At 44.8% G+C, this 62,002-nt stretch overlaps 1 protein-coding gene across 1 annotated transcript; it reads left to right on the forward strand.

The window, feature by feature from the left end:
- The first annotated feature begins 44,302 nt into the window (after positions 1-44,302).
- On the forward strand, positions 44,303-60,562 carry LAPTM4A (lysosomal protein transmembrane 4 alpha). Its single transcript, XM_081264669.1, has 7 exons — positions 44,303-44,567; positions 53,205-53,325; positions 55,963-56,039; positions 56,141-56,263; positions 58,218-58,313; positions 58,851-58,949; positions 59,942-60,562. Exons 1-7 carry the CDS (start codon positions 44,457-44,459, stop codon positions 60,014-60,016), a joined length of 702 nt encoding a protein of 233 aa, XP_081120795.1. The 5' UTR covers positions 44,303-44,456; the 3' UTR covers positions 60,017-60,562.
- Positions 60,563-62,002: the final 1,440 nt, after the last annotated feature.

The raw sequence follows: 62,002 nt of genomic DNA on the forward strand, positions 1-62,002 counted from the left end.
CCCTGCTTTCTGGGCCCAGAATAGTATCAGCATGGTCCCTGCTGGCCTTGAACCCAGGATTGGCAGCCTTTGGCATGTCCAGCATTCTGTCCATGGCAGCCCTTCCAGAGGCTGGAGGACCAGGACCTACCTGGGAGTGGGCAGAGGGCTGAGGTCATGGCATGGGATGTGCGCTCCCACCTGGCAACCTCTTTACGCCCACATGGTGGACTCAGGCACACAAAGGTAACAGTGTGGGGCTGGGGCCCGGGCCCCCATTGTGCTTGGAGGAAAAACAGCCTCTCCCAGGACCCAGTCCAGCCACAAAGAGCTTCTCAGAGGAGTTTTATTGAGGTGCGTGTGTGGGTCTATCTTCCTCATCATCAAGCACCCACATGCCTCAGAGAAAGGGCTTTTCATCCCTCACGTTAGTCATGCTTCCCTGCATGAATGACTGGTCCCTGCCACAGCCTCTCACTCATCTGAGCCAGAGCCTAGCACAGAGCCTGGCACAAAAAGTGCTTCATAAATTCTTATTGAACAAATGAACAGACACCTCGAAGCAACCATTCCTCCCGAGATGAAAACTCCAGCTTCCTCCCACCATCCGGAAGGCACCTCTCAGGGGCAGTATCTGGTGCCTGGGCCTCGATCCTCACCAGCAGCACTGAGATGCCTGACTTTGGGCTGAGGTCCCCAAGCAGAAAGTCCACCTTAGCCACTGCTGGGCCAGGAGGGCCACCAGCCAGCACTCACAGCCAGAAGGGCCCCTGTTCCCAGCAGGGCTTGCAGCTTTGGGGTTGTGTGGAGCGATGAAGGGTCTGGTTCAGCCTGAGCAGAGATGGGCCGTTCTCCCTCCTCCTGCTCCTCTCTCTGGTCCGGCTGCAGCTTCTTCTCTGCTCAGATGCCTAGACAAGGGGTGGAAACCCCAGCAAGATTTCTGGAAGAAATGGAAGAAGCCAACTTTGGGAAATACTTCCTGAGCCCTCCTGATGTTCTCAATCTGGCCCGGAGCCGGGAGGATGACTCAGGCCACACAAGCTGATGGCCCAGAAGGCAGATGAGGGAGGCCCAAGCTGACTCCAGCCCTGCCAGGCAGGGATGGGCCACTGTTGCCAGGCTGCCAACCGGAGAGAGGCCCAGAGGGCCAGGAGCTTGAGAGGCTGACCACCTCCGGGAATGATGAAGAAGGAGTCATCTAGCCAGGCGTGGCGATGTACAACTGTAATCCCAGGGACTCAGGAGGCTGAGGCAGGAAGATCGCAAGTTTGAGACCAGTCTCTTAACAACTTAGTGAGGTCCCAAGCAACTCAGTGAGACTCTACCTCAAAATGAAAACTAAAAAGGGCCAGGAATGCGGCTCAGTGGTTAAAACCCCCTGGGTTCAATCCCTGGTATCAAAAAAAAAGAGGGAGCCCTTTGTAATAGAGCAGGGTGATACCTCCCCAAAAGTGAGACTGGGAGAGGAGCTTGCCCCTGCCCAGAAGAGCACAGGTCCAAGGAAATATCACCCACGAGGAGGCTTGGAGGACAAACAAGGACAAGCCAAGAGGCCTGATGGATGAGCCTGGTGGCCCCCTTGTGATCATATTAGTCTCCTTGGGCGCGTGACAAAGCACAGGCCAGACGGCTTGAGCAAGAGAGATGGTTCTGGGAGCTGGGAGTCATTGGTGAGGGCGCCAGCAGGGGTGGCTTCTTCGAAGGCCTCTATCCTAGGCTGGCTGTCGTCACTGGGCCTTTCCTCTCTGGACAAGAGCAGTGCGATGAGATTACAGCCTCACCTTAATGGCCAGTCTTCACTTAAGCACCTCTTGAAAGACCCTGTCTCCAAATGCAGTCACCTTCTGAGGCACGAGAGGATCAGGGCTTCCACACGTGGATTTGGGGAGAAACGTAATTCAGTAAACAAGAGTGACTGTGGGGACATTATCCTCATGGTGACTGGGCACGCGGTAAAACAATGGGCAGCCTGGCCCAAAGAATACTCAGGTGACAACAAGGTTGCGTGTCGCTCCACTGGGTGCAGCTATGCACGTGTAGGTGTGTGTGTGTGTGCATGCGTGTGTGTGTGTGTGTGTGTGTGTGTGTGTGCACGTGTGCATGGCAGCCTGCTAACCGCCCACTAGGTCTGCTTCCCTTGGCGAGCCCAGGAGAAGGGTGGTGTGAAGAGGCCAATTTACAGCCGAGCAGGCAAGGGGAAGACTGCCCAAGCCGACCTGGTGCCCACTGCCCGGAGCTCTTCACCAAGGGCACAGTGTGAGGACTCGCGACCCAGGTGGAAGAGGCCCAGCAGTTCTTCTCTTCCTACACCACGCAGAAGGAAATGGAGGTGGCAGCCTGCTTCCGGGAGGTGAGGTGACTCCCGGGGCCCTGGTTTACAGCCTAGCGCGTGTCTTATCTGCCCTGACTCACTTGATTATCAGGCTCTGGCAAGTTGAATGATTTGCCCAAGGTTTGACAGGTCCCAGCTCCCAGAGGGCAGAGCTCAGTCCCGGCTGGGCCCAACCCCTTGGAGGCCCTAAACAGGCCTTGGGGAACCTCTCCAGAGCTGCCCAGAGCACGCTCCTCCAGGCAGGGTGCACCCGGCCTCCACTCCACCCTGACAGCCTCGGCCCTCCTCTGGGGCCTTTGCCCCCTCATGCCTCTTAGGAACCTGGGCCCCAGGGTTCTAACCCTGGTCCCTCCACTTCCGTGTAGAGGGTTCCCCACCCAGGAGGCTTCTGGGGACCGATGGGAGTCATGGCAGGCCAGGCAGGGTACAGAGGGCAGTCGAGAGACTGCATGCCAGCTCCAGGCCACCATTGGTTCTGCCTGGTCCCTTCAGGAGGAGGGTCTTGACCAGCAGCCCCAGAGGCTGGAGTTTCCAGTTAGAAAGCTGTTTCTAGATGCTTCTAAGGTGGTTAAACTCTCCAAGGCCTGGCCTTTGGGCCATGGGAGCCAGAGGGCAAGTCCTCCCTTACCCTGGCCAGGGCAGGTGAGGGGTCCCCGGGGCAAGATGGCTGCCGGGGAGCTCATCTTTGCCTGTTGGGTTCTTCCAGCCAAGAAACTGTTGACAGACCCTAAAGCAGGGGCCCTAGAGTGCCTCTATCTTAAAACCTGGGTCTATTCGTGAGCCATCCCCTCTCCTCCCTGGCCAAGGTGGCTGTGAGCAGATGGACAACCACACTGTCCCAACCCTCGCGACAGCCAGGTGTCTTCAGCTATTTGGGCTCTCTCAGCAGCCCCAGAGTTCAGGTCCACCCAAGTCCAGTCGCCAGCAGAAGGCAGGACATGGTGGCCCAGGAGCACCCCTGCCAGTGCTGATGGTCCCCTCCAGACGGGCCCAGTCCTCTCATTGGATGTGTGGACCACAGGGCTGCCAACTCCTTGCTCATGTCCATTTCCAGGTGGGACCTGCCCCGGCTCAGCCACACCTGGAGAGGGCTGTGGTGAACGCTGACAGGTGTACCCGTATTTGTTGAATGCAGAAATCAGAACGGAGCCCCCAGTTAGTTCATGCCCCTCCCAGGCCCCCGGGGGGGGGGGTGCTGTGCTGGGGAATAGCCCTTCAGTTCACCTGCGCAGGAAGAAGGGGCTCGTCTCTTGTTCACCAGGAGCCCACAGGGAGCCGCCCTAGGAGGAGAGGCTGCAGGTGGCATGGGCCCACTGCTGGAGGCTTTTTAGAAAGTAAAGAGGCATGGATGGTGGCGCCCTCCCAGCAGGGATCGAACCTGATCCCCGCAGACCAAACTCAGGTACTCTGAGCTGGCTCAGCAGTGAAGGGCGCTGGCGGGGCCTGGCTGGCCTCCAGTAGGAGTGGCATGGGAACGTGGCCTTTGGACCCTGCAGGCCCTGCAGGGGAGTGGGTGGGACAGCTGCTGTGGGCCAAGTCCCAGGGTGCCCTCTGAGGGACACTAATGGGCAAATCTGTCCTCGGTGACCCCATACCAGCCCCTTCTACTTCTTCTTTCTTCTCCTGGGTTTCCAATGACACATTTTCTTGGTTGAAGGAGCTCATGGGATAGATTCCTTCATTCCTGGTGGGGCTCCCCGCCTGGGCCACTGCCCCCCCCAGGGCTGGGTGGGAGAAGGGTGGCCCTTAGAGCACACCAAGGCCTGAGAGGATGGCCTCAGAGCCCTGCCTTGCGTCTTTGGAAGAAGGTCGTTTCTAGGTTTGGCACATCGGTGACTGTGACTGTGGGGACCCGGGGCCAGGGCGTTCATGCTGCTCTCCCTGCAAGTGGTGGCCCTACTCTGCCGGAAATTCCTGGTCTGGCCTGGTCCTCCAGAGCCTGAGGCGCACAGGAAACCAGCCTTTCCTGCCCGCCACTCCCGGCCCTGGTCGCGCCCTTGTGGGCACTGCACTCTCCCCGATTCTCACACAGAGCGCCCGGGGGCGGGGGGGGGGGGTGTTCCAGCAAAACAAGCTCTGGCTGCGTCCACCCCACCCCACCCCGCTCCCTCTTCCCTCTCCCTGTGCCACGGAACATGGTAGGCAGCCTTGGACTCCAAGCCTGACTCCAGCCCTTCCTGAGCCTGATGCCCTGGTCTGTAACCAAGGTTAACAACACCTGCTGGGGGTGCTGGGGTGAGAGTCACTGAGAAGATGCTCCCTGCCCCTGCACATGGGACACCCCTGGACCGGCAGCCCAGTCCACCCACGCCCTCAGCCTGGCCCAGGCTGTGCCTCTGGCCTGACCCTGCCAGACCCAGCCTACCCAGAGTGGGGCCTGGGCTTGCTCCTGCAGCCCCTGCTCCAGCTCCCCTTGGAGCTTTGTGCTGGTTTTTGGCCCTGATGGAATGGGGCTGCCCTGCTTCCTCCCTCCCCTAGGCCCCTCCCCCTGGCAGGCAAAAGCCTCTTCTTCCCTGGACCCTCCTCAACACACCCCCACCCCTGCCCCTTCGTGGAAGCTGTGCCAGTCACCCTGGGCACCGTCAGCCCTGCTAACTATGCAGGGTCCCCATGGAGCGGCTTTGCCACATTTTGGCTCAGGTCTGATCAACCCAACCAGCACTCTGCTCTCTGTAGGAGCCAGAGTGGTTTCACCAGCATTGTGATTTATACCCAGTTCTCAGTCCTCAAACAACCACAGCAGGATGACAGCACACCACCTTGTCAGAGGGTAGCATTATCCGTACTCACAGAGGCAACTGAGGATCAGAGAGGTTAAGTGACTTTCCTGAGGTCACACAGCTACTACATGGCAGATGAGGGACTTGAACATGAAGTTCATGTACTTTCTACTATATAAGGAGAGTTACTTCCTAAGGGAGAAAGGAAAGGGTGAGTAGCAAAGAAAGGACTGAGGCTGTGCTTCTCACAGCAGAAGCAGAGAGCTAGTGAGAGAGAGCCAGAAGAAAGCTTGCCTCTGGCTGGCTCAGGAATCTTGGGGAAAAGGATAGGACTGGCTGTCTCAGGCTTGTGCTCCATATCTTCAGAGCTGCCCCTTAGCAAGGCTAGATGGGTCATGGACAGGTATTGAGTCACAGCAGAGCCTTAGTCCACTGGGGGGCTGGACTGAAGTCCCCAGGGAGAGCCAGGCCCAAGTGCACTTGTGTTCTGCAGGAACACTCTCTCCTGGTTCCACTGGCCTCCCAGAGTCCTCCACTTGGGATTTGGGCTTTAGGAGAGAGGCTGGGGAAGAAGGAGGGACATGTCCTGGGGCCCTGACTGACTTGGGAGCTTCAAAAGCAAAATCATCTCCAGCTTTTGTCTGCATTTCAGAATCTGTAAGCAGGGATCTGCCTGCTGGTGGACAGGGTCAAGAGTGTAGGATTTCCAGCACACAGACCCCTTCCACAGGTGGCCAGCCATTCCCACTACCTGCCCCTGCAGCTTTGCTGGTCACAGCATGGCGGTCAATTATATGTTATTGGAACAACCCAGATGATGAAGTCACCGCAGGCCTAATCCTACTTATTTCAATGACAGTTTGGCAGAACAGTAAATCTTGCTGCCAACTTGTGGCCAGTTCCCAAAGGAACAACTGTCTGACGTGACTCAAGGGAGGGGTCCTTCAAAGAGCCGCAATTGGCCACTTATCACCTTTTCCCTTCCGTGGGAACTTTGTTCCAGAAATGCCTGCCCGGGTGGCAGATTACAGAGATGGCCTCCACGTGCCTCCCAACCCACCTTCCTACCTTCCTGCCATGCCTCCCACTGAGCAGTGCCCCATCTCACCTCTCCTTGAAACTCAGTGAAACTTTGTCACACCTTGATGGGTGGAAGTCACTGGAGAAGTGACACTATGTGACTTTTAAAGCAAGAAAAACACCGTGCATCTCCACGGTTCTTGGTCTCTTGCCCTTGGACTCCAGCTGCATGCTGTAAGGAAGTCCAGGCCCCGGGAGGGTCCACAGATGTAGGCGTCTGGCTGTAACTCCCCGCGAGGTCCCAGCTGATCACCAGCCACCAGCCACCGGCCCACGTGAACGGCAGCTGCAGGCAACTGCACAGAAGACCCTGCGTGAGAACCACCTGGCAGAGCACAGCCAACCCCCAGAACCATGAGAGGTGATGAAAACAATGGCTGCCATTATTTTAAGTTGCTGAGATCTGGGGCAAGGGGGGAAGCATCAGTGAAGCAGCAGAGCACCCACGGACAGGGGTAGCTGACGCCCCTTGCCTCTCGGGTGTCTGTTCTGAAAAGTGGAAGCTCGCTCCTTCCTCCCCAGCTTCCCTCCTCAGGCTCCGAAACTTCCTAGTATCTCAAAATGGATTGGAAAGCGTGAATTCCTGTCACCAGAAGTTGGCAGCCACTTTCTTGGCCACCAAATTTCCAAGAAAGTATTTGTCTTTAACATTTCTACCGGGAGAGGTGGTGATGAGGTAGTGGAAACCTCAGGACTCACCAGCAGGTAGGTTCAGGTACAAGTCCCAATTCTGCCACCTCCTGGCACGGTGTCCTTGGAGCATCTATTTACTCCTCTGTGTTCCAAGAGCCTCAGATATGAACATGGACAGCTTGTGCCTACCTTGCTGTAGGGGCATGACAATCCAAGGTGGTTTTTTGGTTTTTTTTTTTTATAACCAGTATCACTGTAAAATAAGGGTTTGAGACAAAGATGGCATGTACGAACTGCTTCCTGTCATCAGCAATAATGGCTGATGTTTGTCAAATGCCCTTGAAGTTCAGGGCACTGTCTGAAACACATTGCACATACTGAATTAGTTGATGTTCACCACCATGGTATGAGTTAGATATGACTGTCATCTGCATTTTACAGATGGAGAAACCAAAGGCCCAGAGATGGCAGGTCACTTTGCTGAAGCTATGGTTGGTAAGTAGCAGAGCTAGAATTTGAACCCAGGAGGTTTGCCCTGGAGCCCACCGCACTCCAGGTCACCGTTTCACTCTGAGTTGAGGGGGCTGAGAATATGAGTGGCAGCCCCTTCCTGGAGGATGGATCTGGAGAGATCCAGGGGTTGAATCAAAGTGATATCTGTGGTGAGCTCCCTGGTGCTGAGACGTGCTTATGGGGGAGATAGAGTAGGGTGAAGGTCACACCCAGACGCTCCCAGCTGCTTTGAGGAGGGAGGGAGAGGCCAGAGGGAGGAAGGCATCTGAGGAAGAGGACATTTTGCAACATTAGGACCCTCTGGAGCCTGAGAGGGGGCCAAGTCATCCTGGAGAGAGGCAGTGTGGGGCAGTAGGGCTGGCGTCAGGATACTTGACATTGAGACTTACCCTTCTACTGGTCCTGGGACCCTCAGTGGGTTACCTGCCTCATCCCTAAAATGCTACAACTTGTGCAGCCTCCAGATGAGAGCGAAGGCCCAAAGTACTTGGGGAACCTGAAACGGAGTTCCATAGTTTTCTATTTAGCCAAGGACAAATTCTTTCAAGCTTCCTTAAGTAAATTTTAGCTGTTCTAGAGGGAAATTTACTTGCAATTAATAAAAGTGCTTCCTAATCCTTTTGAAAAGTCTTGAACATCATTTAACTTTTCTCCGTGACTCAAGGTTAATGATGGACATTCGTTTCCATAATGAGCAGCACAATGAAGACCGTCTGAGGGTCCTGCTCTGTGGAGGTGCAGCCCTGTGCCCCTGCACTGGATGGCCCCAGGTACTGGGCTTGCTGAGGCCTTCTGAGGGCCCTTTAGAGATCAGCAGTCTCATCCCTCACTAAGCCAGACAGCTGTCACCTCTCAGCACCACCAGAATGTGGACCAGAAGCGTCGAACGACCCCTTGATTTGTTGCTCCTAACCTTTTGCGGGTTTACAGCCCAGAGGCCAATGTTTGTGAGGACTGTTTATAAAAGCAGCTTCCTGAGTGCAGAGAACTGAGGGGTGCTGCTCAGGGTGAAGTGCATGGAGTGTGTGAAATCAAGCTGGACTTCTGTAGCTCCAGATTGGAGAGGTTTTACTGCAGCCAGTGACCAGTCAGGGCCCCTCTATTTATGTATTTATGTATGTAGGTAGGTGTGTATGCTTATATAGGCCTGTTTCTCTTCCTTCCTGCAACTGGTGTTTATTATGTCACCCGTAACCTCAGGACAAGCTCAGACTCTTTCCAGGACACTACCTCCACCTGTCCCTTCAGCCCACAGCCTCCATCCATGCCCCTTCCCCAACAACCTCTGCCCCAGCCTCCTGACATGACTCCTGGCAAGCATTCTCTCAGGGCCCCTGCTGCCTAGAATGTGGCCAGTTCCTTTCAGGAACTCCCAGTCTGGCTGAGGAAGTGAGGCCAAAGCACAGGAAGTTAGGGTACAGACAGGATGGATGGCAAAAAAGAGCCTGGCTGAATGGGCCTGAGACAGTCATCTGTGAGTGCCAGGGGCCCTCAGGAGGTATGGCTGGGACTTACGTATCAGGAGGAGACCTGCAGTGGTAGAGGCTGGAGGGCCAGAAGATATTAAGCAAGGATCCAATTCCAAAGCAGCCTGGCAGGAAGGAGAGGTGGGCAGAGCCTGCACAGGATCCTAGAAGAGCAATGAATGGTGAAGCTGCAGGCCCTGCCCAGGATCCTAGAAGAGCAATGAGTGGTGAGGCTGCAGACCTGTGATGGAGAAGTCACAGGTTGCCCTGCAGGAGGTCTAGGGATGTGCCTGAGGCAGGGAGAACACCAGGGAACATAAGGCATGAGGCTTCGGGTCAGAGTCCAGGCTGGACTGGACCCTTCAATCAGCCCCTGAGAAGGCAGCATGGCGCAGGGAGGGTGAGGACTGAGACATCATCTGTGCATGGTGGAGCGGGAGCAGAGCCCCCCAGGACCCCTGGGGTTCTGACCAGGCTGAGCTCAGACAGGTCCTGTGCAAGTCCTCCTGCAGACACCCAGGCTCCCTGGGGCTTTTGCTGCAGGGACCTGGAGCCCATTGTTGGGGACAATTAGCAAAGTGAAGTGTAAGCAGAAGCCTTCCCTCATCACCTTGACCCTGGTTTCCAGTAGTGTGAACTGAGAACACACCCTGCCCACACACACCACGCACACTTCACAATAACAGGAAGTTTTCTCTGCAAATACACAAGCAATGAGGAGTGCACATGTGCAGAGAAGGGGCTCCATGCTCCCACCCCACACAGAGGTTCCAGGGTCTGTGGGCCTGGGAGAGCTTCAGATGGCCCCTCCTGCTCACGCCACCATTGTTGGAACTCAGATCCAGTACACGATGCTTGCCCCTCCAAGGCCGTGTGGCTCAGTTCCCCATCCACTGAGGACCTTCAAGGCTCTGCAGGGACAGGTCCTAATAGAAATTCTGACAAGAGCAGGATCAGTGTGGAATTCTGGACTTTGGTCAGAGACCCCAGGGGTGAAGCAGGGTGGTTGTGCCTACATTGAGCCCCACACCCGCTCCCTCCGTAGACCACAGCATCTCCACTTTGTTCACGTGAAGGCCCCTGGATCCAGGGCAGTGCAGCCAGTGGTCCAGGGTCACACAACTGATGGTGACAAAGCACAGATTCATCATGGCTTTCAGGTTCAAGATGAAACAGAGAGGCCATTGGAGTTGGGGAATCGGGATGCCAATGGCAACTATGTTTCATGTGTAGAGATCCCTACATTCCAGAAACCATGGACAAAAAATGAGGGCCCTGGGTCACCCCAGATATCAGTGGTCCTGTAGACCAGCCCCCAGCTGGATCCCACCCAAGAAGGAACCCTACCCCAGAGGTTCTGCCTCCTCCCTGCATCCTGCTCACCCAGCCAGCCCTTTCCCAGAGAGAGGTGCCCAGTAGCCCTGGGCAGGAATGTGTTATGAGGTGGATGGCCTGAAATTTGGCTGGGCCCAAAGAAGTCACCATGACTCTCTGAACCAAAGCAGGAAATGACCCTGTGCATCCTACCCCATGTGACCTGGGCCAGGACTGTGGGTATGGGTATGACATGTCCTCTACTCTTCCATCTGCTCTATAATGCCCTTGAACCTCATAGAACATGAAAATCCAAAAGGCCTGGTCTTCACAGAGCATCATCATGGTGCAAGCAATTCTGCTTCCTTCCCCGCAACTGTCCTTCATCAAGGACACAAACCTGGAGTTAGAGACCCAGTGGGCAGCTGAGTGACAGATACCAAATAGGGGCAGGATCCCCAGTGGAGACTCATGAAGAAATGACAGCCTTCAGGGGAGGGAAGAATAAGGTCATAGACAGAGGTTGGAGAGATGTGGGCCCCAGGGTGCAGGTAAGGGCCCTGCAGCACCCCACTGAGAAGCTAGGACGCTCCCTGGGGGTTATTGTTTCTCAAACATAAAGAGAATGGCACCCCTGCTTCCAAAGGCTTTGATAATTTCCCCAGCAACCAGAAATTGCAAGATAAATGTGGCTGCTGACCTTTCTCCAGAATGCATAAGAGTACATAATTAAATATTTAAGTTAATGTATTTAAAAATGAATATATTATGGAAGTTATAATGCAAAATTTTATTGCATTTTAAAGCTTAAACAGGAGACTTCTGTTTCATTTGAGCTGGGGCAGGCTGCTTCAGAATGTGATTCCAGATACAAGGACACCATTCTCTCCACCATGCCCCCAGAGTGGGTCCTTGGAAAAATACATGGAGAGACCACTGACAAAATAATTGGTCACTGCATGCAGAGTAGATTGGGATAGGAGGGTGAAGGTAGAAGCTGAGAGATGAATTATGAGGTTCCTGCATTTCCCAGACAAAAAGATGATGTTGGCAGGGACCAGGGTGGAAGAGAAGGTGAGGTTTGAGTATAGGTACATTGTGGAGGCAGTTGCTAAAAGGACTGTGCCCAGGTCACACACACTCAGGATGTGACAGCTGGAATCAGGTCTCAGGTCTGCTAATTCCCTGGCCAATGCCTCAGTGCCTTGCAGATCTTTAAATCTCACTGCATCTGGGAAGGTAGATTCTACCTTCTAGTCAGGTTTTACAGATGAAGAAACTGGAGTTAAGAAAGTCAAAGAGAATCTCCCAAGGTCATAGCACTGGGAAGTGACTGTCTCAAGGCCACAGCGGTCAGACTCCTACGCACCATTTCCCACATATGGAGCCAGCATTGGCATGGGGTGAGGATGGCTGTGAGCACATTCCAAAATCTCCTGCCCTCAAATAGACCCTTCTGTGGCTCTCCCACTGGTCTGAATCCAGAGGTCTCTCCCTGCAAGAAGGCATTGAAGCCAGCTGCCAGCGGTGCAGGAGCAATTCCATAAACCCCAGTGAAGCTTACAGATGCCGGGAGGTGACGAGGAACACAGAGGGGCAGGAGCAGGGTGTCCAGGCCACACCCTTCCACCCTGTGGACAGAGAGGGGTACATCAGGGACCGGTCCATTTCTTGGGACAATTAAGACTCCTTTCTCAGCGTTTTTGGTTTACAGGAGAGGGAGACTGTCCCCTGCTTCTGCTAAGGGGTCAAGAGGATCTCAAAATGGCATTAGCTGCCAGAGCAGGCTCCAGCAGTGGCTGAACAGGATAATGGGTGACAGATGCTCTGAAATGTGCTAGGCCAAGAGGAATTGCTTAGACGCTGCCCTCGAAACACTCACCCCCTACCCTGATGGACCTGCAAGTCAGGACCTCACCAGACAGAGAGAGGCCATTTGGGGCCATTTCTTCCCTTCTCCTGAATACAGAGTATCCCAGGATCATGAACTTTTTTTTTTTTTTTTTTTTTTTTAAAGAGAGAGTGAGAGAGGAGAGAGAGAGAGAGAGAATTTTTTTTTTAATATTTATTTTTTAGTTCTCGGTGGACACAACATCTTTGTTTGTACGTGGTGCTGAGGATCGAACCCGGGCCGCACGCATGCCAGGCGAGCGCGCTACCGCTTGAGCCACATCCCCAGCCCAGGATCATGAACTTTGCCTGTCTCCATGGAACCTAGGTTCTTTGAATGAACAAAGAAAAGAGAACTCAAATGCCAAAGAGAGAATTTTTGTTTTTTAATTTTAGTTTCTAGATCTGTCCCTAGACCTGTGGCCCACATAACTATATTTTATTATTTATTTTTCTACTTCTTTTCTCCTCCTTCTCTTTCTCCTCCTTCTCTTTTCTTCTGTGGTGCTGGGGATGGAACTCAGCTAATGTAGCAGTTCTCGAAGTGGTCTGGAGCCCCTTAGGGGTTCCCAAGATCCTTTCAGGGGATCCTAGGGCCAAACTGTTTCCTGAGTAAGAGGAAAGCTTTATTTTCCTTCTCACTCACCTGCATGCACAGTGGAGTTTCCCAGAGACTACGTGACACCATATGGCAGGGGCTGGTTACAGAGGCAAAAGCGAGAATCCACCTGTCTTCTGCTGATCCAGACACTAAAAGGATTTGCAAAATTGTAAAATAAAGACACCTTGGTTACAAAAGTTTTGCTTTAAAAAATCTAGTTTAACCCAAAAGAACAAATGATCCAATCAATAAACGGGCAAAGGAATTGAACAAGCATTTCACAGAAGAAATACGAACGGTCAAAAAATATATGAAAAATGTTCAACATCTCTAGTAATTAGAGAAATGCAAATTAAAGCTACACTGAGATTCCATCTCACTCCACTCAGAATGACAATTATCAAGAATACATGTAACAACAACATGTAATACATGTGACAACAAAACCATGTTGGCGAGGATGTGGGAAGAAAGTACTCTCATACATTGCTGGTGGGACTGCAAATTGGTGCAACCAGTCTGGAAAGCAGTATGGAGATTCCTTAGAAAACCTGAAATGGAACCACCATTTAACCCAGTTATTCCACTCCTCAGTCTATACCCAAAGGACTAAAATCAGTATATTACAGTGACACAGCTTCATCAGTGTTTATAGTAGCTTGAGTCATAATAGCCAAGCTATGGAACCAAACTAAATGCCCATAAACAGATGGCTGAATAAAGAAAATGTGGTATATATACACAACGGAATGTTACTCAGCCTTACAGAAGAATGGAATTGTGGCATTTTCTGGTAAATGGATGGAACTGGAGAATATCATTCTAAGTGAAATAAACCAGACCCCAAAAATCAAAGGCCAAATGTCCTCTCTGATATGTGGATGCTAACCCACAATAAGGAAGGGTGGGGAGGGGAAGAATAGAAATTCAATGGATTAGACAAAGGGGAATACTAATTAGAACAAGTTATACTTCATGTATGTAATATGCCAAAATACATCCTACGTCATGTAGATCTAAAAAGAACAAGAGAAAAAAGTCTAGTTTTTCATGAGAATGTTACGTTGCTACAAAATATTATTTTAAAATGAATTGAATATATTTTTAAATTCTCTGTGTTATACTAATATATCAGAAATCAATAGATACAAGCCATATAACCATATTGGGTTCCCTGATGGTTTTTGAGAATGCACTACACCCAGGTGTCCCTGGCACCTTACTCTGCTTGGTTTTACTTGTCAGATGGCAGGTACTCAATGCTTTGTAAGCAACTTGTAAACAGTATGAAGGGACAAAACATTTGGTCAGCTTGGAGAAGCCCCTCTGTGGGTGCTGCTGGTCAAAGCGCACCAAGGGGGTTGTCTGACAGGAGCTAGGAGGAGAAAAATGTGGAGGAAGCTCCTCAATGCCAAGCTGACATTACACCACACCGACACACGAGGGCGCCCTTACCAACCAGCAGATTTCTTATAGCAATAGATAACAAGATTAATGATACTGTTAACTTTATTCATTACATTAAAAAAGCAAAAGATTCTAGTCCCTTGTCTGTGATGGTGTAATATATGTTTCAGTAAACATGCGCTGCGTGTGTATCGATTCCATGCTGGCCATCATTCTGGCCCAGAGTCTGGCATGCCTCTGTCGCATCCCTTGACATACGGTATCTGACACTGGTCTCCTGGAGTGGCACTAAAGCATTGACCTCCCATGGAGTCCCAGTGAGGATGGAAGGACCCTTTGACCAAATGGAACCTGGGATTACAGGTGTGTGCCACCACACCCGGCTATAATTTCTGTTTTTTTGAAGGGGATTCTGTCTGGGTCAGATGACTGTTATCGGATTCAGATGACAAGAGGGGCATTGTCAACCAAGATATTAAAGAATAAAGTAGGGGCTGGGTGTAGTGGCTCATACTTGTAATCCCAGTGACTCAGGAGGCGGAGACAATAGGGGTGCAAGTTCAAAGCCAGCCTCGGCAACGTGGTGAGGCCCTAAGCAACTTAGTGAGACTTGCCTCAAAATAAAAAATAAAATTGGCTGAGGATGTGGCTCCGTGGTTAAGCACCCCTGGGTCCAATCCCTGGTGCCAACAACAACAACCAAAAAAAAGAATAAAGTCAAGGTATTCATGGAATTCTCTTACTTTCCTCCATGGGTGGGGGGGGGCAGTAGGCCAAGGGTGCCGTCTGCTCTGGGCCTTAGAAAGGTGGCCAATGAGGATGATCTTTTAGAGGACAAACCAGGTGGAGGACATTAGGAGGCAGTTAAAAGAGGCCCAGCAAGAGATGATGGAAGCCATGGGGTGGCAGATCAGAACAGAGGGCAGAGGGCAGAGGGCAGAGTGCAGGTGGGTGAGAAGCCTCAGCAGCCCGTGGAGGAGGCATTGATCCAGGGGCATGGGGAAGGGGCCAGGGCAGGAGTAGCCTGGGGCAGCCCCAGGCATTAGGGAGTCATGCTTTTCCTCCTGGACGTCATTTCCTTTTCTGCTCACCCTTTTGGAGGATTTGTGACTGGCAGCCCTGAAAACTCTCCAGGGGTCTATGTGGCTCCAGCTGGCTCTTGCTTCAGCACTAAGGGTCCCCCTGACACAGTGGGATGGACACGTTCCCCTGCAAACAGGACTCCCTCCTTATGGCGAATCATTCGTTCAGTGGAGGAATACTTGTCTTCGTGAGTACTAGTCCATTGCCTTCTACAAGTCATTTTCAACACAGTGACGTAAGTGGAATTATGGGACATTACAGCTAGTGAGACATTTAGAATTATGGTCCAACCCCCTCATTTTAAAGACAAAAAAAAGTTACATCCCAGTTGCTGAGGTTGGAATTTCCATTCCCAAACTCATATTGAAATTTAATTGCCATTTTGACAGTAATAAGAAATGGAGTCTTGGGCTAGGGACATAGCTCAGTTGGTAGAGTGCTTGCCTCACATGCACAAGGCTCTGGGTTCAATCCCCAGCACGAAAGGGGAAAAAAAAAAAAAAAGAAAGAAAGAAAAGAAAGAAATGGAATCTTAAAGAGGTGATTAGGCTCAAGGGCTCTGCCCCTGTCTATGCTTTGATGCCTCACTGTGGGATGTAGGATTGGGTTCTGGTGAAAAGGATGGGCACAGCCAATTTTCTCTCTGTTTCTCATACTTACCTGCCCTTCTGCCAGAAGACAAAGCCCATGTACTTTGACTTCCCAGCCTCCATAACAGTGAGACATAAATTTATTTTCTTGTAAATTACATCGTGTGGGGAATGATGGCAGGAGAAAATGAACTGAGAAAAAGATAATTAAAAAGCATTTGAGCACCTGCCATCTGACAAATAAAACCAAGCGGAGTAAGGTGCCAGGGACACCTGGGTGTAGTAGCACAGCCTGTAATCCCAGTGGCTCAGAAGGCTGAGGCAGGAGAATCTCAAGTTCAAAGCCAGCCCTCAGCAACTTAGTGAGGCCCCAAGAAACTTAGCAAGACCCTATCTCAAAATAAAAAGAAACAGGGAGCTGGGGATGTGGCTCAGTGATTAAGTGTCCCTGGGTTTAATCCCCCGCAAAAAAAAAAAAAAAAAAAAAAAAAAAAAAAAAAAAAAAAAAAAAAAAAAAGATATCAGGGACAGGGGGCTGGGGTAATCTTAAACTGTTCTGGAGAAGTCTCTCTAAAAAAATGAGTCTTGTAGGCTCCCAGCACCTCATTGACACAAAAGACCTCAGCTGAGACTAAAAGTAGACCTTCCAAAGTTCTTCTCAAAGTTTGCCTGTGCTTTGGCTCCTCCTCTACGTAGACCTACTTGGATGTCTTTGCTCATCTTTTTTTCTCATTACTTGCCTCCCTGTTTACATTCTAGAACTGCAAGATCTGGTTATGTTCTGGGAGAAATACTATTTCCATCTCTATTCAGAAAGTAGAAAAAATAGCTAATGTCAGAGGAAATCGTTAACAAAGTGTTTCAGAAAATTTCCCAAACCTGACAGATAAATTTCCACTTCAAATAGTTCTTTCCACACAATGGACAAAGAGAGGCCCAAGGCAATGCTGGTCATTGTGAGATTTTACAATACTGGGAACAAAGAGATTTTAAATCTTCCAGAGAGAGAGAGAGAGAGAGAGAGAGAGAGAGAGAGAGAGAGAGAGAGAGAGAGAGAGAATCCTGTTGTGGACAAAAGAAGTAGAAATCAAATAAGCTTCGTATTTCTCAAGAGCAACATTATTTTAAGGCAATGGAACAGTATTTTCAAAGCTCTAAAGGAAAAGGATTTCCAACCTACAATTCTGTACCCAGCCAAACTGTCAATCAACTGTAAGCATACAGACTTTCCTAAATACTCACGCATCAAAAAATTGACCTTGAGTGCACCTTTTCTCAGAAATAAAAGGATACACTCCACCCAGGAGACAGGTGAAGGGCATATTACCATGACAGTTATACACAGATCCCAAGGGTTCCAGAGGGACTTTCCAGGAAAATCATATTGGTAGGACACCACAGACTTCTCCATATCTTGAAAGGAAATTTATATACTTGACAAAAATTTGGGGTTCAATAGTTATTTAGTACTTAGAAACTAAATAAAATAAGGGAATGATTAATTTCAGTAAAAGCATACAAATAAGCAAGAAAAGTCACTGAAGTATATTATCTAATCCAGCTGTGAATATCATTGGCTTAGTAATAATAATAATGTAAATGCACAGTATTGATTTATTTAAAATTATAATGTAACTATATTTGAAGGGATAAGGTGCATGTTTTTGTATGGTGGAAAGGAATGAAATTCTAATCTTCGATAGTGTCAATTCAGTGAATGTCATTACGCCTGGGAGAATTAACTAGTGATATAAGCATGCTATTTAGAGCTAAGGAGATAAGTACTAAAATACAGAGGCTAAGGCATTGGTGTCTGTGCTACAGAAACCCAAACCCTGGGTTGTGAGAGTTTCTGGCTCACTTCCTCTTGCCCCTTAGGACTGTAAGACCCTTGCTTTGCCTGCTGGCTCATCACCATGCTCCCCTCAACATATCCCCCACTCACTGGCCGGTCTTAATACTGTCCTGCCCACCTCCAATTCCCCAGCCTCCTGAGCCTGGTCTGAAGGCACGCTTGGTACAGGAATCAGATTTTGCTGCGAAAGGTGGAAGGAGAGTTAATTGAGATATTGCTGTGTTCTCCCAGCGCTTTCTCCTCTCCATTATGAGCAGGTAGCCAGCCCCTACCCACGTCCTTATCTGAGGGACATAGCAAAGCAGGCTTGAGGTGTCTATTAGAAGTCCAAGCTCATGGAGGAAACCACACCAATGTCCTGCAGGGGGCGCCTTTGAGAGGAGGAACGAGGTGAGTTTGTCCCCCAGTCTGGAGGGAGATAGAGGCCTGTGAACAGAAGGCAATTCATGGTGCACTTGGGGCACAATGAACCCGAGACTCACGACTTCAGCCTTGCCATATACTCCTGCACGGGGCATGTTATAGGAAAACACAGACCTGCCTGATCTGAAGGGTCATGCCAGGCTGTCCCAGTCAGCAGATATCCAAGTGGTAAACAGCAAGAACCAGTGGCTGGAGGAAGCTCCCAATGAAGTTCCCAAAGGCAAAGGTGTTGGGGACGGACTGAGGGTGATTGGGAAAGATGGAGGTGTCTGCACTCCATGGGTCCCAGAACCCACTGTTCCTGCAGCCTACTCGGAGCTGACAAGAGTAGAAGGAAGACAGAGAAAGCTGGGGGTGGAGCCCCAGGTGCCCAGATGCCTCCGTGTATCCCACCTTCAGAATTTCTCAAGTGTGCAGTGTAATCCCGAGGAAGGGAGGGAGGAAAGAGGACCAGCCTTTTTCTTCTGAGGGCAAAGTACCTGAGGGAGGAGGGTGGAACCTGGCTGTCCCTGCACCTAGGGCAATGTGTGCAGGCCTACAGGGTCACAGGTGGGGAGAGGCCAGAGAAATCTGTGTCTGGGGACACGGGAGCCCCGGCAAAGGCATTCTAATTTGGAGCAAATTGCAGCCTACCCTCAAGAGGCCCAGAGGTGATCAGTCAGAATGGACAAGAGTTTCCAGTCTTCAAACAGGAGGGATGACTGAGGGTCCTCAGTGGCTCCCACTTAGATTTATTCCTTTGTCCCGTGCCCTGCTGTCCTCAACAGCTGAGTTTGTCCCATAGTTAGGTTAAAGTAGAATGTGTGGCATTCCTGAGCCACGAGGTGCTGCGGCCCAGCCTGGCAGGCTTCGAAACCCCCATGGCTACGTATCGTGTTTTCCCTGGAACCATGCGGTCTGGGCACCCTAGAGAACACACTGCCCTGTGGCGTTTTTCAGGGAGCCCTGTTGGGATCTGACAGCAGGCCCCTGTAGGAACGGGGAGTCACGGGGATAGGACAGGTCCCATCATCCAGAGTCACTCCACAGGGACTCCAGCCTGGCCTCCATTCATACTTCGGTGAGAATTCCAACAGGCACCTGGTCTGGACCGAGGCCTCCTTGGAAAGTGCTGGGGCAGGATTTGACACACAGGGCTCACGTCTCTGGCCCCCACTTCCTCCAAGTCCAGGCACCTGAGAACCATGTCCCTGATGCCCAGGGAGGGACAGTCAGACCTGCAGCCCTGGGAGAGGGGACCGTGAAACCCCTGCTCAGAGCAAATGTTTCTAAAATCCAGCAAACTCTAAAGACGGAAACAGAAATCACTGAAATCCCAGCATTTGGTTTTCAACCCTCAGAAAATCCAGTGCAGAGGAAATTCAGTCCCTGAGGTCATCTAAAGATCCGGGATGCTGTGCTTCATCTCCAGGCCCAAACCCCGCCTTTCCCAGAAGCAGCTGCTCCCACACCAGGCTGCGTAATAATTTACATGAAAGAGTCACCCTCCTCTGCAGCCTAGACCTGGGAATTCCATCCCTCTTGGTGAGATTCCCGAGTCCGATCCCTGGAGCCACAGCCCCAGGAAGTCCCCCAGGCTCTGGAAACCATTTATTAGATCATATAAATTTGAGACCAATTTTTGAGAACTTTCTCCGCCATCCCCTTCCCCTCAGGGAAAACAAAATACCAAACTAAAACAAGAACAACAAAATCAGTGTGTAAAACAGACAAAACCAAGAGACTGATTCCCATCCCCCCACCCCCAACCCCCCCCTTAAGGGGTTGAACTCTCTAATCCCCTGCAGCTGTCGGTCCTGCTTAGAGCCTGGCCTCCCTACTCCTGCCTGTCACGGGACACCTCTGCTGCCTGCCAGGGATCTGTTTTAGGTTGTTTCTCGCCAGGATCTTTCCCAGTGGAGGCCCCTTCATGCTCCAACTCCGCTTTCTTCTGCTCTCTGCATCAGCCCATTTTGGGTCTGCCCCTGCCTTAAAGGGCCCGGCACGTGAAGGTGTCCCAGTAGGGTGGGGGTCAGTTAAAGCCTTATAACACTGTAAGGTCATAAGAGGTGGAGAGGGCAGAGGAAGGATATTTTAGGCCAAAAGCTCGGTCCTTATCCCCAATGCCCATCCAATAATGAGGACACGGTTTTAGGAAAAAGGAAAAAAGAAGGTTTATTGGTTTGCTAGCAAAGGAGAAACAAAGGGGACTCCTGTCCCAAAGGCTGCCCCTCAGCAGGAATAGGGGGCTTTTAAAGAGGTGATTCAAAGGCTACATTCCACATGTTCTCTGTTGGAGTTGTAATTCGCTTGTTAATTTGGGAGATGGTCATTTCTGAGGTCTCCTGGTACCATCCCCAAAATCTGGATTGCCTTGTTCCTATGGTGGGTGTGTACCCTAGGACCGATAACTCTGCCTGGGATGGGGGAGAAAGGTAATCCTGTTTGCCCTGAGATCAGGGAGGGGGAGAGAAGAAAACACATCTATTTTAAAAATAAGTTGCAGTGGCAGAGCAGCAAGGGCTATATTCAGAGCATAAAGTGGACACTGTTACAAGAACAGGGCAGGGATGGACATACCAATTAGTCCTGCACGGTGTGTCAACACACAAAAACGTCGCTGTGTGCAAACACCACACCTGTATGCTCACACCTGTGTACAGCCAGGGACCTCTACAGGAGCCCTAAGAACTTGAGCAGTTCCTTAGTATAGAAGGGGATGCAAGCAGCTTCTGACCCCTGATTAGAGGCCTCAATTATCCTTTAGGGTAGATCCTCCTTTCCCTCCCTCCCTCTTTCCTTTCTTTTCTCTCTCTTCTCTCCTTCCCTTCAACAAACTGCAACATCGGCTCCTTCCTGGCCAGTCCGTCCTGCAGATTTTGGACTTACCTGCCCCCATAATTGCATGAGCAAATCCCAGAAAAGTAAGTCTTCTCTCTCTCTCTCTCTCTCTGGTTCTGTTTTCCTGAACACCCTGACAAGACAAATGGGGATAAACCTGGGAATGCAATGAACCCTCCACCATGCGGCCAGCGCACTGGTTTCATTAATGAGGTTCTTGGCATAAAAGTTAGCTAGCAGAGATCGAAATAAAACACACAGACTCAGTGACCTTTTTCTATGACCAGGTTCGAGAAGGCTCCCCTCTCTGGCTCCCACCTCGAACCACCCGTAGGACAGCAAGGATTACTCAGGGCTAGCAGGAGAGAGAGAGAGCGAGCACGCCAGGGAGTAGCCTTTTATTGGGGAACAAGAAATTCAGGGGAGAATTCCATCCCATGAAGGTTGAGGGGGGGCCGCACTCCAAGGTCAGGGTCAGTGATTGGGCCCCAGGGTCAGTGGTCAGTCACATCTCTCATCAGGAGAGGGCCGGGAAAGTTCCGACATAGCCAGAGCACCTCAGGCCCTAACCGGGAGTCGCCCAGTCACGTGTCAGGATGGCTTCTCACAAACCATGAAACCTGAAAGCGCATGGAAGGGTTCACATGTTGGGTGGCGCTGCTGTGTTAGGAGGTGACATCCAGGGGTCGGTTAGCAGGCAAAGACACTCACAGTCCTTGGCTTTAAGAGACAGTTACATTTCAAAGAGGGAGGAGACAAACCTTCATTTGCTTTGTATATCTTAAATCGACTAGAAATCCTCTGCTTTTGTGCTCTGTAACATGCAGATGATTTCATTCAGCGAGTTGGGACGTGTCACCACTGCCTGCAGAGTCCTAGGACAGACCTCTGCTTTTGTGTTAGTTCGGGGTGTGACCTGCCCTTGAATTCCTCAGCTGGCTTGTGTTCCAGGGCCATGTTGAGCAGAAACAGCTCTGCTGGAGCCACCGGAACCAAACCCAGGAGGCAAAAGGCTTCCACAGGTGGATGATCAGAGCAAAGAGGCAGGAGGCCCGCAGAAAACGGTGGTCACAGCCCCTCACACTTCTGCCCCCACACCCAGCTCACTAGGATTAGGACGAAGATGCAGGAAACCCCACGCTACCCTTGGGATGCCTTGTGCTGGCTTGTGAGCCCAAGGTCTGCCACCCGCAAGGAGCTAGGACAGATAGATGTCTCAGTCTGAAGTCTTCACAGTAGAAGAAACTTCACCAGAGACACAGCCCACCACAGGGACAAGACCCTGAAGGAGCACGCCTAATGGGACAGAACCCACATTGATGACCTCGTTTTGGTCTCACTGGCTAAGATGAGAATCCATCAAGGTCAGAGGATGCTTAACACCCATGGCCTTCAAACTGTAGAGTGCACCAGCATCACTTGGAGGACTGGTTAAAACCCAGATGGCTGGGTTCCCATTAGAGGTTCTCATCTACGAGGTCTGGGGAGGAGATGGAGAACTTCCCTTTCTAGTAGCTGATGCTGATGCTGCTGGTGTGGGGGCCACACTATGAGAACCACTGCCAACATCACTTCATCCACCTCTGGTTGATTTCCAAGTTACCTGGAGATTCCTGTGTTAGTCAGCTTCCTGCTATTATAACAAAATATCTGAGATAAATCAACTTAAAGAGAGGAAATGTTTATTTTTAATTCCTAGTCTCAGTCCACGTTGGTTGGTCCCATTTTTTTTTCTTTTCTTTTCTCTTTTTTTGATTTGTGGTGATGTGGCACATCATGGAGGAGGATGTGAGAAGAAGCTGCTCCCCTCCTAGCAGCCAAGAAGCAAAAAAAAAAAAGAGAGAGAGAGAGAGAGAGAGAGAGAGAGAGAGAGGCGGCAGGGTCCCAATGTCTCCTCTAAGGGCATATGTGCAATGATCTAACTTCCTCCCGCTAGGTCACAGCTCCTGAAGGTTCCACCACCTCCCAATAGCCCCTTGGGATGGGGACAAGCTTTTAACATGTGGGACTTTGGAAGACACCCCAGATCCAAACTACAGCAAACTCTTTCAAGGGTTCAGATTCTCCTTCACCAACATACAAGGCCAATGTCACCCACACTGGACCTGTCACCTCTGGTTTAAGATGCTCTTCAGGTAGTTTTGAGGAAGCACCTGGTTTAGGGCCTTGAGTAGAGTAACCACATCCTCGACTTAATTTTTATGGCATCATGATCATCTTTCTAATAACTTGACAATAACTATCGATCCGTCTCCCCTGCCCCAAACTTCACACAGGTACAGCACACTTACACACTGTCAGAAAAGGTCACAGGGACCCCAGGTGGAGAATACCAAAGATAGAGAAAAAGATTCTTGGTGATCCTGATTTTAACTCGACCATTAAACCGTATAGAGAAGTCCGTCTTGTCTTAGTGGGAGTGGTGCATAGTACATAAGCTGTTTAAACGTCCAGCAGAAATGTTCTCTTTCCACCAGGACAGGACAGCTGACCTCCCATCTGTGTGTGGCCTTTCCAGCAATAAGAATTTCTTTCACCAGAGTAAACTCAGCAAGGATTTATTTAAAAAAAAAAAAAAAAAAAAAAAAACCCAGGCTATCTTGTTCCAAACCCTGCATATTTCCCCACCTCCTTATACCACCGGTACCAAGCCAGGCAGATCTTTAGTTATTTAATAACTATGATTAAATTGTTGAACTATAATCAACGGGTGCAATTTAAAAACAAAATTATTGTGTTCACATTCCCAGCACTGTGCTAAAGGGAAAGCTAAGAAAAAGAGCCTTGTATTCTGGTCAGGGAAGAGGATTCCCAATCAGGCTGCAACTAGAAACAAGGCGACCAGTGATGAAAGCAGAGAACCGCAACTTCATTTCCAAGTGCAGACCAGGCTTCCTGGCAGAGTTGGTGAGCGGCCAGGGAGGGTTGATCAGCTGGAGAAGTAACTTCTTTTTTTCTCTTGCTAAATCTGAGGTTTCCAGTTGAGGCATAGGGGGGGGTGAGAACAGATCCCCGTAAAGGTCCTTCCAGCTCTTAAGTTCCATGATGGTCCTAAAGAATACCTTTGCTTAAGCAAAGGCCCTGGGGCTGGAGGGAGTCTCAGTGAGTTCCTTTGTTCAGTAGTCTTGTCTGCTTAGAGCAGCGAATGCTTTCCAGAGGATGAGAGAACAAAGGCTAAAACTGGAAATGCTGAAGAGATTGAACTTGCTGCTCCAGGCAGAGGGAGCCATAGTAGATCCTGGAGAAAGGGAAGAGTAATGTGATGAATCCAAATTGTTGAAGCCAGAATGAAGAGGGGATAGAAACTGGTCACCATTCACGTTGGATATTTTCTGTTAGCATCTCTCTGCCCTGCATCCTCTGTTGTGCACTGTGCCAAAACCACTTAGGATTGCATCAAGGGAGCTCCTTGCTAAGCGGAGGTGCAGCAGGAGATCAGAGGGCAGGGAAAGAGTGAGATGGGACATTTGCTCTTCCCCCTGCCTCGTCCCCTCCTGTGTGGCTGAGTTTGCATTCTGCTATCTCTGGGGAGCCTGGCCTCACCAGGTTCCTGCACCCGGTTCTCTGCCATTGCCTCTCCAGGCCTAGATGGTCCTGGGATATCCTGAATCTGATGTTCCAAGGGAGAAAGGTAGAGGATGCCCAGTTAAATTTGTATTCCAGATAAATAATGAATGACTTTCTAGTATAAGTATATTCCAAATATCATGGCTTTAAGTATACCTGTAAATAGTTATCCTAAAAATTATTCATTGCTCACAGGAAATACATAGGTAACTTGGCATCCCTTATTTTTATGATTTTTATGTGCCAGCTGTGAAAACCCTGCCTCAATCCCATGAAGCCAGCCTATGGTCTGTAACTGTCCCCTCATTAAACATTTTCAGAAAAGCCTTTGACAGGTCTTCCATTTCGTACCATTTCTGACCCATGCACAATGAGACTTCTGATTCCCACTGAGGTTCTAGGGGTTGAAGTAGCCTGTCCTTCTGAGGGTGAGCCTTGGCCAGGACCCCTACTCTGGTGCCCAGTCTGTCAGCATTTACTGCTTTCTCCAATGCATAGGCCCAGAGGCCCCAGGGGAGCCCTCATGCCAATGGAGAGGCACTGACTCTCTGCACAGGGCAGAGCTGGCACTAGGCTGTGCCCGAGAACCAGCTGCGACTGGCTCAGGCCCCCTCCCCAGACCTCAGTGCAGGGGCGGAGGCTCTCCCCCTGGCATCCGCAGCATCAGAACTGCGTGGCGACCCGACAGAATGAGAGCTGCCTTGCATATCCGAGGGCCATCCCTCTGCCACTCAGACACAAGCCATAGACCTGTTTCCCAGGGCAGTGGAGCAGCCCAGGTTGTGCACCAGGCAACACTGAATCTGGGCCTTGGCATTCACTGTCTGATGGCCTTGACTGCTCCCCATCAGTAACTTGGAGACACACTTACTATACTCCTCTGGTCATGGACAAGAAGAGAGAGAATCTGTGGAGAAATTTTGGCACATAGAAGGCATTCCCCAAACAGCAGTGATTATAATTAAAGTAGTCTGCCTCCCTTGTGAGGCTGAGGCCCTTGAGGCCAGGAGGAGTGAAGTCTTTCCCACTTCTTCCTTCTTAGGATCTCTCAAGGCTGGCCAGGGGCGGTGCTCAGAAAAGTCAACGGAGAGTGAGCTAAGTTGGGGTGGAGCATCTGACCAAGGTCACAGAATGGGCAGGGTGGGCACTGTGGCTGCCAGATTGAGCTTCTAAAAAGGAAGAGCTCCTCGCAAGAGGACAGGTTTGGGCCTTCCAAGGCCCTGAGCAGGACCCTGAAGCATGAGTACAAAGTTCAGAGAGTTAGCATGATCTGTAGGTTGATTGTTTTTTCAGCTGTCAACTCCCCTCCCTTTTACAAGTGTGACTCACTTTCCTGGCATGTGAGGCTCAAGCTTTTGTTGTTGTGATCTGCCCGGGCAGTGGACTGGGGCAGGGCCTCTCTCCACCTGGCACTCAAGCCTGTGCACAGTGTCTGTTCTTAGAACTGCAGAATTGCTCCCCAGGCTGCAGCTAGCAGGAGCAGCTGATCTTGCCTGGTTTCTCCTGGTTTTCTCACCAGCTCTGGGGTGTCCTGGCTAGAAGCCCAGGGGATTTGAGATGCACTGAAAAAGCAGTGTGGGTTAAAGGGTTCATCTAGGAAGCCCCAAAGTAGAGCTCAGACCCTACTCCCAGGTGACCAGGGGCTTCTGAGAATCTTGGGCCTATCACTGAGGCTGGCCAACACCCACTTTGTCATAGGGCTGGGTGTGGTCTCCATCACAGGCCACCCAGCACGGGCCTCATGTGAGCTTTCCAAAATAAACACAGTTAACACCTGGCCACACAAAGACCAGAGTCTCTCCTGGCCTGGCTCTGCAGCGTACCCTACGTTCCCACCTTGCTGAAGTCAGAGGCTTGGAGCCAAGCCATACCAGGCCAGAGGTAAACCATGGCGACCCGAGAGAATGAGAGCTGCCTTGCACATCCAAGGGCCATCCCTCTGGCACTCAGACACAAGCCATAGACCCATTTCACAGAGGCTGTTCTGCAGAGAGGCAGGAGGAGGGACTAGAATGTCAAGATGAAACTACCTTAATACATTCAACTATCACGTACAACTAATAAGAACAAATTTAAAAAATAAATAAATAGAAGCAACAAACATAAAAAAAAATTACAAAGAAAAAGAAACTGCCTGAGTAACCCTGTCAGAAGCTGAGCAATTAAAAGTCAGAACGGGAAGCAATCTGAACCACACTTGCAATCTCAGCGATTTGGAAGGCTGGAGTGGGAGACGGAAAGTTCAAGGCCAGCTTCAGCAACTTAGCAAGATCCTGTCTCAAATGAAAAATAAAAAAAAAATTTAAAACCCAGTCATAAAGTGCCCCTGGGTTCAATTACCAGTTCCAAAAAGAAAAAAAAAAAGTCAGAACACGGTCTAGAGGCATAATATAAGCTAATGTGCAGGATAAATCTCCTGAACACACTAAAGGCATTTTGTTTTACTTTGTGCCCAGTGGATAAATAGCTTTTTTAAGAAGAGCAGACTGACCCCATGCAAATTTTTAAAAGTTGTTTTCTGTGCAGGTCTGAGTTATGTAGTTCAATATGGGACCCAGACAAGCTGAGAAATTCTTTTCAATAAAGCCAAGAATTATAGGGTCACTGAATTATATTGCTATATTGTGTTCATGTACAAATATGTAACAATGAATCCCAGTTTTGTATATAACTATAATGCATAAAATAAAAAGAATTGCAGGGTCATATAGGCCACTGAAGAAACTGGAATGTTTTGAGGACAGTTTTGAGGCTGACTTTTGGGACGATCGACTGATATAAAGTGGACAGTAACCATGACATACAGGCTTCCAAGCTCTCCCCATTGGGTAATTTTCAGCACTAAGCTGTTTCTTAGTTGTCCCTCCATCAGGAGCCACAGGCCCTGAGTTTAGGTGTGACTTCAGTTGGGTCACAGCTCTGGGGACCAGGGCACTGTGAGTGGCTACAGACCTGCTGAAGAGCAGGGGTGTCCCAGTAACCGTGACTGAAACGGCCACTCCCCTGCCCGGCCCCCTCCCTGAGGTCTCCTGAACCCACTGAGGTGTCCTGTGGGACACCTTCTCATCCTTCTTCAAAGGGATAAGTGAGTTTCTTTCCCCTGACCCAGTGTGTTCTCTCACTCAACAGTGCCTCTGCTCCTGGCCTTCCCTGCTCTCTTGCGTTGGGGGTGTGGGTTAGATTCTTCTTGCCACCCCTTCTTTGCCTTCATCTGCCCTGGGATGCTGAACAGCCAGGGGAACTTCACACCTTGGGCACCTGCAACCTGGAAGCTGAGATGTGCTCACTTTCCAACTGACAAAAGTTATGCCAGACCCAGGTGGCTTCCCATTGTCACCTCCTCTGTGTAATCTCCAGAATTAATTATGGATCATGCTCCCTTGGTGTTTGGAGACATACCATATGATGCTAGCTACGAGTTCATATGCAAAATTCCATCCTCCTCCCCAACTACCAGCCCTGACAAGACTGTGAGCTCTTCAGGGACAGAAACTTTGTCTTATTCAATGTCCAAAAAAGTCTAGCAAATGAATGAGTGATGGAATAAATAGTTTCCATCCAAACTGAAAAACTAAACTATGGGTAGGCTGGATCAGGCAACCTTTTCTAGAAGTTCACTGCCTCAAATTCAGTTTATCAAGATTAAGGGCAAAGATTTACCTAAAAGCAGATTTCCTCTGCTTTTCCTGAAAACTAGTGGGAACCAGAAACATCCTAAGATCATCAATGGTGGGAGAACTTACTCACTTTACAGGCATCTCCTTTGCTGACATAACTTAAATCAGTAGAAGAAGCACTTGACCTCAGCTGAAATCCAGCCTTTACTGCTTATAGCAGCCATGAGTTCTTTACATCTGATGCAGAAATTAGAAAGAAAATTTCAGAAGAGGATTGGAGTAAAAGGAAATTTTCCATAATGTTCACCAGATGAAAGCAGTATTTATTCTAATAAACCCCTGTGCTAGGCAGGCTGAATGACTGGTTTTCACTTGATCCACCAAAATAATCATTAGTCTAAAAAAAAAAAACCTAGTGATTCTTCTTGAGTAAAAGAAGGAAAGGAAAAGAGAAAAATTAAAGCCTTCTTATTTAAAAAATTTTTATTGTTCTTTAAAATTTGTTTATTTGCAGTTGCCCAGGCAATAAGTATTTATTGAACACCAGAGTCCTGAACAGGGTTCCTCCTATCCCTCTGGAGCTTCTGTGCTAAGGGGTAGGCAGACAGGCACATAATGAAGCCAATCTTCACCTGTGATAAGTACCAAGAGCAAAGAGGGAGAGAGAGTCTGGACCATTATGGGGGCATGACGTTAGAGCAGATGGGGAATATAACATCTCTGAGCTGAGATCTGCAGGAGGAGGAGATGATACTGGGAAGAATCAGGACAAAGAGGTGAAAGTGGTCCAGGCAGAAGGAACTGAAGGCCACAGGATGAGAGCTGGAGTAAACTGGGCCCGTTGATGGCAAAGTGGGAGCTGGATGGATGGGCAGGAGCAAGGCAGAGGGGCAGCAAGCAGAATGGGAAGAGGAGGGAGGCAGGATCTAGTCCACAAAGGAGACTGGGGCCGTGGGAAGGAGATGGGATTTAAATAAGGAACCGATCAAGATCTAAATTTAAAAACTTCTGCATCCTTTCAGGTGAATGACCATTCCAGATTGCGTAGCACTTCCTCGGTGTTCGCAAATCCTGTGTCCTTGGGAAGTACCTCCCTGAAATCACACTGGTGCTGGGTCACCTTAAGTATATGACAGGTTACCCTGAAGGTGACCAGTGGTGACCCTAAGTGTATGACAGGTCCAAATCTGAATCTTGGTCCGAATTTATGTTCTTAGGAAGCATCACTTAATACCTCAGAGTTTAGTCTATTTCTGCCATAAGCCCTTTTCTTCCTGAAAAGTCACCACTGAGACCACTTCCCCTTTCAGGATGACAAGGGAATCCTTATTTGGTATTCAGAAACTAGGGCAAGGACCTCTAGTGGGTTTGGTGACAACAGATGTCCTGATGATCTAGACTGGCATGGTCCCTCAGTGACTGCCTTGGCTGCAGTAAAGTTGCCCTCCCTGGCTGCCAACCTCTCTGACGTGGGTCCCTCTAAAGCCTCTTACCTGGAGCGGTGGCTGAGCTCCTCACTGCTCTCTGAAGCCACAGCACTCTTGCCTCCCAGTATGGGAAAATCTCACCTCTGACCCTGCCGCTGTGTCCAGGCACACATTCTCTCCCCACCCCTTCCAGGGCACCTGGCAAAAAGTTACCTCTGACTCGGGCTTCTGCAAAGGCAGAGTCATTGCAATGGCTGCTTAACCACCTCTCATATAATTCCAGGGATGTGGGCTTATAAAACCTGTCAACCTGCTTGGAAAACCATATGGGGGAGGGAGAATGAACCAAATAAGGGGAAAATAAAGAACTTTCCAGTGGAATTGTCTGCCACAAGCAAAAGCAGAGAGACAAGTCAGGACGCAGTTTCGCACTTGGGGTGACAGAACATTGTGGCTTGGATTAGAGAGAAGGTGACACTTCCAGGCATACCTTTTTTTTTTTTTTTTTTTTTTTTTAAAGAGAGAGAGAGGATTTTTAGTATTTATTTTTTAGTTTTCGGTAGACACAACATTTTTGTTGGTATGTGGTGCTGAGGATCGAACCCGGGCCCCATGCATGCCAGGCGAGCGCACTACCGCTTGAGCCACATCCCCAGCCTCCAGGCATACCTTTTGAAGCAATCTATGTTGATGGAACAGGAGATGAGGGGACAGAGGACTGAGTATGTGGCATAAAGCCACTCCGTCAGAGTTGGATTCTAGGGCACTTGTCCCCACATCAGGCGGAGTGGAGCGGCAGGTTCCTTATTTCTGCTCTGAGCGGGAAAGCTCTGAAGGGTTGTGGAGTTGATTGGCCCATTTTGGGGATTTCTCTGTGAACCCACAGCTGGAATGACCCCAGAAGCGGCAACAGAAGAAAGCCCCAAATTACCCAGATGGGATTCCAAGGAAAGGAGCACTGAAACTCGGGGGGTTCAGCTATGCATTTATTAACAGAACTTACTTGCAGAGTGCTGTGGCTTAGCCTCCATCAAACTGGGAGGAAAGGGACACTCTACCTGGATATCTGCGGTAAGGGGTCAGGGTGCGGTGTTCTGATGAGGGTTTAAGGAACCTGTGTTCAGGGCCAGAGCCATCTTCTCTCAATACTTTGGGCAACAACCTAATCAGTGCCTGGGAAGTTCAAGGCTGCAGTCTGAGCTTAAGCATGCTGGGAAAAGCCTGCCCTTGGCTGGGTCACGAGGCAGTCAAGGCACTCTACGATTTTGGTCAGGACACAGAAAGAAAATAGCAGGAACTGGAGGACCTTACACACTGTCACAGGAGGGGGGCAGGCATACAAGTCACACAGGCAGTTTCATAACCAGGAAGCTCTATGAGGCCCCGATGATATTTGTGTTTTGGAATGTGGTGTCTAATAACACGATGCAATCGTGTGGAATCCAAGCTGCACTTTTCTCAAAACTACACAGTAATGTGCTCGTACCCCTTGAAAGAGTGCAGAAAGTAGATAAGAATTTAGTTTTAGGTTCCACTGAAAACAAGAAAAGTTGTTGCATTTTTAAAGACAGCTAGGCCAGTGGGACAAAGTCCTTTATGAACTTTTCCCTTTGAGACTATTGGGAGTCAGTAGTTGATTCTTTGCACGGTCCTGAACCACGAAATTCTAGTTTCAGGAAAAGGAGAAAAAAAAAAATCTAGCAAACATTCTCTCCACCCCTCCAACCGGAAACTCCAACAAAACACAAAGCCTTCAAAGTGAGCTCTGGGTTGGGTGAGTGAGAGAGAGCTGGCTTTGGATCTCTACTCACTGCTTTGGAAAGGCCATCAAAGGAGCGGGCAGAGTGGGCAGGGTGAGATTGGGAGGCAGGGAAGGGAGAAGGTCAGGAGAAGGAGAGAGGGAAGGGTGTTGGGAGCCTGGGAAGGGGGACAGAGGCTGGAGGGATTTGGAATTACAGTGGATGTCAGCGTTCTGTTAACTACTACCAGATGCAGAGTTGCATCATATGCTGGCTTATCCCCCGCCCCGAGGCAAAGCCCCGTTACTGTGCAGTCAGAATCTTAAAGAGCTAGGAATGCAGAGGTTCACCTGTCCTCCCATGGCAGGGATTTCCTCTGCAGGCCTCCTAGGAGAAGGAGGTCTCTTTACACAAATCTGCAAACCCAGAAGGTCAGGGCAGGGTGTAGTCTGTAGCCAGGAAGAGGTTTCGCTGGGTGAGGTTCAAGGCTTGGGGATCTATGTCATCTTCCCCAACCTCAGGCCAAGAAGTGAGTAGCCAAAACTGGACAGCAATGCAAAAGGCATGATGTGATGAGGCCATGGGCCTCCTTGGCTAGCTTGACCTCATCCTGGTACTCATAGCCCCTTTCTCTTCTTCACAGCTCCCTGGTTCCTGGAAGAAGTCGTAGGTCCCACAGCACAGGGGTGGGCCACACTCTTAGATCATGTTCACATAGCTCTGGAGCACAGCTCTGGGCACCATTTCGGCCTGGTCCCAGTGGCCACAGCCTTTGCTCCAGAATGGCTGCCCCAAGCCTGTAGCCAGTGCATGCAGGGTTGGAGCACATATCTGTGTGGAGCTGGGATGTCAAGCCAAGGCTGCTTCTGCACATGACAGAACATGTTAAAACTATGAAAGGATGTAGAGTGGAACAAAAAATAAACCCTTCTCCATTTCCTACCCTCTTATACGTCCCCGTCAAGAGGCAACCTTCTCCTTCCTCAAAGCAGTTTCTTTTTTGGGTGGGGGATGGAGAGAGGGAAGGTACCAGGTATTGAACTCAAGAGCACTCAACCTGAGCCACATCTCCAGCCCTATTTTGTATTTTATTTAGAGACAGGGTCTCACTGAGTTGCTTAGCGCCTCACTTTTGCTGAGGGTGGCTTTGAACTCTCCATTTTCCTGCCTCAGCCTCCCAGGCCACTGGGATGACACGTGCCACTGCACCCGGCTCCTCACAGCAATTTCTCACAGCCATGATAACCACGTGTTATTTTAAAAAAATTTTATAATGGTGGCATATTTTACGTGCTGTTCTATTTCTGGCTTTTTTCATTGAGTAATATATTATCTTAGAGATAAATTCATCTCAGTACTTATAGAGCTGCCTTTCCTGTTTTGAACAGCTGCATAGTTTTCTGTTTATATACTCGATGGCTAATTTTGTACCAACTTGGCTGAGTCACAGGGTGCACAGGTATTGTATTTGGTCAAACACTATTCTGGATTTTTCTGTGGGATGTTTTTGGATGAGATTTACATTTAAATTAGTGAACTCTGAGTAAGCTGCTTGCCTTCCATCCATAATGTGGATAGGCCTCATTCAATAATTGAAGGCCTGAATAGAATAGAAAGTTGAACTCCCCAAGCAAGAAAGAATTCTGGCAGCACACAGCCTTCAGACTTGAATACAACATCAGCAGCCTGAATGCTTTTGAACCTGAACTGCAACTCCTTTTTAAGTCTCTAGCCTGCCGGCCTCCTAATCAGATTTTGAGCTTGTCCAGCCTTCCCCATTACATGAAACAATTCCTTACAATACCTACATATCCTGCCCACTTCCAGCGCAGGTGGTGGAATTGGAGGATCCTTTTTTGTGGAGTAGGCTGGCTGAAGAATAAAAGCTAATAGAGAGAAAACAGTGAAAAAACCACAGTACACAGGAAGTAATGTTTTAAAATGGGAGTAGGACAGCTCTCAGATCTTAGGGATCAAGTTCCCACACTGGAAAGAGAGAGAGAGAGGGAGCCCACACTTGCTTATTCATATGGGGGGAGCATCAAAGGTTTTTGATGGAATGTTCTTGGCCAAATAAGATACGGAGTGGGCTGTCTAGTTCCTAATGGGTTACATCCAACTCTGGAGCTATAAGAGGTGTACCACTAGTAGAGCAGGAGCAGAGACCTCACCCATGCTTGGGCAGTCTGATACACATGGGGAAGCTGAGATGTTCCCAAGGGAAAACCTAAGTCCCTCCCATGGCTCGGTACCAAGTAAAGACCCCCAAGTAGCTTCACAGGTGGCTTCCCACATATGTACATGCATACGTGTGTCCAGCCTATGATTCTGTTTCTCTAAAGAACCCTGACTAATAGAAAACTATAATCTATTTAATCAGGACTCCTTAATGGACACTTAGGTTTTTAATTTTTTGCTATTACAAACGATGATGCAATGAATAACCTTATATTTATATATGTCATTATGCACATGCCATGCCCCTGTTCTAACCACTATGGTATTTTGCTTCAGTACAAAGGAAATCATAAAATCATCTCCCCAAGAAATATCCATGATAGCTGGGTATGGTGGCACATGCCTGTAATCCCAGTAGCTTGGGAAACAGGCCACTTCAGCAATTTTTATTTATTTATTTTATTTATTTTTTGTACTGGGGATTGAATCCAAGAGTGCTTAACCACTGAGCCACATCCCCAGCCCTTTTTGTATTTTATGTAGAGACGGGTCTCACTGAGTTGCTAAGTGCCTCACTAAATTGCTGAGATTACAATCAATCGCCGGAATTATGGGTGTGCACCACTGTACCGGGCCCAGCTTCAGCAGTTTGGAGAGGCCCTAACAACCTGTCTCAAAAAAAAAAAAAAAAAAAAAAAAAGGGCTGAGAATGTAGCTGAGTGGTAAAGTACTGGGTTCAATCCCCAGTAAATAAATAAATAAATAAAATCCAGGCTAGCTTGGGTTGCTATTTTGAATGTCATTAGTCACCAGAGACGTGCAAATGGCAATCTATGATGAATGATACTACACACCCCCTAGAATGGCTGGAGTGATAGAGAATGGCCATATTAAGTGTGGGTGAAGGTGTGGAGGAACTAGAGCTCACATAGCCAGCTGGAGGGATTATAAAATGGTCCAACTACTTTGCAAAACAGTTTGGCAGTTTCTTAAAAAGACAAAAACATACTTATGATATGACTCATCCATTTCATTCTTAAGCATTTTCCCAAGAAAAATGAAAGCATATGTCCACACAAAGTCTTTTACACAAATGTTCACAGCAGGTTTGTGTATAATAGTCAAAAACTGCAAACAACCAAATGTCCATTAACTGATAAATAAACAGACTGTGCTATGCAGCAATAAAATTATCTATTAATTCATGCAAAAACAAAGATGAATCTCAAAGTAATTATACAGCAGAAGAATTCAGATGAAACGTGTAAATATTGTAAGATTTCACTTACATAAAATTCTGAAAAATGCAAATCAATCTCTAGTGACTGAAAGCAAATCAGGGGTTGCCTGGGAACTAAGTTGGGGAGCAAGAAAACTTTTGGGAGTAATGGATGTGTTCGCTGTCTTGACTCTGATTTCCATTTCATAGACGTCTACCTAGGCCAAAACTCATCAAATTGTACACTTTAAATATACGCGGTTTACTGTATTTCAATTATACATTAACAAAGGTATAATACTTAATTTGAATATCAAAAGGTGAATATTAAGGGGCTGGGGTTGTAGCTCAGTGGTAGAGTGCTTGCATCGCATGTGTGAGGCACTGGATTCTGTCCTCAGTACCACATACAAATAAATAAATAAAAATATTGTGGGCTGGGGTTGTGGCTCAGTGGTAGAGTGCTCGCCTAGCATGCACGAGGCACTGGGTTCGATCCTCAGCACCACATAAATGTAAAATAAAGATATTGTGTCCATCTAAAACTTAAGAATAAATATTTTTTAAAAAATATTGTGACCTCCTACAACTAAAAAAAATTTTTTTTAAAGCATTAAAATTTTTTTTAATGCTTTCTTCTTGTAGTCCTTCTAGAACAATCTTAATCTCCTCCCTGTAAATGAAAGCCTAAAGTATTCAAACTGCTCAGAGTATGCTGCATACTCAGGAAGGCAAAAGAGAAAAGCACATTAACATTTTTCTAAAATATCACCAGTAGCTAATTTACATGGTGTGTGCCCCTAACCTTTATTCTGCTCTCCAGCCTCATTTCCCAGCACCTCCAAATGCCAGTTAAGTTACCATGTGGAACTGTCAACTTCCCAGTCACACCATTTGGGGTTACTGAAAAACCCAGAATGTCTCCAGAGCAGGAGCTCTCTGCCAATCTTAAGGGCAGGAACCCGAGGACGTCCAAGGGCCAGAGCTTTGCCCTGTGGATCTGAGCTCTCCTTGCCTGTTTTCAGGCTGTGGAAGAGACAGATGAATCAGGACTGAAGTGCACAACCAGATGCAGGCAGAGAGGCCATGTTCTCCTTACCACTTGATGGCCTGAGCAGATGCCCACCTACCAGGCCCAGACAGGCCCCTGGCAACTGCCCCAGCTATGGGGCTGGATGATGGAATGGGCAATAAGACACTCCTTTATGAAGTATTCCCTCTTACTATCAGCACAGGTCAGAGGCCAGAAGCAAATGAGTGTACCAAATGGAGGAAGAGCCGCCCTTTGTAGGCCATGGCCAGAGGAGGGTTCCTGACACTGGCTGCCCAGCCCTCCATCACAGCCTTACCAGGGCCTTTTTCACAGTCTTGTGCTCACTGTGGTCCAGCAATCCCTGAACCTCATAATCTGGAATTGCCCAGAAGCAGAAGACACAGGTAAACGTTGATGTCTTCCATGTAGTTTTCACTAATATTCATCGTTTTGGGTTATGGGTCCCCTCCACCCCCATACCAGCCTACTCCTTGTCCCCCCAGCTGGGTTCATGCTTCTCTTAGACTTCAGAAGACAATATTTTTCACTTTATGAAATAGACAAAAATGTTAACATCTTGCCCATCCCCTACTCACTCAGAAGGACAAAACTTAATGTAATCTGCAGTATTTACTATTTTTTAAAATTATAGTCCAAATGGGGCTGGGGATGTAGCTCAGTGTATGGCACTTGCCTAGCATGTTCGATTCCTAGAAGCTCACACACACACACACACACAAAAAAAAAAAAACAAAAACCCCAAAACAAACAAACAAAAAAAAACTATATTCCAGGTGTTGTCAAGTGCATATTTGGGGATGAGGAGAGAAATGCTTAAAGGCCAAGATCTTGGGGCTGGGGATGTGGCTCAAGTGGTAGCACGCTCACCTGGCATGCGTGCAGCCTGGGTTCGATCCTCAGCACCACATACAAACAAAGATGTTGTGTCTGCCGAAAACTGAAAAATAAAAACATTAAAATTCTCTCTCTCTCTCTCTATCTATCTTTTTTTTTTTTTTAAAAGGCCAAGATCTTGAAAACAAGAAGACTAAATTCTTTGCTTTCACTTGCCCAAGATTCTCTTAATTTGCAAGACTTGTTGTAGCTCACAGACACAAGGTCCTTGTACTCCCTGGACACACACACACACACACACACACACACACACACACACAGTGGAATATTCACTTTCAGTCTGGTGTATTTAGGAGATTCTATCATTGACAGTAGCATAGGTTAAATTAAATTACAAAGAGTCCCCAAATCAAGAGTTTATGAAGTAGGAATAAACCACCTAAGATAAAGCAGTTCAGGAGCATTGTTTTCTCTAGTCTAGATTGTGACTGAGAGTAGGAGCATATTCGTTCTGCCCAGTTAGGAAGTGTTCAACACTCATTGTCAAGGTTAAGAAGATGGGAGAACCAGGGAGCCATGTTTCGTATTTTCCAGAAATAACATGATGCAGATCAGGATACGGATCAGACTGGAGTGCTTCTTACCTACTATATTGAACCGTCAGTGTCTCACCAGAGACACAGAACCAGGTGGGAGGTAGGCCTTAAGAGGCAATTGCCAGGAACTGGCTTCCCAATGTGGGGGCTGGCAGGAAAAGTCCAGAATCCACAGGGCAGCTGCCAGGAAGAGCAGGCTGGGGCTCTGTGATGAGGGCTGAAGCTGCTGATCACAGGTAGAATTTCTTCTCCCCCAGGGGAGCCTCTGCTTCCAAAACCTTTCATCTGTAGATAAGAGATTATCTAGAATAATCTATCTTACTTAAAATCAACTGATTATGGGTTTTCATCACATCTAGGAAATACCTTCACAGCAATGTGTAGATCAGTGTTTGAGTAATCAGAGACTGCTGGTCCCTCAAACTGGCATGTAAAAAGGATATCACAACAAGTTCTGCCTGTGGGCTTTGGTCTAAGCCATGTTCACACATTCTGGTGAATCCATAGATAATATCAGCTGGAGCACCTGAAGAATAAGTTCCATGAGGGAAAAGGGGAGGGGCCCCAGCTCAGAAAATCTGGCACTGCCAGCTGCCCAGTATATAGACTTCATGCCACACAATCCCAGGGAGACCAGCAATCAGAACTGGGCAAGCCCTTTAGACACCCCTAATCAAATTCCTCAATGTCTAGTGAGGAAACTATGGTTCAGATCAGACAAACAGCCACCCACTAGAAAGAAAACAGAGGTCTTCCATCTGCAAGAAGGGAGGAGGAATGAGCAGATTGATAGTATGTGCAGGGAAAGAAAGACTGGCTAGAGAGCATCCTTAACTTTAGGCTTGGCGGGGACCTGGGCTTTCCTGTTGGACCCTTACAGCACAGAAGACAAAACCAAGGCTCTAGGAAGAGGAGGGGCTGGCTCTGTGAATGGAGGGTAGAGCCAGGACAGTGCTCAGGCCCATGCTTGATTCAGAGTTTGGTCACCACCGCCGCCTAACCCTCCGGACCTCCTTAAGGAGCTAAAGAGATTAAAGGCTGCGATGTCACCGCCAGGCATTTGGAGTTCGATCTTCACCTCAAAGTTCTCTTCCAACAGAATAATAAATTTTAATTTAAATTATTAGTTCAGGAACCAGAGGGCTTGGGGACTGTGCCATGAGAACAATTCCAAACTCAGTCTCTATTCTGGGAAATCATAAATGCTTCCGTGCTCCATTTTTGTCATTTGTCCGAATGCAGGAGAGGAACAAGAGGATGTCCTGACCCACCATCCACAGGAGACCTGTCTTGGGCCATGTGTCCCTTTAGGCTGAGAACTAGGAAAGGCAAGATAGGGGAGGCCTGGAGCTGGGGTTGTACCTCAGTGGTAGAGCGCTCACCTAGCATGCGCGAGGCGCTGGGTTCCATCCTCAGCACCACATAAAAAGAAATAAATAAAATAAAGGCATTGTGTCCATCTACAACTAAAAAAAAAAAAAAAAAGACAGGGGAGGTCTGTATCTACAGATGACATTAGCGTTCGTCCGTTTTCCATTGCCATAACAGTGTACCTGAGGCTGGGCAATTTGGAAATTTACCAGCTAACAGTTCTTCAGGTCCAAAATCATGGTACCTCTGCTTGGCTCTGCTGAGGGCCTGCAGTAGACGGCACCACAGTGGCAGGAGCCAGAGTGATAACATGCAGAGACAGGAAGCCAGAGAGTGGGGAGGAGCCAGTCTAACAACCTTCCATGGGAACTAACCAGGGTTCCCTGAGAGCTACCCCAACCACTTCCAAGGACAGTGTCCCCAAGGATCAACCTCAACCTTCCATGCCCTGGGCATCAGGGAAGGTACACGGATGTGGATGGTTGGGCAGGGGCACCCTCTTGTTCCTCTCCTGTATTTTACAAATGACAGAATGGAAAAACAGAGAAACAATCTGTTCATGGCCCTCCCACAAGCTACCAGCTAAAGCTCTAGTCCTCAATGTCTCAATTCACTGCTGATTTGGTTTTGTTTGAGTTTTGCTTTGTTTTTGTTTTTGCACTAATTTTCAGTTGATTCCAGCAGGGAAGTCCAGCACACAGATCATACTGTGAGGGTGCCCAGAAGTGTCCTTAATTGCTTGTTAGTGACTTAAGTGGAGAGTGGGCAGGCTTGGGAGGATTCAGACAAGTGTCATTTAACTACTCAAACTCTTACATTAGAGGAGAAATCTTCAAGTAGGGGTTTAAGGTCTCATGCTTTAAAAAAAAATCATACAGAGAAATCCTGTGGGCCTCTGAGAGGCATGTGAGCCTGGCTAGCTCTGGGGCTGTGTAAACAATGGTTATGACCATGACTGAGCCAAGCCCCACTCGGGGCTCTGCAGACTGCGTCAGTTGTGCCTGTGGCTGGTGAAACTTCTGCCATTAGGGAACCCTTTTAGGAAAGAGGAAACTGACACTGGGAGCAGGGGCAGAAAGCTGCCCTGGGTCACATCATGCAGCTGCTGTGAGACACCCTCTGTTGTGAAAGGTCATATTTCTAAACAGCTAATGCTAATACCAGTTACCAAAGCTGGACAGAATTAGGTTTGCTGAACTCTAAAATAGATGCTCTTATGAGATTGAATGGCCCATTTTTCTGTAATTCAGGGCTGATGACCCCATTTCTGGATTGCCCATCCATCAGCAAATATTTATCAAACTGAGCTTAGTGCTAGGTGGTTTCGTATATTTAAAAAACTGTGTAAACATGTCCCATTCCTCCAGGAGTTAGTCTAGCCAGGGCAGTAAGACAAACTCATAACACATACTGAACAAAACCCCATGCATGCTCGTGTCTAGTCAGAGCTGGACTCTGCTTGCACACAGAAGCTGGGCATGGTGGTGGCCCTGGCCACTCTGGCCAAGGCTGGGAATCTCAGGGGAATGGCAGATCCCCGGCGGCTAGGCTAGCCAGAAAGGATGGCTGATTTGTGCCCACCTCACCCCTCTTCCTTCCAGGGCAGTCTTCTAGCATATGACTAGCTATCTCTCTGTGGTGTTTGTTGATGCCACTTGTGACTTCCCATTGTTCTAATCTCTCATGTGATGAAAGAGGCAAAAGGAAGCTGCCAGCCTTCCCATGTACCTCCCTTTAATGTCTTTCCAGAGCACTGTGAGAAATAAGTTTCCATGGTTTCTGTCGACCAGTCTATTGTATTTTGCTCCAGCAACACAAATGGGCCAAGAAATCACTCCAGCTTCTCTAGGTGGTCTCCCCAAATCTGCGTCCACCATCATGTGATGGTGCTGGCTATCATAACTCAGAAAAATCTGACTCCACTTCCACTACACAAGTTTAGGAATAGTGAACTTTTATAAACTTACATTGACTTCTCAGATGGGTTTATCACAGCTACATTGCACCCATGACTTGCAGTCTGTAGCCACAAGTGACCTCCTTTTAAAGGAAAGTCTAGATTCTAATGCTAACAACTACATTGAGTAAAAGTATATTCCTTCTAAGGTTCCAACTTTTAAGTATTTTTACATTTTTGTATTAGATAATACATTCACATGGTTCAACAATCAAAACCATATAAAATATTCTCAGTGAAAATTTTCCTCCTACCTTTAGCCCCAAGACACCACATACTCTAGGTGCCATGAGGTCCTAATCAGTAATTGATTGCTAGTTTTATATGTTTTTTTCTGGACCATGTTTATGCAAATATATATAAATATGAATGTTTTTATTCCCTCATTTTAATTTTTATAAATTATTTTTATTAATTTTTCTGTACCTATTTATAATAATATTTTGGACACTTTGTTTCTGCATATATGGACAGCGTCATCATTCTTTCTGTTAAAATGACATGGCATAATTTATTAAGTCAGTCCCTACTGATGGACATTTGGATTGCCTCCAAACTTGTGCTATTATTAACAATGCTGAAAGAAATAATGATGTTCGTACATCATCTTATACAGTTGCAAGCACATCTGTAGGATAAATTACAGAAAGTTGAATTGCTGAATACATTTAGGATTGGTTGTATTTCACCAAATGCCTTCCACAGAGGCTACACCTGTTTACATTTCTAGCAATGTTAGAGGGACTCCTCTCACAGCCTCATCAAGAGCCTGTATTTTCAAACTTTTGCAGTTTTGCCAAGCTATGAAGTAAAAAAAAAATTCTATTCAAATTTTTGATAATTTTAATCTTGATATAGTGTAAAACTGATAAAATTTATAGGAATATCTGAAGAGTTCCTATATATTCCGTTTTCTTTTTTTTTTTTTTTCATTTTTTTGGGGGGAGTGGTTCTGGGAATTGAACCCAGGGGTGTTTTATCACTGAGCTACGTCACCATTCCTTTTTATTTTTTATTTTGAGACAGGGTCTCACTAAGTTGCTTAAGGCCTCTCTTTGCTGAGGCTGGCCTTTTACCTGCAATCCTGCTGCCACTGGGTTTAAAGGTGTGTGCCACCATGCCCAGCGTGGTTTCCTATATATTCTTGATTGAGCTTTAAGTGACATTTTTCTAATTAAGAGTGGAGTTATGAATAAAGCCAAAGAGCTGATGAACAACGTCATTAACCAAACTAATGCAAAATGTTCCTATGGACCCCAGAAAACAAGCCAGGAGGATAATCACCAAGAGTAATAAGACCTGAGTGATGTCTGTTTCCATGTGTGGAAAGCAGAGAGAAGGCTGGCAATTGCTTAAGATCCTTCCAACTGTAGAGACCACACACAGAGATAGATGCTCACAGGAAGCTCTCAGAAGGTGAGCCTGAGGATGACAGCCCAAACTAGGAAGGCCCGTTGAAGGCTCCAGTTCGTGGGTGAGTGCAGGTATGCATGGTTGGTAAGGTTGGACAATGGTGGACAACCTGAGCCCTTGTGAACTCTTGAAACCAACTAACCCAAGATCCTTACCTACACAAAGTCCCTCCCTAAAGAACTGCTGGGATAGGATCCAAATCAAGCAGAATAAGGACATTAGGGATGAAAGAAATAGAAAGTCCAAAGGTGGAAGGAAATATTGGAAGGTATAAGGCCTTATTGTCCAAGATTTGGTGAAAATTGGGAAGAGGGAGCCCAAAAACATATAGGCAAAAATACAAAAAGTTGTATGCAAGAATATTCACTGTGGCTGGGGCTGGGGCTCTGTGGTAGCACACTTGCTTGGCATGTGTGAGGTACTGGTTCGATTCTCAGCACTGCATATAAATAAATAAAATAAAGGTTTATCAACAGAAAAATTTAAAACAAAAGAATATTCACTGTGACTAAACATTCCATTAATAAGAGAATATTTTCTCAATTGTGTGCATCCACACAATGGACTGCCATGTAACTGTTATGTTCGAATTCGGGACCCCCAAAAGACCACCAGAGACCCAAGATCGATGTAAGCAGCGAAGAGGTGTTTATTACGAGCTAGCTCGGTCCTCCGCATGCGCACACACAGCAACTGGTGATGCTGAGAGGCCCTGAGCCCAGGGTTTGCAACAGTTTTATACATTCTTTGGAGAAGGCAGGGACCCCCCACATACATCATAGCATCTCTTAGCAAATCATCACACACCACAGGAAAATCAAATAACAACTCTAAAACATGATTAGTACATTCACTGGCGGGAACAAGTTGGGTAGGGGTGATTGGTTACTACAAGAGGGGGATTCATTTGAACTGATTGGTTTAAGCCAAGAGGGGTGTTCGTGCTGAACTACATGATTTCCCAACATGTTATCAACCACCATAAACTACTGGGAGGGTCATCTGGCATCCCAGGTATTTCCCTGTCTCATGCTGATTGGTGGCTGCTAGGGGGTTGCTATGGATCCCCACCTAGCCTAACTGAGTCAGGGACACCTGGCGCACCAGATCTCTCCTGTTATTTGTAGATAAACAATTTAGCAGGGTGGGGATGTGCCTAGGAGTGCTCTGTGGGTCTTTCGAAGGACAAAGGTCATGTCCCTTCCTTGGACAGGCTTTGCTCTGAGGTAGAGGCTGGTTTTTCATAACTATAAAAGAAAATGAACAGCCTGGCCAATGGCTCATGCCTGTAATCCCAGTGAGAGAGGCTGCATCAGGAGGATTGCAAATTCCAGGCCCCATACAACTTAGTGACACCCTGTCTTCAAAAAAAAAAAAAAAAAAGAAGAAGAAGAAGAAGAAGAAGACCTGGGGATGTGGTTTAGTGGTTAAGTGCAGATGAAGATCTATCAGTCTTGCATTGTCTGTCTTCCCCACTCTCCCAACATACACATATTTCAATGTTTTGTCAGTCAATATTCAGTGTTTTTTTGATTATGCTTATGTGATTAGTAGTGGCGGCTACACATTGTACATTATTACTTTTGTTTTCAAAGTAAAAATCACGAGTCTCATACAAACGCAAAACGGACACGTCAAAGTTTTATTTGCTCCTTAGCGCGGTTCCAGGAAGGTGTTAGAACTGGTTCTAAGGAGAATTTAAAGTACTCACCTATACTGTTTAATGGGGAATAGGAAATTAATGTATAAATTGATGCTAAATGGCTTTTTCCAAAGATGGGTAAGATTCAATATTAAGTCCAGTAATAAACAAGTCTTAATGTATAGAGCACAAAGAATGGTACGTGCCCCATATAATCAGAATACTTGGATGGATGTGTGAGACTATGGCTGGGTTTTCTTTGAAGACACAGGTAACCTATCTTTTGATCCATTTCAATGTTTCACTTTTCTTTTTAAAAGATCACTCTTTATAGTAAAAATCCAGCAGCTAAGCAGTTCTTCCACTTTATCTTGCTCTCGTTTGCTTTAATCTTTTGCTTTTGACAGGGTGGGATGATATTTCTTTGCTCGCACCAAGGTGGTTTCAGAACGAGGAAGGGCGGGAAGAATTCTAAACCTTTATCCTCCAGGAAGCCCTTAATTTCAGCGAGAGCGCGCAGGGCCGCTCCAGGGTTCCCCACAGGCACCGCCCTCTTCCTGCTCAACAATCGAGCCGCGCGCACAGGTCACGTGAGCGGCCTAGTCCGGTGACAAAGACAACGTGGCAAGGACAACAACGCTCAGAAAGGCTCTTATGCCCACTTTCTGCCATCCATTCCACCGAATTTCTCCCTCCTCTCACTAGATGTTTCTTACCGGTGCTTTCTGAGGGATGGTGAACTACCAGGTTGCCATCAACCCAAACTACCTTAGACTCACAAGGCAGCCCTTGCCCTCACCGACCACATGCCGCTAAGGCGAGTAGCACTTCTTATTGGGCGTGAGTTCCTGTCAATCTCCAGGTTTTCCCCAATCGGAGACCCGGTCCATACACCGTTCCTCATTGGCTTACGGGCAGCGGAAGGTGGAAGAACAGCTGATAAGCGAAGGTCGCGCGAGAGTGGCGCTCAGTGCTCACTGCGCAGGCGCGAAAGACCTGGCAAGGGCCCGGACCAGGGGCGGGCGTGAAGACGCGTCGTTTGCCTTTGGAGACTGTGACTGAGCTCCCTGGGTTCAATCGCGGGGCGGAAAACTTTTGTCAGGGACTGGCCAAGAACGCGGCCCGCGAGATACCCGATGGTGTCCATGACTTTCAAGCGGAGCCGCAGCGACCGGTTCTACAGCACCCGGTGCTGCGGCTGTTGCCATGTCCGCACCGGGACGATCATCCTGGGGACCTGGTACATGGTAAGGGCTGGCGGGCGGGTAGGGCCTCGCCGCCCGGGGAAGTGCGCATGTGCGGGAAATGGGGGGCGCCGGGCCGAATCGGGAGGGGTGGGGCTGGGGACGGGGGTGTTGGGTGGGGCGGGAGAGGAGGGGAAGTTTTTTTTTTTTCCTCCTGTTTTAAATGCTTTGTCTCTTAATCGAGTCTGGGGACCTTGAGAGAGACTTGTCCAAGAGATAGTTCCGTGGCAAGAAGTTGAACGTGGGCTTTGGAGAGACGAGGCTAGGCGGATGGAGGGAGGGGGCTGCTAAATTTCGGTGGGAATTCGGTCATTGTTTCTGTACTTCCGCCATCTGAAAGGCAGTTCCCTCTTCCCTCCGCACCTTGTGCTCCCCGGGATTAAAATATATATTGTTGATGGGCCCTTATTTTATTTATTTACATATGGTGCTGAGACTCGAACCCAGTGCCTCATATGCAAGACAACCACTCTTCCATGAGCTACAACTCCGGCCCCTCCTTGGAATCCCCCCCCCCCCAAAAAAAAGTAGTGATGTGTGCAGCCTCGTTCAACATTGTCTAGTCTGATGGGAAAGCAAAAAGCTCCAGCTATAACCCAGTTTCATTTGTGTCCTGGACCTTGATGTAAGCAGAAAGGCTTCTGTTGTGAATTTGAGAGCTCTTGGCGGCGATACCAGTTTGCCAGGATTTACACTTGATCAGTTTTTCCCTGGTGCAACCAACCCCTGCCTGCTTTTCTTACCAGATGCTCCCGGTTTTGTGAAACATTGTGTTGAGAGCCTGTTCTATTCTGGCCACAACATGCAGGCATTCTCTGGTTTGCAAGATCTTTATGATTCTGTCATAACCAGATGGGCAATTCTGTTGATTTAAGTGGTTCACTAGTAATTCTTATGTGATTTCTGACCAGTCTTTCCAGTATCCGTTCATATTAAAGCTATTTGCCTGTGACGTCTAAAAATGTGATTCTGTTTAGGTAGTTTTAAGTTATTACGACTTTACAGATGCTTTGACTAGCATCGTATGTTGTCGACTCAGCTACTTTCCCTAATGACTGATTTTGTGTGTGGGTGGAGGAAGTGGTATTGGTGATACTGTGCAGTTTTTGATAATTATGTGAACTGCAAAAGAAGAGAGATTGATCCCAGACTCCTTTTTGCCTTTTTCTGTACTTACTTTCCCACGCAGCGTCTTGAAATCATTAGTAACAGTTTGGGCAAACACCAGATGAAAATCATTTTCAGGCAGGCAGATATTGTTTCTTGGCCCTCAAGGACTATCTGACCTCCACATTGTTCCTGACTGTCCTGTTGTTTATTTATTTATTTTTTTTGCAATCTTCTTTAATGTACATTTTAAAAGAAAATAGCAAAACTTGAATGTGTAGGTTTATTTGCATGTGCTAAGCCTATTTTCACGTTTCTTGTACTTTTGTATTCAGAAAAAGGCGGGTTATTGGTATTGTATAATTATATCACATTTCATTCAGAAACTGGCTCTTCCATATTTTAACTGATTTGTAATACTGGACATCAAATAGTTAATAACAGTCAGTTAGGTTGTATTTCTAACTTCCTTTTGTTTCTTCTCCAATTTGCTAAGGGGCTGAATCCTTAATTTCTTTTGTTTGTTGGTAAACTCTGTATTCCATTCCCCTAAATGAATAATTCAAACCTTTAGGATTTTCTGGTCTCTTACTCTACCCCACCCCCATTACCTCCAGAAAATGACCTGCCCCCCTGCTTAGCAAGAGTCCATCCAACAGCCTGGGACTCTTCCTGCAAACTTCCTGTTGCTTCTCAGATCCTTGCCTCCACTCAAAAGAACAAAGGACTTCTAACTCCTCAAGAAGAAAATAACTGTGGTCCCTATTTCAGCCATCCAAATGTAATTGGCTGTATTTCTTTCCACTCTATTCCAGGCAGATTTTTTTACACTGTTGACTTTAGCTTATAAAAATGAAAAGAAGAGCAGGATAAAGTAAAAGTTGTAAATAGGAAACTCAAGGTGCAGAGAGTAAAACTTTAGTAAGGGCATTTATTCTTAATAAAATAGGGAGCGAATTTAAATCTGTTCCCCCAGTTGAAGATCTTGTTCCATGCTTTATTTCACAATTTTTAAAACTTGCCCTAGGTGTTCTCACTTTGCATGGACCTTTTCAGGTTAGTAGCAGTTGTAAACCACTTAAACCAATTGATCTGTCTTGAAGTAATAAAAGATTTATTGACCATTTTCAGTGTGAAAGTTTTGGTAGATACACAGGAGTAAGTCAGGAGCCCTGTGTTATCTTGTGTATTTCTGTTACTTGCTAAATGTTGTCTTGAACACGACATCTGCCCTTAAGATGTTTTTGTTATTTCAAAGCACTTTAGAGCACTTTGTTATTACAAAGGAGAAGGAGATAATGATCAGTGATATCAGATTGTAATCAGATTAAGAACTGGAAAAAGGTCATTGGTGGTTTATTACAGTACTGCAGGTGACTTTCAAAAGTGTAACTTAAGTACCATAGCCATATAAAGATAATTTCTACCCAGTTGGGTCACAAATAACATTTAGATGTAGTCCCATACCTCTAAACAAAGAGGATTTGTCCAAACTGCATTTTTTTGCCACACTTTACTAAGACTGAAAAATAAGATGGGGCCTAGTGAGGTAGGATGTCACTTCCTTCCCTTACTACTTTGTCCTGGTACCCTTTCTCCCTCCCTAACTCCCTAGCCTCCATGGTAGCTCTTTTTTCATTCCAGATGAGGCACTATAAGAATATTTATGAATCTTTTCAGTTTACCTGGGCCAAGGCTTTTGAGGTTATGATTCCTTTCAAGCTTTTGGAACTTGAAACTGCAGCCCTCCTCTGCTGGGACTAGATACTATGATAATGGCTCTGTTTGGCCCAGTATCATTGCTTTCTAGCTATAGCTTCTACTAATGTAGTATTAAGGCGACTATAACTCTGTCTACTAAGATATTAATTGTAAGGTTTTTGAATAGTTCTGTGGGACATAGAGAAAGCCAGGACCAATTACGTGTGCCAGAGGTACTGGTCCTGAAGTGTTAACGTTAAGTGTTTCAGATTTAAAAAGCATGCCTGGCTTAATGCCTGGTTAAGAAGAAATTTCAGAATGAGTGCAAGTTTAAATTCTTGCAGTTCTAAAATTGTTTTTTCTGTTGTTTATTAAATAATTTGAAACCAGATTATTTTAAACAAGTTTCTAATGAGGTATAGGCTCAAATTTTTATTGAATGATTTTAAAAGGGCTTAAAAATCAGCTGCAGAAAGTTTCCTTCTTTACAGTTAACAGTATACTACAAGAACATGTTTTGAGAACTTGTAATGTTAAGTCTTGGAATATTAAATCCATTTGTAATGTTAAGTCTTGGAAAGACTTAATATATAGCTATTTTTTCCTGAGCATCTCTATAAATAATCTAATTTTAGGTACTAGGAAGAGAAGTGAAGACAGATTGCCTCAAGCAGTGTCCTCTCCAGTCCTCACCCAACTCCTCTAAATAAGTAGAGCTTGAAGCTAGTGTCTTCCCTTGCACCTGCTGTTTTGTGCTTCAGTGCCATTGAACATGCTCTTTCTTCCCCTGAACTGCTCTTCCCCAAATCGCTTTTTAAAGACTTTATTTAGGAAATTTTCAGACATGCAAAGGTAGAGAAATAGAAGTCTCTGTTTACTCATCACCCACCTCAACTATTAACAACATTTGCTAATTCCAGATAATTTTTTAATGGTTAGCTCATATATTTTTATGGTAAAACTTTCTGTACTTCCTAGCTAGAGGGGATCTGGTTTCCTCACTGTGTACTTGGCAAAGTTTCTAAATACCTACTGTATATAATTATTAAACATTAGTATATTATCTTTTTTCTTATTTCTCACATCAGATGTCCTCCAGGACTAGGGATGTAGCATGTAGCTCAGTGGTAGAACACTTGCCTAGCATGCCTATGGTGCTGAGTCCCAGCACAACAAAAAAAGAAAAAACAAAGTCCTCTTTGAAGGGAGGAGGGGGAAAATGTGTATACTAGCTAACTTATTATTTAGAACATTTGAGGTACCCATTAAACATTCATGAAATAAACTGTCTTTGCCAAAAAAAAAAAAAAACAGGATTAACTCAGTTGTAACTGCACATAATAATAAACAACAATACTTTTTTTTTTTAGTTGCCAATGAATCTTTTTTTAAAATTATTTATATGTGGTGCTGAGGATCGAACCAAGGGCCTCACACATGCCAGGCAAGTGCTCTACCACTGAGCCAAACTCCAGCCCCACAACAATACTTTTTTATATACATTAAAAATTTCTTCTAAAGATAGTTTTAGTCTCTATTAAATAGCACTTCTTTGCTTAGTTTTGTAGACTATTCTCCTAGAGGTGCTGTCTGCCTGTAAAACCCTTATCATGGTGCTTGAAGCAGTATATTATTTAAAATAATGATTTTTTTTAAAGTACCCCATTCTCCAGGATATATCATATGTTGGGCCACAAATCAAGTCCTAACAAATTTTTAAAAAGTAAATCCTATCAAAAAAACTTTCCCTGAATGTCTTCTCTGATTTGGGGGGGGGGTGACTCAAAATTGGGTAGGGAGGAAGAGCATAAGAAAAAGATTATCATTAAATAGGGAAGAGAGGTGGGAGGGAAAGGGAGGGAGAAGGAGACCCTCATCGTTATACAGAATACATGTATGACAAAGTGAGGGGAAAAAAAAAGAAGTATGTGATTGAGTAGAGAGAAGTGCTGGGAGGGGAAGGGGGGAAAGGAAGGACAGCAGAATAAAATAGACATTATTATTGCTGTATGTATCTAAGTGACCGCATGACCAATGTGATTCTGCTACCTGTACACTCAGAAAAATGAGAAATTATACCCCATCTGATTCAAATGTATGATATGTCAAGATCATTGTACTGTCATGTGTAACTAATTAAAACAAAATTAAAAAAACACCTTTCCTATTGACAGTCCATAAAACTAGAGATAATAATAGGAGGAACAATGGAAGTCATGAGAATTAAACACCATTCTCCTGGAACAACCTGGGTGGTGAGGAAATGAAAACATTTCTTAACAAATGAAAATGGAAACTACCAAAACCTATGGAATGCAGCAAAAGCAGTGCTGAGAGGTACATTTATAGCAGTAAATGCTTATATCAAGATAGTAGGACATTCTCAAAAAAGCTAACATTACCTCTCAAGGAACTAGAAAAACAAGAACTAAACCCAAAGCCAGTAGAAAAAGAGAATAGTAAAGATCAGAGAAGAAATAGAGACAAAAATAGACCAAAAAAGGAGTTGATTTTTTTGAAAAGGTAAACAAAATTGGCAAAGCCTTAGTCTAAGAAAAAAAAGACTCAGAGATGAAAAGGGAAACATTACAATTGATATTACAAAAATACAAAGGATCACAAGAGACTCTTAACAACTGTATTCGAATTGGAAAACCTAGAAATGAATAATTTTTCCACTGCTGAATTTTGTAGAATGCTTGAAGAAGAATTAATACCAACTCTTTGCAAATTATTTTAGAAAATTGAAAGGAATTCTGCCAAACTCGGTCTACATTGTCAGTATCACCTTGATCAAAATGAGATAGAGATGCTCACAAAAAAAACTACAGGGTGTGTTCTTGATAAACATTGCAAAAATTCTTAACAAAACACAAACCAAATTCATCAGCACATTAAAAGATAATTAATTCACTGTGATCAAGTGGGTTCATCCTATGGATGCAAGGATGGTTCAGCATGCAGATAGAAGTGTGATATATCAACAGAATCAAGGACAAAACCCATAATGAGTGTTTTAATAGATACAGAAACATTTGATAAAATTCATTATCTTTTCATTATAAAAATTCAACAAATTAGGTATAGGAGGAAAATACCTCAACATAGTGAGGGCCACATGTGATAAACCAACAGCTAATACATGCTGGATGGTAAGATCTGCAGCCAGATGGGATGCCTGCTTTAATCCTTTAGTTCAATGAAGTAGGAGGAGTCTTAGCTAGAGCAGTCAAGTAAGAGAAAGGAATAAAGAACATACAAATTGGGAAGGAGGAAGTCAAATTGTCCCTGTTTGCAGATGACAGAGTCATATATGTAGAAAATCATAAGTACCTTGAGAAAACTTTTTAAAATTAAATTAGTAGAGCTTCATGATATAAATCAATTTAGAAAAATCAGTAGCGTTCCTATATGCCAGTAGTGAACTATCTATTTACAGTAGCTACACAAAACAAAAAGCCAAGGTGAAAGACCTCAACAGTGAAAACTATAAGATGCTGATGGAAGAAATTGAAGAGAAAACAAATAGAAAGACTCCTTGTGTTTATGGATTGGAAGAATTAGTATTGTTAAAATGTCCAAACTGCCAAGGCCATTAGAGATTTAATGCAGCCCTTATTAAAATAATGTCATCTTGGGCTGGGGATGTGGCTCAAGCGGTAGCATGCTCGCCTGGCATGCGTGCGGCCCGGGTTCCATCCTCAGCACCACATACAAACAAAGATGTTGTGTCCGCCGAAAACTAAAAAAAAAAAAAAATAAGTAAATAAATATTTTAAAAAATAATGTCATCTTTCGCTGAAATGGAAAAATCCTAAAATTTACATGGAACTACAAAAGATCATATAGCAGTCTTGAGCAAAAATGAACAAAGCTGGAGGCATGATACTACTCAACTTCAAAATATACTTAAAAGCAGTAGTAACCAAAACATCGTGGTACTGTATAAAAATAGAAACAGACTGATAGAACAGAATAAAAACCCCCAAATAAGTGCACACACTTAACAGCCAAGTGATTTTTAACCAATGAGCTAAGAACACATCTGGGTAACACAACCTTCAATAAATGATACTAGGAAAACTGGATGTCCACGTATAAAAGAATAAGATTACACCCCTAACTCTCACCATGAACCAACAAACAAAAAAAACCCTTAAAATGGATTAGAGGCTTAAATGTAAAACCCGAAATTATAAAAGTACTAGAAGAAAATACGGGAAAACACTGACAGTCTGGACAATGTTTTGGACAAGAATGTAATCAGGCAACAAAAGAAAAAAATAAGCAAATGGAATTACATCAAATAAAAACTACAATAAAAGAAATATCAACAGAGTGAAGAGACAGCATTCAGAATGGAGAAAATAATTGCAAACTGATAAGAGATTTAATATCCAAAATACATAAGGAACTCAGACAACAGCAAAAGCAAATAATCTAAAAATGGAAAAAGGATCTGAATAGTTATTTCTCAGAAGATATAGAAATGGCCAAGAAATATATGAAAAAAAGTTCTTCCTTACTAATCATCAGGGAAATGCTAATCAAAACCTCAGTGAGATTATCATCTCAGCTCAATTATAATGGTTCTAATCAGAAATCTCAGCAGCTCAGGAGGGGAGGCAGGAGGATGGCAGGTTCAAGGTCATCCTGGGCAACTTCGTGAAACCCTGTCTCAAAATAAAAAATTAAAAAGGACTGGGGATGTAGCTCAATGGTAAAGCCCGTAAACTTTAGAGAAGGCTAATTCTCATCCTCATAAGATTTTTATATTGAATCATTAACACGACTGATTCTGAGCACTTAAAGGCAGTGCTGATCATATAATCAAATGCAGAAAGCTGAGAAAGTAAATGTTTAGAATGTCAAAATCCAAATCCAGAAAATCATGATGGACAAGAATGTAATAAAATGAAATTCAGTTACAAATAACATTAAGACCTGTACTTGGGCCTCTGAATCCATCTGTACGTATCAGTTAACAGCTGGTAACTTAGCAGGGTCAAGTGTAGAAAAAAGCTAGATATTTTAGGGAGTTAACTCTTACCTGATATTCAGTAAATTTATAAAGCCAGTGCAATTTCATGTTGCATTAATTGAAATTTGTTAGCTAGAATGGGGAGCTGAGATTTGTATTCTGATGATGCTTGATCTTAGCTCATTTTGATAGTGTGTGCCTCAAATAGAGCTTATGAAAGGAGGAGTGCAAAAGAGAAATAGTGGAGTAGCAGAAAAACATGCCAGGTAGAGGAATCATTAAAGGACCTAAATGTTTATTCTAGAAAAGACAGTATTTAGGGGAGCACATTGACTCAAAAATCATAGAATTAATTAAGACCAGTAGGTGAAAGTTAAGTGGCATAGTGAAAGCCTTATTATGCAACTCCAAAGGAATATTGATCTCCAGAGGAAATGAGCTCTCTTGGCAGTGGCTAGGGATGCTGTGGAGTGGTTTCAGGCATCTAAATCAACTGTAGCTTCTTCAGACATAGAAATTCTGAGATTCATATAGGAATGAATATGTGCCTCTGAACAGGAGAAGTTTGTAATAATTCCCTAGTTTTAATTTTTGTGCCATTTTATTCCGGTGTATTGATATTAACATAGGGTTTAGCATTATATCTTTTAATATTAAATCTGTACTTGATAAAATAATTTATTTTTAAATTATTTTCATAGTGGTAATTGCATATCCTTTATCTCAGGTTGGCCCCTACCATTTTTTATCTTTGTTACTTTAAAACAATTTTCAATGTGGAACAACATCTAGAAATTTTGCTAAAGACTTTTTCAATAGTAATGTATTTGATAAAATGTTATCTTTCACAGGTGGTAAACCTGTTGATGGCAATTTTGCTGACTGTAGAGGTGACTCATCCAAACTCAATGCCAGCTGTCAACATTCAGTATGAAGTCATTGGAAATTACTATTCATCTGAGAGAATGGCCGGTAGGTATTTAGTTGAAAACAAAATATTCCCTTCTAAAAATCTATAAAGCCAGTTTAATTTGTATGTATATGTTATTTAGAGCAAGATTGATTAAATTATGCTTCAAAAGATTAAATAAGTTGCATAATAAGGTTAACATAAGCTCAGTGATGTTTAAACTACTCACTGACACAGGAAAGTATTTTGGTGAGTTTTTTCAAAGATTTTTGGTAAGCATTTATGTCAGAAGATTTAATGGACTACATTTTTGTGAGTTGCGTAGTTGTGTACCTCTACAGGAGGAAGAGAGAAATAAAAGTGAAATGTAAATCTTTGAGCTCTAGCCAACAAATGTAGTTGGTATGGGAGATTTGCCAATGGAGCAAATGTACTATTACAAAATACATATAATACAAATTATTTCCCATTCACATGTATATGTTATATTATAGGATCTTAATTCTCAGATTTTTAGTTGTATTACCTCTTAATGTGAAGTTCTGAGTTACATTACATTTATGGCCTTCAATGATCCATTAATGAAGGTTTGTATTGTTACAGGGCTAACTTCATTTTCCAGGAGCCAAGAAGAATTTTGTGACTGTCATATAACGTAGTACGAAAGCAGCTTTTGAAAGTGATTTTTTAAGAAATGATTTTTCAATGGTTTTTTAAAAAGTGATTCTTCTTAGATTAAATTCTTTAATTGTTTTGTCAACTGTGGTAGGAGAAATAACAAGAACATATTATAAATAGTCCTTTTTGGCATTTATTTTTTCCCAATAGTCTGTTTTTATTTGAAAACCCAAAAGAACAGTAAAAAATTTCAGCTATTTTTTATAAATTCAAAATTTTACTCTGGGTCATAAAATTTTAATTAACCTGCCAATGTCATCATTTACCCTGGCATGTGTGTTTCTCTAAAAATGAGATATAGAAAAGGGATTTAATGTTTATTGAAATGCTTACTGGGCTATATCTGTAAAGTCGTGGGTTTACCACATATTTCGTGAATATTCTAACTGCTTTAAAGGAAATCAGATGGCATTCATTATTATATTTTGTTGATTATAATTGTACTAAAGCCCCTATTTTTAAGAGAATAAAAATTTATAGTTCTTAGTTGTATGATAGTTTTTGTTTCTTTGGATGACTTTTCCACAAACCCAATAAATTACTGATCATTGACTTGATGACCAATTTTAAATAATGATTTTTGTGATTATTTCTACTCAGCTAAACAGGATTGGCAGTCAATATACACAAATCACTTTCACAACCTATGCAAGCTCTTTTTCAAATATGCATCTAACCTCATCCACTTTCGCTTTGGAAATGTGTTAGCTACGGGGAGACCGTGAATGTCACAGTGGTTGGAATCCTGAAGTTTTTGTTTAACCCTTATGTTTTGTTTGTTTTATTAATTCACAAGTACTGGAGTGTCTGTCATTGCAGGCATTAGATGCCTTGTTATTTATTAATCCAGTGAAGGATTCTGAACATCATTGTTTCAGAACTTCAGAAATCAAAATAAGCATGCAGTTTCCCATAACAGATTCTTAAAAATGGATTATTTGAATTCAAAACTTCGAAGTTTGTTAATACCAATATCCTGTTGAACTTCACATTTTGTTTATAACTGAATTCTTATAAGTGACATTCTGTGTCCTACAGCAGAAAAGTCCTTTAAATCCTTAGTATTCCGCTATTCAATATTCCTCAAGAAAAGATAAGAGATCTGATATTTAGTGCCAAATACTGAGGATGTTTGTACTGCTCAGTGGTGAGATTATATATATATATAATGTATCCAGTGATATGAAAATTTAGTAGTAATTTTAATCATTATTACTAATGTCCTTCAGTTTCTTAATATCTCTCTGTAGTTACAAAATTAATTATAGATGTGTGCCAGAAAAATTAAAAATCAAGTGTGGTTTGAGTCCTTTCTAAAAAAATTAGTGAACGTGGGTTAATAGAGGGAGGGATGGAACACTCTGGAGAAAGAATTGAGGCACCAAGAAGAAAATAGATCTGCATGTACAGAGAAGCCAGAGTGCAGGAGTAATGAATTTAAATGTTTGGGAGGAGGAATTAATGGAAACCTGAATTTCAGGTGACATTTTACCTGAGGCAAGAGGTAGCCACTATAGTTTTCTGTTTAATACAGCAAATACCAGGTTTTCCTTCCAGTTAAACCCTATTCATGTCACAAGACCAAACTTACGTCATTTCTTTCATATGTTTTCATGATTTTCGAGGCCGAGCTCATCGTTCCTGCTTCTGGTACAGCACTTGCCATGTTGTATTTTCCTGTTTGCACATCTTCAGATTTTTGAACTTGTAAAGGCATAGGCACCTGTCTTCCTAGCAGGCCACGTAGTTCTTGTGCACCCTAAACAAATATTAGAGATTATTGTAGCAATTAACAAATAAGAGCTTGAATAAGTTTCTCAAGATTCATTTTTTAATTCTGAGACTTAGGTGTGTTTTGTTGTTTTCCTGTCTTGCTTGGCCCTTGATCTTTTCATAGCTAATTTTGAAAATGTTTACATTTTAACCCTTTTGGCTAACTGTAAAATGTTTTGTTTTTTTTAATAAAGTATTTTGTTTTGTTGTATAAGTAGCTTAATTGATATTTGTTTTTGTTTTCTTAGATAATGCCTGTGTCCTTTTTGCCGTCTCTGTTCTTATGTTTATCATCAGTTCAATGCTGGTATATGGAGCAATTTCTGTAAGTATGCCGTCTTTTCAGCTTTTAGAGTTTGAACTTTACTGAATCTGCTTAGTTATTTCATACATTTGCTAAAAATCTGTGTTCATTTTCTTCTGTAGTATCAAGTGGGTTGGCTGATTCCATTCTTCTGTTATCGGCTTTTTGACTTTGTTCTCAGTTGTCTGGTTGCTATCAGTTCTCTCACTTATTTGCCAAGAATCAAAGAATATCTGGATCAATTAGTAAGTTTGTGTTAATTAAACTATTTTTTTTATTTTAAGTAGAATATTTTAATTGCTATTCTGAGATATCCTTACTGTTTTAAGTACCCCCATGTTTTTTCAAGTGTCTTAAAGTAAGTGTTATGTTAAAATCTGATAAGATGAAAATACAGTACAGTATTGCAAATTCTTAAAGGTGGGTCATGTGGAAGAAGTAATTCAGTGGTTTTTTTAAACTATATACTACAGGTATAATAATTTGACCGTATTTGGCGCTCATTAAATGATGGTGTTTTGTTTTTATAGACATTCATAGCAAACAGCTGAGTGCCTATGATGTTCTTAGCCCTATGCCAGACATCATTGGTGAATGGTGTGAACACAAAGTTGACTTCCCTCACTTTAGGGACCATACGATGTGTTTGGGGTATTAAGATATATGAAGATGTTGTCTGGGATAATGAATTAGAGCTGTCACACAGTCACAATAAGAACTTAGATTAATGCTGTATAGTGGGGCAGGTAACACTGGGCTGAAGTAGCCAAGTAGGACTTTCCTGAAAGAGTTTTGAAAGGAGGTGTGGAGTCCAGAGAGATGATGAAAATGTTCTAGAGAAATATGAGTCCTTGAGGCAAGAAGGAACATGGTACAGTCAAGGAACTGAGAGATGGCCATGGTGGCCGGCACACAGATGGCAGGTGCGAAAGCAGCAGATGTTGAAGCAGAAGAGAGTAGCTGGGGACAAGGCCTGTGGCTTGATCACCTGTAGTTAGAAGCTTCCTAAGAACTGTTCCCTGGTCATGTCATCTCTGGCTAAAAAATCACAAGTGGGGCCCCTGCCTTTTAGTCTAACAACCTTAGCATAGCCTTCTCCCACGCACTGGCTACATTCAGTACATGCAAAGGTACAAAATGAATTTGTTCTTCCTTTTATCCACCATCTCCCCACCTCTATTTGATTCACTTAATCTCATGTATTGCCTTTGTTGGCCAGCTTATAAATCCTGACTTCTTTTCTAATGCTTTCTCTCCACACTTAGCTCATTGCTTTGCTCTCAGCCAAGGTTGAGTATTTGAATGAATATAGCTGATCCTTCTCAGTAGAACATAGTATGTCTACAGTAAATTGTATAGTTGTGCCTGGCTCTTTGACCTGTGGAGTGCCTTCTTTTTGCCTGATGAAGAGTTGAGACAAACTACTTTCAGAAAAATTATTTTCTCCAGGACTAACTGCCTAATGGAGTTAGGTACATCTCAGTACCTACTGATTTACTGACCTAGGGACAAATCCTGGGTTCCATATAGGAGGTTGTATTTTACCAAATACCAGCACGATGGTGTTTTGTCTTTATAGGCATTTATAGTTTTTAGCTATAAAAACAGATTCCACACCTCCTTTCAAAACTCTTTCAGGAAAGTCCTACTTAGCCACTTCAGCCCAGTGTCACCTGCTCCACTATACAGTATCAGTCTAAGTTTCTTATTGTGACTGTGTGACAGCTTTAATTCATTATCCCAGACAACATCTTCATATTACTTCATAGAAAGTTAGGAGAAAATAAGCTTAGTTTGGACTATTTAAGGAATATTCTGGATATTTAAACAAGTGTATTTTAAAGTAATTAAAGATAATGGGACTTAAAAGCACTTTGAGTTGAAACCTGTTTATAAAGTTTTATTAGACTATCACTTCTGACTTTGGTGCCTTTTATTTTATCTTATTTGGTACTGGGGATTGAACCCAGCACTGAGCACTGAGCCACATCCTGAATTTTTTATTTAGAGACAGTAATCCTGAATTACTCAGGGATTTGCTAGGTTGCTGAGACTGAGATCCTCCCACCTTAGCCTCCCAAGCCATGCATCACCACACCCAGCTTTTGTTTGTTTTCTTAAAATGCTCCCTAGATTATTACAGAGTCCAGGTGCCCTGACTGAATTGTAAATTGCTTGTGTATGTCTGTTTTTTAATAGCCTGATTTTCCCTACAAAGATGACCTCCTGGCATTGGACTCCAGCTGCCTGCTATTCATTGTTCTTGTGTTCTTTGTGGTATTTATCATTTTTAAGGTAAGTTGCTAAATCTATAGGTAGCTGGTGAGACTTAACACTGCCTATCATAACCTTTTCATTGCCTTATCTCCTCAGAGGACACAGTAGCTTGAGGACTTATGGTGACAATGTTTAAAAGTAGTAGAGGTAGCTTCCAGAAGCATCCTCTGTCTTGTTGCCAGAGAAGGGTTGAAAGTGTTAAGATAATTCCACAAGTGAAGAAATTTTTCTGTTTTTGAAAGTGGTTCATGATTTGTATTGGAAATCTGTTACAATTTCCAGCATTCGCAACCCCAGAATTTCCTTTGCAACACAGGGGTTAATAGACCTAAGTTGAAACCCCAACTCTTGTTTCTTTAGGAAACTTCTGACATTTAAATGAGAACCAGGAATTGAAAAGGGCCTGTCTGGTGCTAGGTTCTGATGGAGAACATGGTGGGACAGTGTTGGATGTCACCTGCATTTAAAAGCCATGTTACCACACTCAGCTTTTGTTTGTATTGGTAAAATGTAATCTGTTTAGTTTTTGGTAAATTTTGTCTCTTATCTTTTCAGGCTTATCTAATTAACTGTGTTTGGAACTGCTACAAATATATCAACAACAGAAATGTGCCAGAGATTGCTGTGTACCCTGCCTTTGAAGCACCTCCACAGGTTAACTGCTGTTTCTTTTGTTAAAATAATGCTAGCCATTATTAATGGTTCCAAAAGAACGTGAAGTTTTAACTTTCTTTTCTGTGCCATGACTCTGGTTTGGGGCATGAATAGCTTAAATTCCATAGGATTTAGCATTTCCCAGTTGGAATCCTGGGTACACAGGCTAGACAGTCCCTACACTGCCCATTGTGTCTAGTTTCTGTTAAGTTTACTCATTAGTGGTCCCCGTGAGTGCTGTGTTTGTGGGCGGCATAAGATAGAAACAACTGTGCTAAGCGTGTTTAGCCTGTGGGGTTTCTGTGGATGGATTAGAATACTGTTAACTGAAATTTACATTGTTTAAAAAACAAACCCTGTGATCCAAGGAGGAGCTAATCTGTCTGTGGGGCAATGACTGGTGGGTTCTATAGTCTGTTGAGGAGGACTGTGTCTGGGAGCCCTCTAATTGCTATCAGACTATCTTTCCAGATTTTCAACACAAGGTTAGAATGCCACCTCCCTATAAAGATATGCCTGGCACCCTAGAGGACATGGTGGAGGTTCATGCTCCTTTGACTACAGATTCTGATGAAACAGACTCCAGCCTCTTACTGGAGGCTTCCTATAGTGTGGTTCAGTGAGGCCCTGTCACCCAAATCCTCAATTCCTGAGGTGTCATTGGCACTGATACTTTATTGGAACAAGGGGAGAGCAGGGACAACTACTGCCTGTCAAGAAATCCTTGTTGCCTCAGAGTTGGTCAGAATTAGAGTTAAAATTCTTGTTGTTTCCAGCCTTGATCCATCATGTCTAGCAAACATAGGTCAGATCTCAGTTGCATGGAAAGTTGCCTGTTTTTCAGGCATCTCTATTCCTGGGAATTGTTGAGCTAACAGTTTCTTCTGCTCTTCTCTGTAGGTTTGTGTACCTTTATTAGGAGATAGTATGAAAGCTGAAAATCATTTCAGAAAGAATTTCAAGTTTCATGTAGTTTTTTTCTGTCTTTTTAGTATGTTTTGCCAACCTACGAAATGGCAGTGAAGATGCCCGAGAAGGAACCACCGCCTCCTTACTTACCTGCCTGAAGACGCTCTGCCTCTGTCAATAAACCCTATACCAGCTTCTTGTCTTGTTTATTTTACAGAGTGCTGCATTACAGGGCTCTTCAAACTTGTTTGATACAAAATACATTGTCTTTTGTCTAAGCATTTATTTTCAAACACTAAGAAGCTTTTTGGACATTCATTAAGTCTTTTTGTTTTTTGTTAAGACTATTACAATTTAATACTTTTCAAAGACAATCTAGCATAAAAAGAACAAAGTGCCATTGTATGCCTTTAACTGGGGGTGGGGAGGGAGTATTCTCCACATATTTTCTTTTTTAACTTTGCACTTTCTTTATATAATGGTTTGTATCTTGGTTATTTGCTGCCCTGGATAATTTCAGGAAGATTGAATTCAGTATTCAGGATGAGTGAATTGGGTATAAGATCTGAAGTTTTCAGCTAGCTGTGAAAACAGGAAAGATATATAACATTTGACTGGACCGTGGAAGATGATGATTGCATGTTTCTAATTTGTATGTTTCCATCTTTGTGATAAGATGCTTTAATAAATCTCTTAAATATTTACTATTGTCATTTTTCAAAACTTTTTTTGTAGATAAAATCCAAATTTTCTGTTACAATATACAGTCATAACCTGAGCTTAATGACAGATACATTCTTAGAAGTGATTAGGGAGGTGATTTCCTTGTATGAACATCAGAGTGTGCTCCCACAAACCTTGGTGGTATAGGCCAGTCACTCAGTGTGCCTCTTAATTATAGTCAAGATACAAAGCTGCTGTCAGCATACATTTTTTTAAAGTAGGAATACATTCTAAAATAACAAGTGTAGTAAATACATAAACCAGTAATCTAGTCATTATCAAGGGTTATTGTACATAATTGTGCTATTTTACATGATTGGCAAATTGGTGGATTTGTTTACACCAGCATTGGCTGCAGACGAATGCACACTGCATTGCCCTGGATGTTTCAAGAGCTACAGCATGTCACCAGGTGATCGTTTTTTCACTTCCATTCGAATCTTACGAGACGATGGTAATATACGTAGTCTGCTTGAAAGAAGCATGTGGTTTGTGACTGTACTCAGACTCCTGTAATGTATGGATACAAAGCTAGGCTTATTTTGGAAGCATTTTTAATCCAACAGTGGAGGACTACTCCTTGAAGTTAAAGTGAAGATATTTCTTGAATCAGGCCAGAAATATCTAATGTTGATGGTTTGCTAAAAAAATGTGATTACTGTACCAACCTGTGGTTTTGTGTTATAATCCTTTCACTAGGTGATGAATTACTTCAAGAAGAATAATTCAAATTAAAATGCATCAGTTGATTGATCAGATCAGAGGGAAACCGATAAGTCTAGACATCCAATGAATAAACCTAGAGATCTGATGGTGTAGTGCAAGGACTATAGTTTATATATACGTGAATTTCTAAGTGGGTATTCTCTTACCACAACACAGGTAGCCATAGAAAGTGATGGAGTAGTAATCACTTTGTTATGTATATGAAAAGAGCATGTTGCACATCTTGAATGTATACAGCTTTTAAAAAGAGGTTGGGGAACCAAAGAAAAAGCAAACTGCAATTTATGGGTACCACAATTTAAATTTTGCCCTGGAAAACTTTCATCTTGCTAAGAATCCAGCAGTAGTGACTTTATACACACCATATGAACACATGGAGAAGTGCACGTCTTTGAAAGGGAGAGTAGAATTGTAAATGCAATACCAAACAGAAAACCAGCTTATTTTAGAAAGGAAATATCTGGGAATATACCCAGTTTCCCATAGTGCAAGACCTTTTTCTGATATCTGTAGTGGTAGAATATTTGATAATCAAGGATGAGTCTTCTGCTGGACTCACTTGTATCTGCATAAAAACTGAAATGGAAGCCTCATATGAGATATACCAAATTTTTGTAGTGATTAAATTCTGTGTTAAGGACCACACTAAGCAATAAATAAATGTTAGCTACGGTTTAGATATGAGTTGTCCCCCA

The sequence above is a fragment of the Spermophilus citellus genome, assembly GCF_964194105.1.
Source record: "Spermophilus citellus genome assembly, chromosome: 13".
NCBI classification, from domain to species: Eukaryota; Metazoa; Chordata; class Mammalia; order Rodentia; family Sciuridae; genus Spermophilus; species Spermophilus citellus.

Bases quoted from the DNA above. Each gene is read 5' to 3' on its own strand.
- LAPTM4A (XM_081264669.1), top strand. From the start codon at position 44,457: ATGGTGTCCATGACTTTCAAGCGGAGCCGCAGCGACCGGTTCTACAGC. The intron at 56,040-56,140 runs GTAAGTATGCCG...TTTCTTCTGTAG, and splicing joins TGGTATATGGAGCAATTTCT to TATCAAGTGGGTTGGCTGAT. The intron at 56,264-58,217 runs GTAAGTTTGTGT...GTTTTTTAATAG, and splicing joins AAGAATATCTGGATCAATTA to CCTGATTTTCCCTACAAAGA.